We start from the raw sequence: 62,925 nt of genomic DNA, 5'->3' as shown, positions 1-62,925 counted from the left end.
CATTCAGTAATAACAGAGACAGAGTGAAAGTGCATCAAAACTTTAACCTAAAATTCTAAGAAAAAAGAAGGGGAAATAATTCATGAAAAATTGGTCCCAGAGTTATGCACCTTGTGTCATATGATAATGGTAATGATGTTGAACAATTGTTTAAGTTTGAATCAGACCCATTCAGTAATAACAGAGATAGAGTGAAAGTGCATAAAACTTTAACCTGAAATTCTAAGTAAAAAGGGGAATAATTCATTAAATATTGGTGCCAGAGTTATGCATCTTGTGCCATATGATGTGGGTGATGATGCTGAACAACTATTTTAAGTTTGAATCAAATCCATTCAGTAATAACAGAGGTAGAGTGAAAGTGCACCAAAACTTTAACCTGAAATTCTAAGTAAAAACGGGGAATAATTCATGAAAAAATGGTGCCAGAGTTATGCACCTTGGGTCATATGATGTGGGTGATGATGTTGAACAACTATTTTAAGTTTGAATCAAATCCATTCAGTAATAACAGAGATAGAATGAAAGTGCATCAAAACTTTAACCTGAAAATCTATGTGATAAGGGGGGATAATTCATGAAATATTGGTGCCAGAGTTATGGCCCTTATGTCAGATGATGTGGATGATGATGAGGAATAAGTATTTCAAGTTTGAATCAAATCCATCAAGTAATTACAGAGATAAGTTGAAAAAAGAGGAAGTGCACCAAAACTTTAACCAAGGTGGGGACGCGGAAAGACGCCGACGCCGGGGCGAGTAGGATAGCTCTCCTTATACTTCGTATAGTCGAGCTAAAAACTGAGCCGTGTTAGAATGATGAACAGAACTACAGGGCCATGACACCAAAGAATCTTGGTAGAGTGTTATTCAAGGAAAATATGTGCGAAATCAGTCTGAAATTGGGCCAGTGGTTTGTGACAGATTTTCAATTTTCAATGACAGACAAACAAGACAAGACAGGACAGGACAGGAGAGAGGCCAGACCCAGACCCAGATCCAGACCCATGCTCAGACCTAGACCCAGGCCAAAACGAGATAAGACAACAGGAAGACAGATAGACAGATACAGGAACAGCAATATACATATAGGAAAAAAACTGACAAAATGGAATTATTTGAACAAACCTGATATATTGCCAATGAAGGAACATTCTTTGAGAATATTTCAAAATTGGACAAGAAGTTTAAGAGATGCTGACATTCAAATCTGTTCTGTTTTTGTGTCTAAAGGCCATGTTTTTTTTGAGGAAATGGAAAGAATTGAACAATCTCGGAGAAGGGTTCCCTAAGACACATTTCTGTGAAATTATTTCAGAATTGAACAATCACCTTATGAGAATATATCAATTGAGGACATTTCTATTTTTAGGTCTGAAGGGCATGTTTTCTGATGAAATCAAAAGCATTTGAATAATCTTGAAGGGTTCCCAAAAACATTTCTGGGATATTTTTTCAAAATTGAATTTCAATAGCAATTTATAAGAACATGTCATTTAAGTATATTTCCATTATAAGCTCTCACTGTCAATCGGAAATTGAACTGAACTGTACTGATCTTCAAGATTTACATAATACTGCTAGGTGATGAACCATGGAACATTTGTCTGAAACTTTTTAAAATGAAGCAAGCAGTTTCTGGCAAGAAGATTCTCAAAGTTGCTATGAAATTGTTTTGAAAGCAGGCCAGCAGTTTCAAAGGGGAGATTTTCAAAGTTTTAATATTGGAACATTCACTTTCTCTTGCACTATTTGAAAGCTGGTAGAAATGGCAAAGGATGTGTTGCTTACTTTTATAACTGATAACAGGGAATTTTCCTAAACGGAAATTGTTTTCTTCTCTCTCTCAAAAGTACTGATAATAATAATAATAATAATAAATAAATAAATAAATATTTGAATAAAATCCAAAATTTAACTTCAAAACATGTCCATTAACTGATCTATGGCCTAAGGCTAAGGAAATGTGCATGTTTATTTTGTCAAGGCCTGTGCAAAAGTCTTGACAGGTATCACAATTATGTATGTAGATTTCTTGTAATTTCTAATGTTTTATCTTATTTTTTTTATTAAAGAATACAAAAAACCCAATGGTAACCTTTTTCTGGCTATATGTAAACTTACCGAATTGTTTAAATGATGGACCGATAAATAATTTGAAATGAGGCTAATATGAAATTAGGTTCAATCTATTACACAAATTTGAAAGTCGGTCGAATCAACAAATCCCTCAAGCATTTTAACACTTGTGAGTCTGAATCTTAAATGTCAATCAAAATTTAACTGAAAGGTCATATACACAGTTTACAGTTTTGTAAGAAAATATTTGTAGGTTTAGAGCAGTATCTTACTCTAGCCTCTTCTTAAATATTGGCACAAAAATCAAAATGAAAGGATAATCTGTATCAAGATATCTATGGATTTATTAAATAAATAATATACAAGAAAATTATTCTCCTCTAAAATTATAGTAAACTGAACATACGATTTTTTCCACTTGAAAAATTAGAATTGGAGCTAAAATAATCAATATATATATATATATGTAAGTCAATTATGAAAGCATACTGAATACTTTAGAGTGACAAAAACTGACAATAAGAAATGAGATACTGGTGCAGAGATATCATTATTAACTTTGAGTGGAGTCAAGTTGTACAAGGATTTTGGCAACGTTACCCGAATCCAGCAAGTGCTCATGTTTTAACAGAGGATGTTCTAGAGCGAAGAATTGAAGGACATAAACTTATCACTAAAAGGATTATCATGAAAAAAGGAAAAGTGCCGTCATATTTGGAAAGGTTCACTGGCGGTGTAAGAAATATTCATGTGATAGAAGAGTCAGTGTTGGATTTAAATGAAAAAACATTTGTAACTTATACAAGGAACATTGATATGCAAAATGTAATGAGTGCACATGAAAAATGTTCTTATCGTGTCAATCCCAAGGACCCATCAAATGTACTGTGTGAAAGACAGTTATGGTCGGGTTCAAATATTGCAGGGTTCGGAAATATCATATCAATGTATGGAGTGAAGCAATATCAGAAGAATTTCGAATCAACAAGCAATGGATTTAATTATGTGTTACAGTCAATGTTTGACCCAGACTCATTAAAGACAAGTCGATCTGAAAAATGTACAAACAAGAAAATAAACTACATACTGAAAATTCTAAAACAGATTCATTCAAAAGTGCGAGAACTTTTGTTTCCCCATAATTACACATTGCTTGTATATAACCATCAAATCCCTGAGCATCCTAGTCATATCTTACACGCAAATGCATCCTTCTGTATGTGAACTGATAAAGGTTTGTGAATATCAAATAAAACAGCTTGTCAAATTTCTAAAGAATATGTCATTTCATAATTCTTATAGTGAAAAAAGTTCCCAAAGTCCCACTGGTTATTGTTTCAGGCATGGGCGGCCACCTATGTTCCACAAGCCAGTAAGCTGGATGGCTTCCTCACATTTACAGAATTAACTCACCTTTGGTATAGCATGTGCTGGGGCTGTAGGAAAATCTATTGGTTCAATAGCTGCATCAGCAAACCCTGTATCAAATATAAATTTCTGTTAAAAGGATAACTGTCTTAGTGGAAGTTTGTTAATAAGTGACAAATATCTTAAATTTTTTACAAATACATGTACTGTAAAGTCAGCTATCTTTGAAAGCCTCAAGGTGTTCTATTTTCAGAAATGGAATTAATTCACGAGATAAATAATTATATGTGATGTTATCAAAGTGACAATCAGACCGTTTGACACGTTTACTGATTATCTGAGGGTGCGACGGAGGACGGACGTTTTGGCCACGGACGTTTTGGCCCGGACGTTTCGGCCTAGGATCTTTCGGCCTAGGATGTTTTGGCCAAGAAAATTTTTGAGGTAGGACGTTTTGGCCAAAAAAAAATTATTTTCATAATATGCATATTATGATCTGGACATTAATATGTTATCATATCTTACAGTATAATTGATCATTCTTTTAAAAAAAATAATTGTGAATAAAATTTATTTTCATATCTCTTTTGGTTTGTTGTCAATGGCAAATATTTTCACATACACAAACATATACAATGTGTATAATTATGTTTATATATAAAATGATTATAAAAAATAAAATACCATGAGTATGTTTTATTATCAGTTTAATTTGTTCACTTATACTATAACATTCTTTAGAATAATCTCCAGACCATATTTTGCACGATATGGAACCACAATTTATTTTTGGCCAAAACGTCCTACCCCCAAAAAATGCCTGGCCAAAACATCCTAGGCTGAAAGATCCGGGCCAAAACGTCCGCTGGCCAAAACGTCCTACATTCGGGTGCGACCAACAATTTCCTGCTTGGCAGTAGATGGTGTATTGAGATATCAGACCGAAATTTATACTTTTCTCCATTTTTACGGGACCAATTTTTTTCATTTTTTCACTTCATGAATCGGTCTGAAAAGTCAAAAATCGGTCCAAAACCGACAAACCGGCAAATTTCCGAAGCCCTGGTGATGTAAAGTCAACTTGTGGAATTGTTTATAACAATAACATCACCTTCGCCAGTATTTACTTTTCTGAATATAGTCAGTAAAATAAATCCATCGTGAAAGTTTCTGATTTTATAGTTATTAATTTTCATTCACCACAATGCTAGTTTAACTGTTATTCTGTAATGAAGTTTGGTATTTGAGAAAATTTCACCACAAACAATGTTTGTTTTGTTACTTTTGTTTTGATTGTGTTACAGTGTATTCAAATATTCACAGTATCCCCTTCATCAGATTAAGACTAGAGGTCAAAAAATCTTTGTAATATGAATTTCAAGGTTTTCAATAATTTTCTAAGTTGACAGACTGATCCATCAAGTAGTTAAGTTTCTTATTTGTTTTCTTCTATCTGTTATGGCTGTTGATCTTGAAAAAGATGTATTTCTTTATGTAAATAACGAGGGGAAACCCCCAATCTACAATGTATAACTGGCCGAAAATTTGGGGGAGTACATTAATGTGGCTGAAGGTTGTGGAAGTCCTGGGGGTTACTGAGTGGTGGCGGTGATGTGACAAGAAGGCACAAGAAGTAAATTTTTTTTTTTTTTTTTTTTTTTTGATTTAACGTCATACAGACATGATAGGTCAAATGGCGACTTTACACAAGAAGTTAAATGTAAGAACTTAAGCAGGGGGAATATTGTGGGTTGTTGCCTTCTGCGTTAGTCTCATCACCACTAACATACTTTTTATTTATTTTGTTGGGTTTAACTTCGCACCGACACAATTATAAGTCATAAGGCGACTTTCCGGCTTTGATGGTGGAGGAAGACCCCAGGTGCCCCTCCGTGCATTATTTCATCACGAACGGGCACCTGGGTAGAACCACAGACCTTCTGTAAGCCAGCTGGATGGCTTCCTCACATGAAGAATTCAATTCCCTGAGTGAGGCTCGAACCCACATCAAAGAGGGGAAGTGATTTGAAGTCAGCAACCTTATTTACTCAGCCACGTAGGCCCCCCACCTACCTACATTCCAAGTCTGAGGTCAATACCTGTAATAGCTGAGGTTATGCCCCCGGAAACAAAATATGACAGAAAGATGAATGAACAGACAGATGCATGTGCTACCACATAATATAACAAGAGCTGTCAGTTGACAGCGCACTCAACTATTCTCAGTGCTTGATAGTATAATATAAGCTATGAGTAAAACTTTAACATTACAATAAGCATATTCTAAGTTGAAAAGGGGTCATAATTCAGTCAAAATGCTTGATAGAGTTGCCTCCTCCTTTTTACAGACTGGGGTCATGATGGTAAACAAGTATGCAAAATATCAAAGCAATATCTCAATGGACTTTGAAAATATTTGGGGTGGTACGCAAACTTTAACATTTATTCTAAGTCGAAAAGGGGCCATAATTCAGTCAAAATGCTTGATAGAGTTGCCTCCTCCTTTTCACAGACTGGGGTCTTGATGGTAAACAAGTATGCAAAATATCAAAGCAATATCTCAATGGACTTTGAAAATATTTGGGGTGGTACGCAAACTTTAACATTTATTTTAAGTCGAAAAGGGGCCATAATTCAATCAAAATGCTTGACAGAGTTGCCTCCTCCTTTTTACAGACTGGGGTCATGATGGTAAACAAGTATGCAAAATATCAAAGCAATATTTCAATGGACTTTGAAAATATTTGGGGTAGTACGCAAACTTTAACATTTATTCTAAGTCGAAAAGGGGCCATAATTCAGTCAAAATGCTTGATAGAGTTGTCTGCTCCTGTTTACAGACTGGGGTCATGATGGTAAACAAGTATGCAAAATATGAAAACAATATCTCAATGGACTTTGAAAATATTTGGGGTGGTACGCAAACTTTAACATTTGTGTGACGCTCACGCCGACGCAAATACGATAGCTCCCCTATTCTTCGAATAGTCGAGCTTAAAAAGAAGAGTTAGATAAAAATTATTATATGATAATATAATTTTACCAAGAATCCTGGCCAGTGGTTTAACTCCGTGTCTCTCAGCAGCTTTAGCAGACATGAGAACTATGGCACCGGCACCATCATTTAAAGTACTGGCATTTGCTGCTGTTATGGTCCCTGCAAGTGAAAACATTGTTAAGTAATTGGTTTAAAACTGTCACAAGAATCATTTTAACCATTGTCTAGATGTGTGTTGTTAGGACACTGGTGCCCCCACTTCCTGTTTCTGCGTAATGCTTAATGAAACTAGGTGAAATATTTTTTAAGATATATGCAACACAACTTTTAAGCACTTTATGTGTATTTTTCACTAAGTCAAGGACAATAACTCCGGTCTGGCTGAGTGAAATCTAAAACAAATATCGCCAGGTGCAAAAATTCACATGCTCAATAATATTCCTACATGGTTTCATGACTCTTAACTGAAATACTTTTTAATATAATGTATGTATATGTAATACAATATTTTAAGAAGTTGTGTGTGTTTTCTTTCCCCATTAAATCAAGGACCATAACACTGATCTGGCTATATAACAATCCTCTACTGTTTTATGACTCATAATCAAATACTTCTTGAGATACATGTGACAAAAACTTGTATGCCCTTTAAGGGCCATAACTCTGTTCTGGTTAAGTGAAATCTCTAACAAAACCCAAGGTGCACAACTTCACATGCCGAACAATATTTTTGTAATGTTTGTTAATCCAAAGTCAACTACTTTTTAGATGCATGCAACACAAACTTTCAGGCATTTTTTATGCCTATTTTTGACTAAATCAAGGGCCATAACTCTGGTCTGACTGTGTGAAATCCCAATTAAAACACCAGGGGCCCAACTTCACATGCTGAATAACAATCCTATTAGGTTTGATAACTCTGGGTCAAAGACTTTTTGGATTTTCGCGATATAGATTAGGACAAAGGGGTGTCTCTGAGTGCTCCCCCAAAGATTTTGGTAATAAGTAATGACTATTTGGTAAGATTAGACTAGTTTAATTATCCTTTTCTCTGTATACTCTGTATAGAGGCACTAGCTTTTTTTGGGTGGGTGGGGGGGGGGTGGGAGGAGGGGGATGATGAAGATGTCACACCAATCTTCACCTTATGGTGATCATGAGTACAAAGTCGCAGCAGCAGTTCATGCCACAAAGCTTTTGAAACAGAGCAACTAACCAATAGACCAACTGTCAGATGTCTCCCATATATCTCCCTTACCTAAACTTTTAAATTGGAATTAAAATTAAGTTATTACCATCCTTTTGAAAAACAGCCTTGAGTGAAGGCACCTTGTCAAAATTGACCTTTTTGTACTCCTCATCTTCTGATACAGTGACTGGGTCACCTGAAATAAAAACAATATGGTCCATGCACTAATTTAAATGGTAATTTATTTCAATTTAAAGCAGTATTTTTCAACTGGGAAAGTACTTGGGGCTGGGGCAATGGGGCCAAGGCCCTGAGGTCAGGGGTTTTGGAATGCATGATTTGGGGAAATAAAAGTGAAGGAGGAATTACCTTAATGTCTCTATTTTTCTAATGTCCATGTTTTTTTATGTACTTTTTACTTTTACAAAGTCTTCTTTACAGTATTGAACACAAACTTCTTTTTATAGTTGGTATTTTGATAACTATCCTACATTTCAATGATTCAAAAAACACATTGCCTAGTGTTTAAATGTTAATGCTAACTTATGTCCTATAAGGAATTTTTAAGGAATTTTGACTGGATGATGTAAACAAGAGCTGCAACAGGAGAAAGCGCGCTTGACTATTTCGATGCTGGATAGTGAAACTGGGCACATCTGAGAAAACTGGAACTGTCATTGGAGTGTTTTATGACTCTAATGGTGGATGAGATATTGCACAATAGCCTGAGTCTGTGTCAAAAATATTAAGTAACAAGAGAGGTAAAGATAAAGTGTATCAAAACACTATATAAGTATAATTCTAAGCAAAAAGGGGGGGGCATCATTCATAAAATATTGGTGCAAGAGTTATGCACCTTGTGTCATATAGTGTGGGTGATGATGTGGAACAACTACTTCAAGTTTGAATCAAATGCATTTCGTAATAACCGAGATATAGTGAAAATGCATCAAAATTAATCTTAAATTCTAAGTAAAAGAGGGCATAATATTTGAAAAATTAGTGCCAGAATTATGCACCTTGTGTCATATGATGTGGGTGATAAGGTGAAAAAACTATTTTAAGTTTGAATCAAATCCATTTAGTTATAACTGAGATAGAGTGAAAGTGTATCAAAACTTTAACCTGAAATTCTAAGTAAAAAAAAGGGGGGGGGATAATTCATAAAATACTGGTGCAAGAGTTAAGGCCCTTGTGTCATATGATGTGAGTGATGATGTTGAACAAATATTTTAAGTTTGAATCAAATCCATTTAGTAATAACTGAGATATAGTGAAAGTGCATCAAAACTTTAACCTGAAATTTGAAGTAAAAGGGGGGATAATTCATTAAATATTGGTACCAGAGTTATGGGCCTTGTGCCATATGATGTGGGAGATGATGTGGAACAACTACTTTCAGTTTGAATCAAATCCATTTAGGAATAACTAAGATAGAGTGAAAGTGCATCAAAACTTTAACCTGAAATTCTAAGTAAAAAGGGGGGATAATTCATGAAATACTGGTGTGAGAGTTATGGCCCTTGTGCCATACGATGTGGGTGCTGATGAGAAATAACTATTTTAAGTTTAAAGCAAATCCATCAAGTAATTACAGAAGTAAGGAGAAAAAAAGAGAAAGTGTAAAAAAACTTCAACCAAGGTGGGGACGTGGTAAGACGCCAACACCGGGGTGAGTAGGATAGCTCTCCATATACTTCATATAGTCGAGCTAAAAATATTATGGGGAACTGTTTACTGAAAATGTGGAGAAAAAAGTTTTTGAGAAGATATGTGGATTTTGGCCCAAAACACTGCTAACAGCCCTGTTGGAAATTTAGGAAAAAATGGGGGGGGGAAAAAATGTCCTGAGTTTTTTTGGGAGCATTTACCTAAAATAAAACTCAAATAGCCTGTAAAATGTGTAGAATTTTTTTTATTCACAAAGTATAAATGTTATGAGATTTCAGCGGACACATGCAGCATCAAAAGTCAGATACAGACAAAACAATAAAAGTTAAAATATATTAATTAGACAGTCGTATGAACTGTCAATCTGTGTGAAGAGAAGAAGAACAAGTTAGCAGCCACTAGTTCCCTAGATATTCCCTTTACTGAAATGGTAGACTAATTAAATTCTGTCTCCTTGAATGCAATCCTAAAAGACTAACCAATTTTACTGTATCAAGCGCTATGTGTAACATAACCACTCTGCCTTTGTTTATATACAGCAATAAACATAAATATCGGTATTAAATATACAATGGCCAGCCAATATTTCTCAACAGGTAGAGTACTAGACTTTCAACCAGGAAGGAAAGGTTTCAACCTCAGGTGAGGCTTTATATTCTATGTGATAACTGACTAAAGACCAAACCTCTAAGGTAAGATGTTGCAAGTTACCTTGCTGAGAACATGTTAGTACTGGTAAGGATTTCAGGAATACTGACTAGGTATACAGACTGCTGCATTAAAACTGCAATGTTGACAATTGCATGAAGCCTAACAAAACAGCTGAATTGAACAAAACAGAATCATGAAATATTTTTCTTTACTTCACTGTTTAATATTATCTCAAAATGAAATTCTGTACCCTTTTTCTGAGGGATCTGTACCGGAACTATCTCATTTTTGAAGATTCCTGCCTCGGATGATTCACTCGTAAGTTTGTAACTCCTTATAGCATATGCGTCTTGTGCTTCACGACCAATGTTGAATTTTTTGGCTGTAGTCTCACCACATATACCCTACATCAACATAATTATACTGATATATTAAGTATCTCCAACTTGAGCAATAGGTATCCAGTTTATACCATCAACTCAGAGAAAGCCTCATCATGTCTAATCTAAATTAATACTAGAGAGAACCAAATACAGGATAATTAATGTCAAATAGCAAAAAGAGATATGATATTCATAGAATTTTTTGAACAACCTTGTGAATATTTACTGGTAATTAGCTTTGTACAAGTATTGCTTGACTTTAGGAGCGCAATATTATTCCGCTAAAGAATGAGTACATATTTCTCAATGCAAAGCTAATAATCTTTTTATTACATATGTATCCACACATAATACTATATAATTATTTTGAATTTGTTCAATAAATTGAATAAAATTGACAAATATACAAATGTATTTAAACTAGATGCCCACGGGCAACATGTCGAGCCCGCCAGCTGCCTAAGTCCACACAAAAATCCTTACCAGTAGAGATAGGTCAAAATACACCTCAAAATTGGATGTAACATGCACGTTGTACTACAGAAAAGTGGTCTTGATTTTTCCCTACGACCAGTAATAAAAAAAGTTATAATATAAGCTATTTATAGTAACAATAAAGGGAAGTAATTCTATGTTGTTGCACATGACACTCCGTCTCATGGTGAACAATTGTGCCAAGTTACATCAAAATTTCTCCATGCATGAAAAAGAAATGCTTCGGACAAAGTCATTCTTGTATCTGACCTTTGACCTCTAAGTGTGACCTTGACCTTAGACCTAGGGTCCTGGTTCTTGCGCAAGACACTCCGTCACATCGTTGTGAACATTTGTGCCAAGTTAAATCAAAATCCCTCCATGCATGAAGAAGACATGCTTCGGACAAAGTCATTATTGAATTTAACCTTTGACCTCCAAGTATGACCTTGACCTTTTAGATAGGAACCTGTGGTTTGGGCATGACACTCCGTCTTACTTAGGTTAATATTCATGCCAAATATAAATGAGATTGCTCCATGCAGGTCAAAGTTATGGTCCGGACAAACAAATCCAGACGGACGCACGCACATATACCGAACAGCCATTTGGACAACTAGGTCTTCGCTTCCACAAGCGGGCTCGAAAAAAATTAACGCACAGCAATGTTCCGTTCTCTGTGCCTTTTCAAGAGGTACAAATTATTTGCAGATGGCCGACAGTTGCTAAAAGACAGCAAAAGTTGAAAGAGAAAACAAACAATTCAATGACTCTATGTTAACTTCAACCTGTGACACCTTGGATTCAGATCAATAACTTGCAGTGCACAAACTGTGTGATGTTTGGCGTAAATGTTCACACTATTAACAGTATTCTCACTGAACAACTGATTATTGTTTATCAAAATTCATTAATTAATAATAAACATATCTAGTTGACAACATACCATATGAAATTTTCCATATGCATCTGTAAGACCATCAAACACCACTGCATCCTACAACAAACAGTGCATTGTCAGTACATAGTTGATATAATCACCATCTTTCCCTTCCACAAATCACTGTCCTGGTAATTTCTTTTATATTTTTCATGGGATTTTGCCCAATTCAGTGCTCAACTTTAAGGACTGCCCTATTGCCTGGGGCAGGTAAAAGTGGAGTGCAGGCAGGCAAAAAATCATACTTAGTTGCTCGTTGGGCAAGTGAGATATATGAAACATCCCAAGAAATACTTCTCTAAATATAATCATGTACTGCTGTATTTTTTGCTATACTGCATTGTAATATCTCATCACATCACCATATTACATTCGAGCAACCAAAAATTGGGTTCAGGCAAGTAAAAATATAGTTGAAGTTGCCCTATGAGCAAATGCTGTATAGAGTCAAGCCTTGTCAAGCTTACAGAAGTGTATCACTATGAAAAAGAAATACATCTTAAATATCTATAAAATTACCTCTTTTGCACTATACTTTGCATAATTTTATTAATGTATTAGATTCGAAGCTAGATATTTAAATACATTTAAAACCATATCTTATCTGCTTACATTACAGTCCCTGAATACATTGCATTCTTTGTTTTTTATTAGGTTATTCCCATTTTCCTATATGCAAATACTGACTCAGACTTCTTGTTTTCCTGGATACATTAGAGGAACATACATCAGTTTACAGACAGCAACAGGTTAGAGACCACCAATTGTTTTCCCATAGACTTACATTGTAACATTATGGCGTGTACGGCCTTCCATACATTGAAACATGTATATCTAATAACAAGTTTTTCAAGAACTATCTTAGTTCTACCAAAATATCGGATGAAAAACATATGAATAGTGATACTTTATTTAAGTAATTTTCGTGTGAATGAGATGACCCCCTGTTTACATCATTGACATGGCGGGAGAAATTCGTTTGATAAAACTTTTTTTCAATACACATAAAATGTAGCAAATTTTGTCAAAATTTGTATAATAAAATACTGTAAATGCAGTGAAAAAATATCAATTTTGAAAAAATAATCACTTCCTGGGTTTGTTTACATGACTGACCAATCAGAACGCACAGATGTTACCTTATTCCCAGGTATACACTTACCTCATTCCCAGTAAGTTCCCTGTACTTTTTTGAATTGGTGGTCTCTGACCTATAGATGAATGTTTCGTGTCCCATTTTCCAATTTTACAGTGAAATTGTGAAACATGATCCAATACCAAATGTCTTACAAAGTTTCATCAAGAAATGTTCAGTTTTAAGAAAGATATGGACAGTTTACTGAGGTCACCCCCTGTCGATTTATATGCCCAGAATCAGTCCCTGTCGTCGTCAGACTGCAATTTTTCGTGAAAATTTCAGTTGTCTGCTTTTGATTTGACTTGGAAGCTGAAACACGATTCATTCCGTAAACAAGAGGACCATGATGGTCCTGAATCGCTCACCTGTTCCCACATGACACAGTTTTGAGTATGATGTCGTTTTTTCTATTATTTGACATAGTGACCTAGTTTTTGAGCTCATGTGACCCAGTTTTGAACTTGACCTAGATCTTATCAAGATAAAAATTCTGACCAATTTTCATGAAGATCCATTGAAAAATATGGTCTCTAGAGAGGTCAGAAGGCTTTTTCTATTATTTGACCTAGTTTTCGAAGGTACGTGACCATGTTTTGAACTTTACCTAGATATCATCAAGGTGAACATTCTCACCAATTTTCATGAAGATCTCATGAAAAATATGGCCTCTAGAGAGGTCACAAGGTTTTTCTATTTTTATACCTACTGGCCTAGTTTTTGACCGCACATGACCCAGTTTCGAAACTGACCTAGATATTATCAAGGTGAACATTCAGATCAATTTTCATGCAGATTCATTGAAAAATATGGCCTCTAGAGAGGTCAAAAGATTTTTGTAATTTTAGACCTACTGACCTAGTTTTTGACCCCAGTTGACCCAGTTTCAAACTTGACCTAGATATCATCAAGATGAACATTCAGGCCAACTTTCATACAAATCCCATGAAAAGTATGGCCTCTAGAGAGGTCACAAGGTTTTTTTATTATTTGACCTACTGACCTAGTTTTTTAAGGCATGTGACCCAGTTTCAAACTTGACCTAGATATCATCAAGGTGAACATTCAGACCAATTTTCATGAAGATCCATTCAAGAGTATGGCCTCTAGAGAGGTCACAAGGTTTTTCTATTTTAAGACCTACTGACCTAGTTTTTGATCGCAGTTGACCCAGTTTCAAACCTGATCTATATATCATCAAGATAAACATTGAGACCAATTTTTATACAGATCCCATGAAAAATATGAACTCTAGAGAGGTCACAAGGTTTTTCTATTATTTGACCTACTGAGCTAGTTTTTGACCGCACATGACCCTGTTTCGAACTTGACCTAGATATCATCAAGATGAACATTCAGACCAACTTTCATACAGATCCCATGAAAAATATGGCCTTTAGAGAGGTCACAAGGTTTTTCTATTATTTGACCTACTGACCTAGTTTTTGATGGCACGTGACCCTTTTCGAACCTGACCTAGATATCATCAAGATGAACATTCAGACCAACTTTCATACAGATCCCATGAAAAATATGGTCTCTAGAGAGGTCACAAGCTTTTTCTATTATTTGACCTACTGACCTAGTTTTTGAAGGCACGTGACCCAGTTTCAATCTTGACCTAGAAATCATCAAGGTGAACGTTCTGACCAATTTTCATGAAGATTTTGTGAAATATATGGCCTCTAGAGAGGTCACAAGGTTTTTCTATTTTTAGACCTACTGACCTAGTTTAGGACTGCACAAGACCCAGTTTCAAACTTGACCTAGATATCATCAAGGTGAACATTCTAACCAATTTTCATGAAGATCTCATGAAACATATGGCCTCTAGAGAGGTCACAAGGTTTTTCTATTTTTAGACCTACTGACCTAGTTTTAGACCGTACATGACCCAGTTTCAAACTTGACCTAGATATCATCAAGATGAACATTCTGACCAATTTTTATGAAGATCCATTGAAAAATATGGCCTCTAGGGAGGTCACAAGGATTTTCTATTTTTAGACCTACTGACCTAGTTTTGGACCGCACATGACCCAGTTTCAAACTTGACCTAGATATCATCAAGATGAACATTCTGACCAATATTCATAAAGATCCAATGAAAATTGTGACCTCTAGAGTGGTCACAAGCAAAAGTTTATGCACGCACGCACGAACGGACTGACGGACGGACGACGGACGCTGCGTGATCACAAAAGCTCACCTTGTCACTTTGTGACAGGTGAGCTAAAAATAGAAATAAGGTCTAATAATTTTGATCATTCTCTAACATTACAGATATAAAAATGATCCTTTTTGTCCAAAAAGCTCAGATAAAAATGGGCACACCTGTTAAAAAAAGAGGCCAAATAAAAAAAAAATATCAAATTTCACGCTTATTTTTGCACGAAACGTCTTTCTACATCATTTACAACAGATTTCCGGCCATTTACATTACCTGTGATGACTTTCGATGAAAGTCATGTTTTAGCTCTATTATAGGTTAGAGACCACCAATTGTTTTCCCATAGACTTACATTGTAACATTATGGCGTGTACGGCCTTCCATACATTGAAACATGTATATCTAATAACAAGTTTTTCAAGAACTATCTTAGTTCTACCAAAATATCGGACGAAAAACATATGAATAGTGATACTTTATTTAAGTAATTTTCGTGTGAATGAGATGACCCCCTGTTTACATCATTGACATGGCGGGAGAAATTCGTTTGATAAAACTTTTTTTCAATACACATAAAATGTAGCAAATTTTGTCAAAATTTGTATAATAAAATACTGTAAATGCAGTGAAAAAATATCAATTTTGAAAAAATAATCACTTCCTGGGTTTGTTTACATGACTGACCAATCAGAACGCACAGATGTTACCTTATTCCCAGGTATACACTTACCTCATTCCCAGTAAGTTCCCTGTACTTTTTTGAATTGGTGGTCTCTGACCAACAGTAATAGACCTACTGACTATGGTCAACAAACTTTCTATTTCTCAGACATATTTATTTGCTAAACTAATGACAACTTCCAAAAAATTATCGAAGAAGTGTATTAACTTGACATCTCATTTGGACTGGGATCCCACCAACATCATCTTGACTGGTAGTGTGAAGTAACCAATGAATACTCACAAGAAGCTCAACTTTTCCGTATGGTGTTTGTCCTCTCTTCATGTAGTATGGTGCATTGGACATACTCTCCATACCCCCGGCAACCATCACTTCCTGGATACAGAAAAAATACATACAGTTAATAACCAACTTATAAACAACTCATTACTAGTGTGTAGGCAGTATCATCAGAGTAAGTTCTGAAATTTAGCTAATAGCAATGAACATGTTTTGTACAAGATACATAAATTACAACTTCTCTGTTAATTCATATGGAACAAGAGCTGTCTCCATAGGATTACACATGCCCCCGATGGCACTTTAAATGAATAGTTATGGCCGATGTTCGAGTTTAGGACCTTTGACCTACGGAGCTGGGTCTTGCGCGCGACACGTCGTCTTACTGTGTCACACATTTATGCGTAGTTATTTTAAAATCCATGCATGAATGACAAAGATATGGACCGGACACGCCCATCAATGCACTATCATGAAAAAAGACCTTTAACATCTAAGTGTGACCTTGACCTTTCAGCTACGGACCTGGGTCTTGCGCATGACACGTCGTCTTACTGTGGTACACATTCATGCCAAGTTATTTGAAAATCCATCCATCGATGACAAAGATATGGACCGGACACGCCCATCAATGCACTATCCCTTAATATCTAAGTGTGACCTTGACCTTTGAGATACGGACCTGGGTCTTGGGCGCGACACGTCGTCTTACTGTGGTACACATTCATGCCAAATTATTTGAAAATCCATCCATCGATGACAAAGATATGGACCGGACACGCCCATCAATGCACTATCCCTTAATGTCTAAGTGTGACCTTGACCTTTGAGCTACGGACCTAGGTCTTGCGCGCGACACATCGTCTTACTGTGGTACACATTCATGCCAAGTTATTTGAAAATCCATCCATCGATGACAAAGATATGGACCGGACACGCCCATCAATGCAATAACCTTTAATGTCTAAGTGTGACCTTGACCTTTGAGCTACAGCCCTGGGTCCTGCGCGCGACACATCGTCTTACTGTGGTACACATTCATGCCAAGTTATTTGAAAATCCATCCATCGATGACAAAGATATGGACCGGACACGAAAAATGCGGACAGACCGACAGACCGACAGACTGACAGACCGACAGACTGACAGACCGACAGACAGACGGTTCAAAAACTATATGCCTCCCTTCGGGGGCATAAAAACTAGATGTGCATCCATAGGACACTAGTGCACTCACTTCTGTCACTGTATGCATATTTCTATTAAGTAAAGGGCCATAACTCTGATCTGGCTATATGAAATCCCAATTAGAACACAAGGTGCACAACTTCACATGCTGAATAACAATCCTGTGAGGTCTGACCACTCTATGTCAAATACATTTTAAGATATGCACAACAAATTTGGAAGAACAGAAAGATAATGGCAAATCTAAGTGCAGCCCCAAAATTATTATTTTTTGGCTACAAAAATGTGAATACATGAATTGTAACATTATTTTAACACTTTTATTGTCTTGAGGCCTGCTGGGAGTTCACTGCCAGAAAAGTCTTTACAGCTGTCTTTGCCAGAAGAACCACTATAATTATCTGCCAGGAAAGCCACTATGGTTGTTTTTTCCATAAAAGTAATTATGGCTATCTTTGCCAGAAAAAAAGAAACTATGGCTTTCTTTGTCAGAAGAACCACTATGGCTGTCTGCCTGGAAAGCCACTATGACTGTCACTTAATCTGTCTTTGCCAGAAAAACCACTATGTTTTTTGCCAGGAAAGCCACTACAGCTTTCTTAGCCAAAAAATCATATGGCTGTCTGCCAGAAAGCCACTATAGATTTCCTTGCCAGAAAAGTCACTATCACTATGGATTTCTTTGCCAGAAAAGCCACAATGGCTTTCATTTCCTGAAGAACCACTATGGCCATCTGCTAGGAAAGCCACTATAGCTTTCTTTCGCAGAAGAACCACTATGGCTGGCTGGCAGGAAAGCCTCTATAGCTTTCTTTGCCAGAAGAACCACTATGGCTGGCTGCCAGGAAAGCCAATATAGCTTTCTTTGCTAGAAGAACCACTATGGCTGGCTGCCAGGAAAGCCAATATAGCTTTCTTTGCCAGAAGAACCACTATGGCTGACAGCCAGGAAAGCCACTATAGCTTTCTTTGCTAGAAGAACCACTATGGCTGTCTGCCAGGAAAGCCATTATAGCTTTCTTTACCAGAAGAACCACTATGGCTGGCTGCCAGGAAAGCCACTATGGCTTTCTTTGCCAGAAGAACCACTATGGCTGTCTGCTAGGAAAGCCATTATAGCTTTCTTTACCAGAAGAACCATTATGGCTGGCTGCCAGGAAAGCCACTATGGCTTTCTTTGCCAGAAGAACCACTATGGCTATCTGCTAGGAAAGCCATTATAGCCCTCTTTACCAGAAAAGTCACTATGAATGTGTTTGCCAGAAAAGCCACTGCAGCTCTTGTAGTGAACCCTTGTTTGAAGGACTTAAGTTACACTACAAGACAAATTTATTATACATATGCCAGTGCCTTTGGCTCAAAACATTAGAAGAGAGGATCAAGGCTCTCGTGAGTGGGCAACCTGAGCGAAATAGCCGCTTTGGAACTTCAAACTTCGCTCAAAACTAACCTCAAAGCGAAATGCAAGTCGACCGATTTTCTTTGATTTCCGCATTCGCTAATTACCGCCACCTGGACTGTTGACAATTTGCACGGTGTCGAAATGTGTGTTGAATACACAGAGACACACGCCGAAAGCATAATTAAAGCTCCGCCTACTTCAGGTACTTGCGAGATTTTCCCCAAGAAGTGTGGAGCGAATCAAATTATCGGATACACAAGAGTTGATTGTGTTCAGCCAATTAGCGCTGTGGTTACGTCTTTGACACTTTGCGTTTAATTATCAACATGTTCGAGGGCAAAAAAAGCATATTTTTATAAAGAAATTGCTGATTAACCATGCGATTAATTGGAATATTGAACACAATTAACTGTTATCTATGGTAAAAGAATGACATGTATGTTGTACAGTGTAACTTCTGAAAACCAAACGACCTCCAGACCAGCCTAAAAGATCGGTTTTTGGAAGTTTCCGGAATTCAGAAGTTTGAAAGTTTGTAGGCAAAGTGGACGTGGTGCACAAGAGTTATGTTTTCTTACATGTATGATGAAGGAGATTTTTATCCTTTTTAATTTTACAATTTCATATAGATTAATTAATTAATTAAATTATTACAAACATTAAGGATAATAAATACCTAAATAATAGGGATGGGAACGAATATTCGAATATTCGAATATTCGGAAATCGGTCGAATATTCGAATATGAAAATCAAATTCGAATATTCGTAAATTATTGTATATTTTTGTTCAAAATAAGTATCATTGATTTTGGGCAATATGAGCATGCTAATTCTACAGAATAAAACCATGTCATGTTTGTTTCACGAGTATCAAAAGATGTCCAATTAACAAGAAAATAGCAATGCATAATTGGCAGGGGCCATCGTTACGGATTAACAGTTTGCAACAGGCGTCATTGTGTCAGATGCATGTCAAAAGATGTCCAATTAACAAGAAAATTGCAATACATAATTACCTGGGGTAATCGCTACGGATTAACAGTTTGTATTAGGCGTAAATGTGATATCTTTATATCGTTTGTTCATTTTTATTGGCGCCTGTTTTATGTAACAAGTTGTAGAATTTTTTTTTCGAAAACAATACCAAACTTGTAGATATTGCCGATCTTTTCACAATATTTTGTACGACGTTTCAGACCATCCGCAGAATCGGTTTTCATCCGCAATCGGCCGTATTCGAATTAACTTTTATAATAAAATCAAGATAACATATTACTGATGCATAAGTTCATGTTGAAGGAGGTTTAAGTTTGCCTTACTTGCTTTTTACACGACGATTAAAAATTTTCAAAATGGCGGCGGTAATACAACAGCGCATCACGTGTTTAAATGGGGCGACCTGCTATTTTTAGATAAAATTGCGACGGTCTAAATTATAATCGTTTTGATTTTTTGTATTATTTTGAAGCTAAAACACTGAATTAGTTAAATATGTTCATGATTATATTGACAGAATCGTAAAATAATATGCTAGGATCGGCGGGTTTTGCAAAGTAGGATCGGGTTACCCGAAGCAAACATTTTTTGGCCTTATTACGTACGATGATCCACGCTGTAAACAAATGAATACGTTGTGTTTATGCCAATCACTTAATAAGAATTGAAAGCTTCCATTAAAGCAAACCGAATATTCGAATATATTCGAATATGGCAAACCGAATATTCGAATATTGATTTCAGTATTCGTTCCCATCCCTACTAAATAACAAATATAAAAAAAACAGAACTTTAATAATAGCATTTACGCAAACATTTTCCACTTACATATTTTACCATCTTTGGAGTCCCAAGTTCGTCAACATTAAATTTTAATTAATGTTGATAATGCATAGTTTAATAGGTGTAACTAAATCATTTAAATCATCTGTCTTTCTTTCGTTCAAATATTAAGAAAGTTTTAAACACATTTAATTCATCACGTTTTCACAAACTGAATACAAATGAAAATAATCGCTATTTACTTCCTTACTTTTGCATCAAATGATCACTATGATTATATAGCGTGTCAAAATAAACGCACACTGCTAATAAATAAACAAAAGAACATGTTGACAGCGTTTCTGGATGATCAGGTGACACTTTTAATCCAGCAAATATTTTGCTGTTCGGTTTTCAGAAGTCAATTTTAGTATTAAAATATAAACGGTGCTTCAAAAATCGTCCGGTTATCAGAATTCGGAAGTTCCGGTTTTCAGAGGTTAAAAATATATAGAAATAAGAACAGAAAAAAAATGGGACCTTGAGTTTCGTGCGGTTTTCAAAGGTTTCCGGTTTTCAGAAGGTCCGGTTTTTGGAAGTTACACTGTATTACATACGTTAAATTTCCACTGATGAATTGATTTGAATACGTATAATTTCTAGTTTACACAATTTACTTTCTGTTTTATACGAGCCAGATATTGTTCACCGAGGTGGTGACTCGGTGTTAATAATAAATATTTCATACAGATATCCCCAAAAATCAGCGGGTAAGATTACCACTGTATGGGAAATTACCTAACTAAGAAAATGAATGGTCTCTTCAATGTTTTTTATATAGAAACAAGAAAATTACAGCCACCTTTCGTATCACTCAACAGCACTGCGGTAGGAAAAGTCTTCCCACTTCTCTCTTAAGTCTCCCCACTTCTCCCTAAATCAGCTGGAGGGAGAAGTGACTTCTCCTAAAAAATTGGACCTAGCTAGACCCCTGAGGATGAGAAGTTATCATCAAACCTACCAGCCACAGTCCACTCTTATTTAAATAAATTCAAGTTTTATTAAACAAAATACATTTTGTAATCTGTTCTGAAATCCATAAATGGTACTATGACTGACCGGACTGATTCACAATATACTGACATACCTGGGTTCACATGTTATGACCGTCCAATACTTCAACACAAATGCAAGAAAATCTTGATCCTTTCCATAAATAATGTTTTACATACCTGACTACCACACATGATGCTCTGAGCTGCCATCATGACAGATTTCATACCAGATGCACACACCTTGTTGATCGCTGTAGTTGGTGTTGTTATTGGTAACCCTGTGATAAACAGATATGTTAAATCTTCCAAAAACTGATTGCATCATGCAAAGAAGTATTTCAAAACACTCAGATATTGGTAGAACGGTAGTGATTAAAATGTCCCTCAAGTAAGTTTCTGCAAGATCAACATTACAGAGAACACTATTTTTTGAAGACTAGGAAAAATCTAAATAAAGTATTGGTGACATTTTTCTTAATCTTTCATACTGTAGTGCCCTTGGAACAGACAATGCAGTTGTTATTTTAATCTATTTATATTTCACTTGCATTAATACCCAGAATTATTGACTGTAATAGAAACAAGAGGGCTATGATGGTCCTAGATTGCTGACCTGAGTTTCACAACTGGCTTTAAGTTTGGCAGAGTGACATGCAATGAAAATTTCTGTGAAATCATTTTGATATTGGGCCAGTTGTTTCTGACAAGGACTTTTTCTCTTCTGTGTACAAATAGGAACCACTATATATAAACAATGCAGGAAAGAGTAACTATGCACTCTTAAGTGTCCATGTTTCTGACAAACCAGAATAAATTTTTTCTAATTTGAACAAAGTTTGTATATGGTAATCGAGGAAACGTTTCTGTGAAATTATTTCAAAACTGAGCCAGCAGTTTATGACAACATGACATTTTCTTTTTTTGGCTCTACCACCTTTTCTTTGACAGAATCAGAAGAATTTGAACATTCTTGGATGAGGTTCCTCAAAGAAACTTACCAGTGGAGTTATTTGTGAAATTCCTGTAGTTTCAGATGAGAAGATTTTACAAATTTTCCGTACAGCAATTAGGAAAAACTTGCCCTGTCCCCTGGCGTCCATGTTTTAAAATAAATCAACATGACTTGAAGAAATCTGGTTAAGGATTGCACTACGAATTTAAGTGCAAAATTATTTTGAAAATAAGCCAGCAGTTTCTAAGATTTTTCAAGTGTTTCCTTTTGTTAGCCAGGGCAGCAAGAATCCTTCATGGCTGACCTAAATCACTAGAAATCTGAAAGAGGACCGCCAAAGGAACAATCTTATGAAGTTTGGTTCGAACTACTTTGGTGGTTTAATAGGAGAGGTCCCATAAAGGAACTGTAGACAACAGATGGACGAAGGACAAACATCAAATGATCCTAAAAGCTTACCATCAGTAATTTGTGCTCTGGTTGGCTAAAGAGTAAAAAAAAAATACATTTTAAACTGAACTGTTTTTACGTCTTGGGAAAAAATTGTATTAGTCTTAATTCTGCCTTCTTTCCCTAACTCTTAAAGTTCAGTGTTAGTCTTAGATACTGCTGACCTTGTTGGGCCATCCATACTTATTTTCACTTCAAATTTAATTTCATAGAGCTCACTGGAGTATTACTTTATTATACTCAGAAAAGGAACAAACAAAATTGTCCAAACCTACAGTTTTAAGGGTGACTTTTGTTTTGCTACAAATAACAACCTGTGACAAATTCATAAGAGACTCAACTGGGGTAAAAATTTTCAAAACAAAAATTTGGAACAATATATAATATATTACCTGCCCCAAGTGTTGCCTGTCTACAAGGGGCCTGCCCCTCCATACCCTGTAACACGTTGCCCATATAAACCTCCTGTACCGCATCTTTAGGAATTCCTGTTAACACAACATAGCAAACATTATGCTGAAATAATGTAAAAGTTCATTTTTAACTTTTTTGGTTTGGTTACTTATAAACAAGAGGACCATGATGGTCCTGAATCGCTCACCTCTTCCCACATGACCCAGTTTTGAGTATGACGTCCTTTTTTCTATTATTTGACATAGTGACCTAGTTTTTGAGCTCATGTGACCCAGTTTTGAACTTGACCTAGATATTATCAAGATAAAAATTCTGACCAATTTTCATGAAGATCCATTGAAAAATATGGTCTCTAGAGAGGTCACAAGGTTTTTCTATTATTTGACCTATTGACCTAGTTTTCGAAGGTACGTGACCCTGTTTTGAACTTTAAATAGATATCATCAAGGTGAACATTCTCACTAATTTTCATGAAGATCTCATGAAAAATATGGCCTCTAGAGAGGTCACAAGGTTTTTCTATTTTTATACCTACTGGCCTAGTTTTTGACCGCACGTGACCCAGTTTTGAAACTGACCTAGATATCATCAAGGTGAATATTCAGATCAATTTTCATGAAGATCCATTGAAAAATATGGCCTCTAGAGAGGTCAAAAGATTTTAATAATTTTAGACCTACTGACCTAGTTTTTGATAGCAGTTGACCCAGTTTCAAATTTAACCTACATATCATAAAGATGAACATTCAGACCAACTTTCATACAGATCCCATGAAAAGTATGGCCTCTAGAGAGGTCACAAGGTTTTTCTATTATTTGACCTACTGACCTAGTTTTTTATGGCACATGACCCAGTTTCAAACTTGACCTAGATATCATCAAGATGAACATTCTGACCAATTTTTAGGGAGATCCATTCACAAGTATGGCCTCTAGAGAGGTCACAAGGTTTTTCTATTTTTAGACCTACTGACCTAGTTTTTGACCGCACATGACCCTGTTTCGAACTTGACCTAGATATCATCAAGATGAACATTCAGACCAATTTTCATATAGATCCCATGAAAAATATGGCCTTTAGAGGTCATAAGGTCTTTCTATTATTTGACCTAATGACCTAGTTTTTGACGGCACGTGTCCCACTTTCGAACCTGACCTAGATATCATCAAGGTGAACATTCTGACCAACTTTCATACAGATCCCATAAAAATATGGCCTCTAGAGAGGTCACAAGGTTTTTCTATTATTTGACCTACTGACCTAGTTTTTGATGGCACGTGACCCAGTTTCGAACTTGACCTAGATATCATCAAGACGAACATTCTGACCAATTTTCATGAAGATCTCATGAAATATATGGCCTCTAGAGTGGTCACAAGGTTTTTCTATTTTTAGACCTACTGACCTAGTTTTTGACCGCACGTGACCCAATTTCAAACCTGACCTAGATATCATCAAGATGAACATTCTGACCAACTTTCATACAGATCCCATGAAAAATATGGCCTCTAGAGAGGTCACAAGGTTTTTCTATTATTTGACCTACTGACCTAGTTTTTGATGGCACGTGACCCAGTTTCGAACTTGACCTAGATATCATCAAGACGAACATTCTGACCAATTTTCATGAAGATCTCATGAAATATATGGCCTCTAGAGTGGTCACAAGGTTTTTCTATTTTTAGCCCTACTGACCTAGTTTTTGACCGCAGGTAACCCAATTTCAAACCTGACCTAGATATCATCAAGATGAACATTCTGACCAACTTTCATACAGATCCCATGAAAAATATGGCCTTTAGAGAGGTCACAAGGTTTTTCTATTATTTGACCTACTGACCTAGTTTTTGATGGCACGTGACCCAGTTTCGAACTTGACCTAGATATCATCAAGGTGAACATTCTGACCAATTTTCATGAAGATCTTGTGAAATATTTGGCCTCTAGAGAGGTCACAAGGTTTTTCTATTTTTAGACCTACTGACCTAGTTTTTGAAGGAACGTGACCCAGTTTCGAACTTGACCTAGATATCATCAAGATGAACATTCTGACCAATTTTCATGAAGATCTTGTGAAATATATGGCCTCTTGAGAGGTCACAAGGTTTTTCTATTATTTGACCTACTGACCTAGTTTTTGACGGCACTTGACCCACTTTCGAACTTGACCTTGATATCATCAAGATGAACATTCTGACCAATTTTCATGAAGATCTCATGAAATATATGGCCTCTAGAGAGGTCACAAGGTTTTTCTATTTTTAGCCCTACTGACCTAGTTTTTGACCGCAGGTGACCCAGTTTCGAACTTGACCTAGATATCATCAAGATGAACATTCAGACCAACTTTCATACAGATCCAATGAAAAATATGGCCTTTAGAGAGGTCACAAGGTTTTTCTAATATTTGACCTACTGACCTAGTTTTTGACGGCACATGACCCAGTTTCGAACTTGACCTAGATATCATCAAGGTGAACATTCTGACCAATTTTCATGAAGATCTTGTGAAATATATGGCCTCTAGAGAGGTCACAAGGTTTTTCTATTTTTAGACCTACTGACCTAGTTTTTGATGGAACGTGACCCAGTTTCGAACTTGACCTAGATATCATCAAGGTGAACATTCTGACCAATTTTCATGAAGATCTTGTGAAATATATGGCCTCTAGAGAGGTCACAAGGTTTTTCTATTTTTAGACCTACTGACCTAGTTTTTGATGGAACGTGACCCAGTTTCGAACTTGACCTAGATATCATCAAGGTGAACATTCTGACCAATTTTCATGAAGATCTTGTGAAATATATGGCCTCTAGAGAGGTCACAAGGTTTTTCTATTTTTAGACCTACTGACCTAGTTTTTGATGGCACGTGACCCAGTTTCGAACTTGACCTAGATATCATCAAGATGAGCATTCTGACCAACTTTCATAAAGATCCCATGAAAAATGTGACCTCTAGAGTGGTCACAAGCAAAAGTTTACGGACGGACGCACGGACGGACGCACGGACCTTGTGACAGGTGAGCTAAAAAGGTAAAAGCAAGGATATATTTCCTGGAAGCACAGTGCACAGGAAACACAGCCTCAGCCACACACTGCAAAGTAGGCCTGTCACATATAGAAACTATAATGGTAAAGCCATATTATGTGGGAATAAACTTTCTTTATTTCAACAATCAACTAGAAACAAGAAATTAATAATAATTATATAAGCCAAAAACAAAATTATAGAATATGAAGTGTTCCAAAGTTCACTTTTGTGTTAAATAAAATAAAATGTAACATTATATATACAAAATTATACTCAACTTCCTTTTGCATAAATTTTTACTCTATTAAAAGTTACGTTCTGAAAAAAACCCAAAAAACTTTGCAGAAAAATGTGTCTACTCTATAAATATGTACCGGCTTTTTCAATAGCACCCTGTATGGCGATGGAGCCAAGTTTTGTAGCAGGAAGTGGAGCAAGACTTCCCAGGAAGGATCCTACTGGAGTACGCACTGCACTTGCTATAACTACATCCTGAAATAAGACAACATACATATCTAAGAATGTTTGGACATTAGTAACTACAATTTACTCAACTAACCTGATATAATTATGTTACTGCTAAAAATTCCAACCCGAGACAATCAGCTATATGAGCCCTGCCATGGGAAAACCAACATAGTGGCTTTGCGACCAGCATGGATCCAGACCAGCCTGCGCATCCGCACAGTCTGATCAGGATCCATGCTGTTCGCTTTCAAAACCTATTGGAATTGGAGAAACTGTTAGCGAACAGTCGCAAAGCCACTATGTTGGTTTTCTCATGGCGCAGCTCACATTCAGTAATTAGTTAAAAGGCAGTAACTCCATTAAAAGAATCATCCATAAGAAGAAATTCTGATGATGCCATCTCTTAGACTATAACAAATACCATTAAGACTTACATTTAGACCTGAAAGTTGTGTCAGTCCTCTCAACACCTGCTTTGAATGTGTTCTCTGAAAGTAAAGACATTAAACACTTTAATTTACAGGTCCTTTACTTGAAAACCTGGCAGAGACAGAATGGCCACAAAATCATTGAACTTGATGATGTTCATGACAGTACATTGTACATGATTTTCACTGCTACCAATAGAATACACAAGTAATACATGTATTGCAATGGCCATATACAAAGTCTTATGGTAAATATGCATCCTGAAAAACAGTGTGTACTGCATTGAAGGACACCCGAAATATATGGGAAAGTTGCAGAAAAACTAAGGCAAGTATGCAGACTAAAATTTCTGGCAAACATTTTAATCTTGTGTGTATTTAAGTTACTGAGATATTTCCTATAAGCAGTGACTAGCCGTCTGGTAGATACATGTAATTACATTTGCCCTATCCTTTTCCATTGAAAATTATGCTGTTCATTTTGTATGAACAGCAAAAGGAAAGGCATCGAAGTTATGACAATACTGCTTAGTGATACAAGAGGGCCAAGATGGCCCTAGGTTGCTCACCTGAGTAATGCACCATAAGAGTGTAAACATGTTTTACCCAGTGATTTGATGGAGACGAATATTCTGACAAAGTTTCAGTAAAAATTGAAGCAAAAAAGTGGCCTCTAGAGTGTATACAAGCATTTTCTTTGATTTGACCTAGTGACCTAGTTTCTGACCCCATGTGACCAAGATCTGAAATCATCCAAGACTTCATGATAACAAACATTCTGACCAAAATTTATGAAGATAGAAACAAAAATGTGCCCCCTAGGGTGTAAACAAGCTTATAATTTGATTTGACATGGTGACCTAGTTTTTGACCCCACATGACCCAGATAAAAATTCATTTGATATTTCATGCAGACAAACATTCTGACCAAGTTTCATGCACATCAAATGAACAAGAGTGTTAACAAGCTTTTCCTTTGATTTGACTGGGTGACCTAGTTTTTGACCCCATATGACCCAGTTTCAAACTTGGCCTAGGAATCATCAAGATAAACATTCTGACTAAGTTTCATGAAGATAGGGTCATAAATGTGGCCTAAAGAGTGTTAACAAGCTTTTCCTTTGATCTGACCTGATGACCTAGTTTCTGACCCCATATGATCCAGTTTCAAACTTCTCCTAGAAATCATCAAGATAAACATTCTGACCAAGTTTCATGAAGATAGGGTCATAAATGAGGCCTTTAAGTTGTCAACAAGCTTTTCCTTTGATCTGACCTGATGACCTAGTTTTTGACCCGACATGACCCAGTTTCGATCAAGGCCTAGAGATCATCAAGATAATCATTCTGTGCAAGTTTTATCAAATCAAAGCATAAATGAAACCTCTATATGGCTGAAATGGCCAAAATAGAAAATTTTGCCCCTTTCAGGGGCAGTAACTCTAGAACCCATGATGGAGTCTAGCCAGTTTTTTAAAGGAACCAAGACCTTATTGTCACTTAAATTGTGTGTAAGTGTGGTTAAAATCAAATATAAAATGTCACTTCTGTCGTGTTCACAAGGTAAAAACTAGAAAATGCTTTTGTAAAAAAGCGCATGTCTCCCCCAATGCAAAGTCCTATAGGCAAGAAGTCAATAGGGGTCAGGAGCGAAAGTAAAAAAGACACTGATGGTTGGCTGCAATAGGGATCATCTACTTGGCATGTCCAGTCATCCCGCTAAATTTCAACATTGTAGGTCAAGTGGTTCTCAAGTTATTTCCAAAAAATGATTTTACATGAACAGGCCACTGTGACCTTGACCTTTAATAGACTGACCCCAAAATCAATAGGGGTCATCTACTCTGCACGTTCAATCATCCTATGAAGTTTCAACATTCTGGGTCAAGTGGTTCTCAAGTTATTGATCAGAACTGGTTATCAATGTTCAGGCCCTTGTGACCTTGACCTTTAACGGAGTGACCCCAAAAACAATAAGGGTCATTTACTCTGCATGAACAATCATCCTATGAAGTTTCAACATTCTGGGTCGAGAGGTTCTCAAGTTATTGATTGGAAATGGTTTTCCATGTTCAGGCCCCTGTGGCCTTGACCTTTAACAGAGTGACCCTAAAATCGTTAGGAGTCATCTACTCTGCATGACCAATCATCCTATTAAGTTTCAACATTCTGGGTCAAGTGGTTCTCAAGTTACTGACCGGAAATGGTTTTCAATGTTCAGGCCCCTGTGACCTTGACCTTTGATGGAGTGACCCCAAAATCAATAGGGGTCATCTACTCTTCATGGCCAATCATCCTATGAAGTTTCAACATTCTGGGTCAAGTGGTTCTCTAGTTATTGATCGGAAATGGTTTTCAATGTTCAGGCCCCTGTGACCTTGACCTTTGACAGAGTGACCCCAAAAACAATAGGGGTCGTCTACTCCAGCAGCCCTACAACTCTATGAAGTTTGAAGGTTCTAGGTCAAATGGTTCTCCAGTTATTGCTCGGAAATGAAGTGTGACGTACGGACGGACGGACGGACAGGGCAAAAACAATATGTCTCCTGGGGGAGACATAATTACCAAATTTTGGCTCTTTTAAGGGTCAATCAGGGGCCGCAACTCCGGCACCTATGATTGGATCTGATAATTTCATAATGGAATCCAAGATTTATTGTTGTTGAAGATATTTTGCAAGTTTGTATCAAATCAAACCCTAAATGTGTCTCTATATGGCTGCAAAAGCTAAAATAGCAAATTTTGGCCCTTTAAGGGGCCATAACTCTGGAACCAATGATGGGATCTGGCCAGTTTTCGAAAGGAACCGAGATATTATGCCAGTACAAGTTGTGCGCAAGTTTGATTAAAGTTGATTGCAAAATGTGGTCTCTATCATGTTCACAAGCCAAAAGTAGCAAATTTTAGCCCTTTAAAGGGCCATAACTCTGCAACCCATGATGGGATCTGTCCAGTTTTCAAAAGGAACCGAGATATTATGCCAATACAAGTTGTGTGCAAGTTTGATTAAAGCTGACTGCAAAATGTGGTCTCTATCGTGTTCACAAGCCAAAAATAGCATATTTTGGCCCTTTAAAGGGCCATAACTCTTGAACCCATGACGGGATCTGGCCAGTTTTCTGAAGGAACTGAGATATTATGCCAATACAAGATGTGTGCAAGTTTTATTAAAGTTGATTCCAAAATGTGGTCTGTATCGTGTTCACAGGCCAAAAATGGCAAATTTTGGCCATTTAATAGGCCATAACTCTGGAACCCATGATGGGATCTGGCCAGTTTTCGAAAGGACCGAGATATTATGCCCATACAAGTTGTGTGCAAGTCTGATTAAAATCAAATACAAAATGTGGTCTCTATCGTGTTCACAAGGAAATTGTGGACAGACGGATGACGGATGGACGGACGACGAGCGATCACAAAAGCTCACCCTGTCATTATGTGAAAGATGAGCTAAAAAAGGAGTTATTTTGACGATATCCGCATATAGTCAGGGAGAAGGTTCTTTAGACTACGTCGCAGTTGTTCCATCAAATGAACAAAATGGTCAGGAAGCTGATTTTAATGTTAAATGCAACAAAATGTATGCAATGTATAATATATTCTTGTTTACAGATGGAAAGGAAATGTAATGTAAATATAAGAAATGAATTAAAAAAAATTTCGAAGCTCATGCAAAAGCATCAGAAAATTAAACATGAAGTGCTAGCATGATTCATGGATTTGCTGATCCTATTCTGTCGTTCATTTCGCATGAACGCCGAAAAACAAATAGTCAAATAGTGTATATGCCTAGTCTGTGTTCTAACTGTCCACCAAGCCTAACCTTTAAGGTTTTTCTAGGCGTCCGGAAATCAATTCGTTTATAAATGTTTAATCAATTAATTTGATTGATCATATTTTGTTTGCCTAAAATGGCAGTATTTACCTGTACACAAATACTAGTACAAGATCAAAATTTAAATGTAGAGATAAATTATCTGACATGTTCTGAAAGCGAATGTTGAAACATACTGGCATTATATATAAGTAATTAGTTTAACAAAGATTTGCAGGCTAGACACAATACACAATTTTTTAATAATGCAAATAATATCTACTATAGAAATAATAATTTGCGTAAGTTGTTTAATGACACTTTTAATTCTAAGACTTATTTTTGAGCTCAAATTTAGGGCAAATGCCAACAGCATGCTAAAAGGGGATTTCAACTGTGCATTACTTTCAGTGTACCAAATCTTCTAAAGCAACACTTTCATCTTAACATCAAAAACACCCATAAAACAAGAGGACCATGATGGTCCTGAATCGCTCACCTCTTCCCACATGACCCAGTTTTGAGTATGACGTCGTTTTTTCTATTATTTGATATAGTGACCTAGTTTTTGAGCTCATGTGACCCAGTTTTGAACTTGACCTAGATATTATCAAGATAAAAATTCTGACCAATTTTCATGAAGATCCATTGAAAAATATGGTCTCTAGGTTTTTCTATTATTTAACCTATTGACCTAGTTTTCGAAGGTACGTGACCCTGTTTTGAACTTTACCTAGATATCATCAAGGTGAACATTCTCACTAATTTTCATGAAATCTCATGAAAAATATGGCCTCTAGAGAGGTCACAAGGTTTTTCTATTTTTATACCTACTGGCCTAGTTTTTGACCGCACATGACCCAGTTTCGAAACTGACCTAGATATCATCAAGGTGAACATTCAGATCAATTTTCATGAAGATCCATTGAAAAATATGGCCTCTAGAGAGGTCAAAAGATTTTAATATTTTTAGACGTACTGACCTAGTTTTTGACCACAGTTGACTCAATTTCAAACTTGACCTAGATATCATCAAGATGAACATTCAGACCAACTTTCAAACAGATCCCAAGAAAAGTATGGCCTCTAGAGAGGTCACAAGGTTTTTTATTATTTGACCTACAGACCTAGTTTTTTATGGCACGTGATCCAGTTTCAAACTTGACCTAGATATCATCAAGGTGAACATTCTGACCAATTTTTATGGAGATCCATTCACAAGTATGGCCTCTAGAGAGGTCACAAGGTTTTTCTATTTTTAGACCTACTGACCTAGTTTTTGACCGCACATGACCCTGTTTCGAACTTGACCTAGATATCATCAAGATGAACATTCAGACCAATTTTCATACAGATCCAATGGAAAATATGGCCTTTAGAGAGGTCACAAGGTTTTTCTATTATTTGACCTACTGACCTAGTTTTGACGGCACGTGACCCACTTTCGAAACTGACCTAGATATCATCAAGATGAACATTCAGATTAACTTTCATACAGATCCCATGAAAAATATGGCCTCTAGAGAGCTCACAAGGTTTTTCTATTATTTGACCTAATGACTTAGTTTTTGATGGCACGTGACCCACTTTCGAACTTGACCTAGATATCATCAAGGTGAACGTTCTGACCAATTTTCATGAAGATGTCATGAAATGTATGGCCTCTAGAGAGGTCACAAGGTTTTTCTATTTTTATACCTACTGACCTAGTTTTTGACGGCACATGACCTAGTTTCGAACTTGACTTAGATATCATCAAGATGAACATTCAGACCAACTTTCATACAGATCCCATGAAAAATATGGCCTTTAGAGAGGTCACAAGGTTTTTCTATTATTTGACCTACTGACCTAGTTTTTGACGGCACGTGACCGAGTTTCGAACTTGACCTAGATATCATCAAGGTGAATGTCCTGACCAATTTTCATGAAGATCTTGTGAAATATATGGCCTCTAGAGAGGTCACAAGGTTTTTCTATTTTTAGACCTACTGACCTAGTTTTTGACGGCACGTGACCCAGTTTCGAACTTGACCTAGATATCATCAAGATGAACATTCTGACCAACTTTCATAAAGATCCCATGAAAAATGTGACCTCTAGAGTGGTCACAAGGTTTTTCTATTTTTAGACCTACTGACCTAGTTTTTGACCACACGTGACCCAGTTTCGAACTTGACCTAGATATCATCAAGATGAACATTCTGATTAACTTTCATGAAGATCCCATGAAAAATGTGACCTCTAGAGTGGTCACAAGGTTTTTCTATTTTTAGAAGTACTGACCTAGTTTTTGACCGCACGTGACCCAGTTTCGAACTTGACCTAGATATCATCAAGATGAACATTCTGACCAATTTTCATAAAGATCCCATGAAAAATGTGACCTCTAGAGTGGTCACAAGCAAAAGTTTACGGACGGACGGACGGACACACGGACTGACGGACGGACGGACGACGGACACCGCGCGATCACAAAAGCTCACCTTGTCACTTTGTGACAGGTGAGCTAAAAAACATAGACAGGTCTATATTTGTGTTTTTATGGGTAATTTTTTTTTACATATAAGTTCTTGAATTTCATTTAAAAAATATAAAAAAAAAATTCACGTCAATCATAAAACTTTGTTGCTTCTATCATAGCATGTGACGGATCCCTATGATCATGGGGCACCACAAGATATGATGTAACTGGCACTATCACCAAACCATACACAACACAAGTTTGTAACACACTGTCACTCATGCCAGGTCACGTCGGTCTCTTGTCTGCCAACCAAGTTCATGTTGCATGCTGGTGACACTGTCAGAATAGTTGTTTTTAACCTAGCCTTACTCATTTGCCTTATTGGGATGACTTATTTTATGATTTGATATTCCTCTAAGCCTTACCCATATCTGCATTTTACTGTTAGGAAAACAAAGACATTAAAAAATCAAAAAAAGTCGTAATATACTGGACAGACTTACTTGCTTTAATAAATTAAACATTAATATTCATGTAGAAACTTCAAATGGGTTGAATGTAATTCATAATTTTAAATAAGAGACTAAACCCTTATCATGCTGGACACGATTGAACCTGACTTTGCGACCAGTGTAGATCATGATGAGCCTGCACATCCGTGCAGTCTGATCATGATCTGCACTGTTCGCCATTCAGTCAGTATATTTTTCATAAGCACCCCTTTTAACAGTTAATGGTACTGTCCAAATTGAAAGATGGAGGAGTTCATTATAGAATTTTAGCAGAGTAAGGGTTAAATCTTCGGAAATATGATGTGACAGGTGCAAGGAGATATCTACCTTGATGCCAGTTTCAATAAACAACAGATTTCACTCAAAACAAAACACAAAATATACATTTATAAAATGTCAGTGAGGCAAGTTTATGCTTTGATGTCAACATAAATTCATTATCAGAGAAGTAATCATTACAAATACTCTGTACATATACTAGAAAACATTTCCAAACGGATTTCAATTGGGGATTTCCTAACAGAAATATGCAGAATAAGTCTGGACGTGATAGAGATAGCGACAGTCAAAAGTTATCACGCTGTCCCGAAACATCCTATTACTTGGACTATTTTTAACCTAATGGGCTGCTCTGCATTGAACCTTTTCTACCTTATCTATCTTCCATATAGTCAAACCCCTGCTGGGGACCTAGACTTTGCGCATCAACTAGCAAGAATGTTAAACGAGTAAAAAGTAGTGGTAAAAAGCAAGAAGGAGAATGGTTAAAAACAGGGCAGGTGCATTTAAGGTGAGATGTGCTCAATCTGGCTTACAGCCTGACTGAACACTGGCCCAGACGAGTTGACAACATCTGAAGGCAAGGCATTCCAATCATATACTGTACGAGGGAAGAATGAAAATTTAATTATGATAGTTGGATGGGGGTGATACTTGAACGAATGCCTGGGAATGAGTAGTTCTGGTTCTGGAAGATCTAGTGTTGGGTGTTAGGTAGTCCGGTAGTGGGATGGCGACCTGGTTATGCAAGATGTTATAAAACATAACCAGGCGCTGGTCAATGCGACGGAGTGCAAGGCGTCGCCAATTTAGGGAAGTCAGCATGTTGTCTACACTGGATGTACGGCCGTAATCATGCTTGGCCCAGCGTGCAGACCTGCGCTGCACAGACTCAAGCTGATCAATCAGAGTGGGGGGACCACACAGTGGAACTATACTCCAGATGGGGCCGTACAAGGCCGTACCTTGGTTATCTGTGTAAGGATACACAATGATGATGGAAAAAGTTATAGCCTACAAATGCACAATAGTTGAGACTGGGGTACTGGCGTGGGGTAAGTGTTCCACACGCCAACTAACCCAAGTAGAAATCTACCTGAGTGAGACAAAAAATTATAAATGAAAATGATGAGCAAGGTCATACACGTGAATCAACATTACTTGATAATGACAACTGTAGTTTTGAATGAAGGTGATTTAATTTACGTATCTTGCAACGTACCTTGCTATTTAACAGTAGCTTTGACAACATTTTGACGAATAACAGATAAACAAATTTCTGACAAATTGGCCCACCAAACTACAGCAGAGTTACTCCCCTTCGTCTAGCAAGATTCGTTCTCAAAATATTCGAACCTGATATACTTCTTACAAATCCACGACAGTATAAAATAAAGAGCAGTAGGTTGTATAATATAAATATTTACTAAATTTTAGGTTTCGTTTGGTAAATCGAGGTTATTATATCTGTTTTATTTGGAATTACTTCAGTTTTGGTACAAATTAAGTTTTGGTACGAAATAGGAAGAGCACGAAATGGCTCACCGTAAGAATGAAAGTTTGTGACATTTACCATCACAACAACCACTGAGAAATGCAGAAATCTGACAAAGATTCATCTAAAGTGGATTCAGCGTCGGTACGTTAATTTTAGTTTACTTCTTGTTCATAAACGCTCAGCACACTCTCTGAAGTACAGGCCTATCTCAACATCTACCGCCTACTACAAAAATGCATTCTTCCCCAGAACCATCACTTCCTGGAACAGCCTACCTGCATCCATTGCAGAGGCCCCCGACTTAGTATCCTTTAAGCGGGGGCTGGCCAACCTCTCTATTTAATTTTGTTTAGGGTCCCAGCTGTAAGTAAACCATCGATGATCCTCTAGGCTGTGTCAGCTGTGGCCACCATAACTGAAGAGGCTTGGGGAGAGGCAGGCGAAAACGCAGCTGGGAAAAACTGTTATATTCTTCTATCTTTGAACTTACTTACTTCTAACTTTTCTACTTTTCAACCCATTTCTTACTTTTTCTGCCAAGTAACCACCCATCACATAATAGTCAAGAGTGACTGCGCTGATGTAACACGTAGATGTAGATGTAGATAAAAATAAAACACAACAGAGCGATAACTAATTTAGTTTTCGGAATCAGATCACAGACTGTCATAGAGTGCTTTAGGGTAGACAAGCTTACTGTCGCTGAGTGGCTGCTTTTTAATTTCTGACTTTTGCAGCCACCGCGACATTACAGTTTGACCGTCACAATATAAAACAAACTGTATACATCGGATTAGTTTGACTAGCTTTAGGGTATAGCGGATTTTAGGCAATAGCGGATAGGTTGGTAAATTTTGTTTAGACTTGAATTATTCAATTTATTGTATAAATTTTCATATCATTCTTTTACTGGCATGCAGACATACATTTTAGATGTTTGCTTGTTGTCTTATTTTTCATATGTCATCAAATGAGAATCGAAAATCGTACTGATGATAAACTCGGACAGATGATAAAATCGACCACCTTCAAATTAGTCGATTGCAACCGGTTATTTATATAAATGAACACAAGGTCTAACAGCAATCACTTACAACACTAGTCAAAATAATTCGACGTTCGGATTGTTTTATATTTGTTACTGGCAATCTAAATTCTAAACGTCATAACTTTGAAGGACCAAAATAATGGAAGATAAATCACAGTACACGGTCGTGTAAAGTTATTGGTTTAATTTATCGCTTGCGCATATTGGCGTACTGTACACGGTAAACGTTAATCATGTACAGTACATACATAGGTTTAAATCACCAGAAAATTCGTAATTTTGATAATTTTTACATAAATCAATGAGGAATTGAATCCCCTTTCGATACATGTAAGTTTTATTTGAATTTATGGCCAGTTCATGAAATAATCGGCATTTAAAACTATATCATGTAAATCATCGGCAGCGATGAAAATTTCATAGGATGTTGCCTCAACTATTTTGGTCTTTCGAGTGTTTGACGAGAGTGGGGATATTGCCCATATGAAAAAAATTATCTCAATATTTCCTAGGATCGCATCAAATTAGTTGGACTATTACAACACCAACAGGTGTAAACAAAAACAAAATTGGTAAATATTCTGTATAAATAAATGACTTATGTTTATCTGTTTAAAAAATATTTATCCAAAATTACTGGGGAAGAGGATGTTTTTTGCACAATGCTCACTTTTAGTCACTATCAACACATGAAGGCCTGACATTGGGTCACTTTTCATTACTTGATCCGGAATAACTGTTGCAGCATTTTTGGGAAAGTTACAATATAATTCTATGGAGAAAATTTTGTAAATGACAAAGTGGTGGAATTTATCATCAGTCAACTTCCCCATTTTATATACCCCTTCATAGGGCCTCACTTCATTGCGTTTGCTTACTAAATATAAATTTAGATTATTCTGGGATCAAATTCCTGGGTTGACGTACCATCATATAACCTAAGCTTTCATGTTTAAAAGAAAATAAAAACACTTCCGATTATAAACACAAGTTTATTTTTCGTTTAGGGTAAGTGTGGATTGAAAGACGGTCATAGTGGCTTAAGACTTCAAACGTTAAATGGCGATTGAAGTTGAAAATCCTCACAAAGGGCGCAACCCGGGCATGCCTTAGATAATTCGAACCTCGTTGCGCTAAAACTATTGTACAAACACTATGCCATGCTATCCCCCGTACCCCTCGGTATGGTTAGCCAGGTAGAACCAGGCACCACCTTTGGTACCATATAAGAACCAGGTACTTCCATGTACCATATACAAACCAGGTACCCCTTTGGTACCATACACAAACCAGGTACTTCCATGTACCATATGGTACTTCTATGTACCATATACTTACCAGATACCCCTTTGGTACCATACAATAACCAGGTACTTCCATGTACCATATACGAACCAGGTACCATTGGCGCAACATAAACCTAATAACAACAAATGTAACTTATGTAAATGGTTGAGCAACTATAAGAATGCCTAGCCCTTTTCGCTCTCTGGCCAATACTTATATGCTCGAAAAAATGAACCCGAAAAAATTGAATTTTGAACCCACGAGTGTCACCAACCCTGTTGAATGGCGGCGGCTGGTCAGGGACCCATGAGTATGCAAAAAGAGTTAGTAATTGACAGTAAACAACTCAGTATGGCATGCCCAAGTCGCACCCAGACGTAAGAATTTTCTGCCAGTATGACGAAAGAAAGGTTAGAAGAGAGAAGATCAATAAAAGAGAAGAAAGTAAAAGAAAATATTTAGAGTTTAAAGTTGTAAGTTATGGTACCGGCTTAAGATAACAAGCTAAGCATTTTCAAAATGACAAACAGGAATATTTGTATCTCCTTAACACACGCACTTCACATCATTTATAAATGTCACCATGTACATCTGATTTACAGATTTAATCATAATCATAAATTATACAAAAATGTCTTAAAGGGTCAAGTTTTTCAAATAAGCACGTTTAAACATAAGTAAAAGTTAACACTGATGAATGTTAACGGTCCATGTAAACAGATTCTTTGAACTAGTACAGAATACACATCCAGCACAGTGTCACAGATACGTATTGACTTTCCATCATATCCTGTGATCCTTCCGAATAAAACTGAATGATATAATCGTCGGCTTCTGAACGTTACTATGATGTTGAACTTCATAAATACCATTTTGTGCCTTTTCTTCTGGTTATAACGTTTCTTGACTCATGTGCCTTAACATCTGATGCCATAAAAAAGTAAAGCATTCTGAAAGAAGGAAAAAACTCGGCAGCAAAAAAGTAACAAGAATGTTGCAAAAATAGGCAAGTATAGCATATAACGTGTAACTACCTTATAATATTTTTCCATTATAACTATTGATTGAAAATCTATAGTATCATAAAACAAACGAAATAGTATTTAAATTATGCTAAAAAAGGGGTGCAGTGGGCGGGTTGTTCTTAAAACGGCCTCGTGCTGAATGGCAAATCAGAAGCACGACAAACACGTGACTTTTCTTTTTAAATTATCGTCTGCTACGAAATCTCGCGATACATACCATAGCAACGACTTAGCGTTATGGCAACCGGTGCAAACTTACGTACAAACAATTAAATTGGAATTTAGCCAGAATAAACAAGATTAATTGGAAGGATTAATCTATATTATGTCAATTTTTCAGCAAATGTTAAGCTTAATTTTGATACCAACCATTGATAACATTTCGCAGAAATAAAAAAGTTACAGGTAAAAAACTTCATTTTCTGTTTGAGTTTATCATCAGTACCAGTATGTAAAAAACATCAGTGAATGAAAACTGTTTGATAGAAATTTATTATTTAAAAAGCTGAATGTTTTTGAAAAGAGAATACATTATCATTCAGATTTATAGAAAAAAAAATCTTGGGAAGTGTGTTTAGATGTGGATTTTAAACTAATAATAGAAAAAATGACCAAAGTTATCCTGTACACCCTAAATTGGCACATATGTAAACAATGGCATGGAGATAAAACACAAGATTGTTGGATCCTTATATCGAAAGGGAGCTTTATTTATTATGCCGCCCTTCGAAGAAGGTGGAGTATATTGTTTTGCAGATGTCGGTCGGTCGGTCCGTAGACCAATTGGTTTCTGGATGATAACTCAAGTACACTTGGGCCTAGGATCATGAAAGTTGATAGGGAGGTTGATCATGACCAGCAGATGACCCCTATTGATTTTGAGGTCAGTTGCTCAAAGGTCAAGGTCACAGTGACCCTGAACAATTAAACGGTTTCCCGATGATAACTCGAGAACACTTGGGCCTAGGATCATGAAAGTGGATAGGGAGGTTGGCCATGACCAGCAGATGACCCCTATTGGTTTTGAGTTCAGTTGCTTAAAGGTCAAGGTCACAGTGACCCGGAATAGTTAAACGGTTTCCGGATGATAACTCAAGAAAGCTTGGGCCTAGGATGATGAAAGTTGATAGGGAGGTTGGTCATGACTAGTAGATGACCCCTATTGATTTTGAGGTCAGTTGGTCAAAGGTCAAGGTCACAGTGACGTGGAACAGTTAAGTGGTTTCCTGATGATTACTCGAGAATGCTTAGGCCTAGGATCATGAAAGTGGATAGGGCCGTTGGCTATGACCAGCAGATGACCCCTATTGATTTTGAGGTCAGTAGGTCGAAGGTCAAGGTCACAGTGTTAAACGGTTTCCAGATGATAACTGAAGAACGCTTGGACCTAAGATCATGAAAGTTGATAGGGAGGATGGTTATGTCCAGCTGATGACCCCTATTGATTTTGAGGTCAGTCTGCCAGAGGTCAAGGACACAGTGACAGTTTCCGGATTATAACTTGAGAATGCTTGGGCCTAGGATCACGAAACTTAATAGGGAGGATGGTCATGACTAGCAGATGACCCCTATTAACTTTGAGGTCAGTAGGTCAAAGATCAATTTACTGAATGCATCAAGGGGGGCATTTCGTGTTCGACGAGATCTTGTTACAATATAATATTGTCTGGTTAGAAAATATTCAGATATCTGATGATGCCAGCCTTAAAGATAGTCTACATCTTTCCTGTTTATTACAGCTGATAGATTTAAGGGCCGAGCTGTTCAGAAAGCAAGAGGAGTTCAAAACTCAGAAGTTACAAAGTGAGAATACTGGATTTATCAAAGGGAAACCTTCAACCTCACATAAGGTGAACAGTTACTCACAGTGTTGTACATAACTGATTATATTAAGAACTATAATAATATATTTAACTAGTGTCTTTGACGTGTTGGCCCTCCTTTTTATTACTGATTATATTTTATCAAATAGAAACCTTCAGATTTGACAAAAACTTAGGTAACTTACTAGTTTTGTTTCCCAGATCCTTCACAATTATTTAAAAGCAGTATGAGATTTAGAGAATATAAATTATATGATTTGATGCTTAAATGCTTATTCTAATTTTGTGCATTTTTATGTCACTATTTATAAGAAGCCTAGTCTGTTCAGCAAGAAGAATGCAGGTGTCACACAGAGGGCAGAAAAAGATTACGAGGAAAAATTAGAAGAGGAAAATGTTTTTGAGAGATCAAGGTTAAATTAATATTTTTATCTTTAAAAACTGAAGTGACATAGTGTTTTTATTTAGACTTCTAAGTCCTACCTTGCTTTATATGTTATGTTCAGTAACATACTTCAAATTTTTTAAAGATTTTTATGTTATTATTTTACACATAAACAAGGAGCCTATATGGCTGATTGGTAAAGGTCACTGAGTTCACTTGCCCCTCACTGATGTGGGTTTGAAACACCACTTGGGGTGTAGAAGTGCCTGAAACATTGCCGAGAGGAGGTCTTCCTTCATCATAAATAACAATGTGGAAAAGATGCAATACGACTGGGACTCTTATCCTGAAAAAAAAAATGTACTTAAACAAGAAATACTCCTATGTATTAGTAAAATCTGTGTGCACTTAAGCAAGATATAAGAAACAGCCATTAGGTTTATTATGCCCCCCTTCGAAGAAGGTGGGGTATATTGTTTTGCAGATGTTGGTTGATCCGTAGACTAATCGGTTTCCGGATGATAACTCTAGAATTGTTGAGCCTAGGATCATGAAAGTTGATAGGGAGGTTGGTCATGACCAGCAGATGACCCCTATTGATTTTGAGTCAGTTGGTCAAAGGTCAAGGTCACAGTGACGTGGAACAGTTAAACGGTTCCCAGATGATAACTCAAGAACGCTTAGACCTAGGATCATGAAAGTTGATAGGAAGGTTGATAATAACCAGTAGATGACACCTATCGATTTTGAGGTCAGTAGGTCGAAGGTCAAGGTCACAGAGACCTGGAACAATTAAACAGTTTCTGGACTTTAACTTCAGAATGGGCCTAGGATCATGAAACATTGTTGATCCTGACCAGAAGATGACCCTATTGATTTTGAGATTAGTAGGTCAAAGGTCAAGGTCGCATTGCCCCAGAACAGTAGACCTTTTTTTGCCAGATAACTAGAGAATGCTTTGGTCAAAGATCACATTTGATACAGAGTTGACTTATGGCTGGTAAATGACCCATAATAATTACTATTGATTTGAGGTCAGTACGTCAAACATCCAGTGCACAGTTACCAAATAATTTCTGTTCCTTGTGCAATTACTGAATACATCAAGGGGGGCATTTCGTATTCTACGAGCTCTTGTTTTCAGTTTTGTTCTGTAAGTATTCAGTAAGTGTCAGGTATAATTACCAAATGTCATAAACGTGATATCAATTAGGTTAATATTTATTTGTAGCTTAAACTTCCTTTTTGTAAATGTAGTTACAGAATCATTTCATCCTCTTGCATCATGGTATTTGATTATTTATATGTTTTCATTTTGTAGAAAGGCCCTTGAGAGTAAAGCCAAACTGTATGAAAAGATAGCTTGTGGAACAGACATCTCTGGTAAATAACATGTTTTTTGTTAATATTTTGTTGTACCCTCAAATAAATTGCCTTGTCTGTCCGGACAAATTTGTGTTGTGCATATCTCAAGGTATTTGACCCAAACTCATCAAACATTGCAGGATTGTCATTCATCATGTGAAGTTGTGCACCTGGTGTTTTAATTGGCATTTCACATACCCAGACCAAAGTTATGGTATTTGACAAAGTCAAGAATCTGTCTGTCTGTCTGTGTGAATTTTTGTCGCGCATATCTTAAAAGTATTTGATCCCGACTTGTCAAACATCACAGGATTGTCATTCAGCAATTGAAGTTGTACATCTTGTGATTTAGTTGGGATTACACACATCCAAACCAGAGGTATGACCCTATGCATAAAAAGGGCCAAAAAGTTCATGTTGCATGTGTCACAGTAAAGGACTTGAATATTAAAATGGGGAGAAAATGTGTGGACGGACAGGAAGCTCAGTCGGTAGAGCATCGGAACGGTATTCCAAGGCCCCAGATATGAGTTCCGGTCTGGCTGCACTTTTTTCTCACCCTGTGACATTTGGCACCCAACATGGGGCCGTGATTGAATATACTCCGAGATCATGTTTTTCTTGTTCTCTATCCCATTAGAAATTTGAGGATGAATGTCATATAGCAGGAGAGTATGTCCCAGTATAGGACTTGAATATTAAAACTGGGAGAAAATGTGTAGCTCAGTCAGTAGAGCATAGGAACGGTATTCCGAGGCCCCGGGTTTGAGTCCCGGTCTGGCTGCATATTTTTCTCACCCTGTGACACTTGTATCTCAAGAAGTATTTGACCTAGGATTATGAAATATTAAAGGAGTATTATTCAGCACTTGAAGTTGTGCACCTGGAGTTTTGTTTGAGATTACCCTAGCCAGACCAGAGTTATGTGATTCAATGGCACAGATGAAATATTTATGGGTTGGTGATTTGTAAATGTTTGTCTATATTTTTATGTTTCTTATGTTTGCAGAGGAAGATGGCAGTGGTCTGTACCTGGTTGATTTCCAGAAGAAGAGTCTTGATGATTTTGAAGACAGAAGGCTAAAAGAGAGGAAAGAGAAAGAAGAGATAGAGAGAAGAGAGTTAGAGGAGGAACAAAGACAGCTAGCTGAACCTGTTCCACCTCCAGAATCTGAGGAGGAAGAATGGTGAGATTTTTCTTTTTTAAATACAGGTCAATAGAATATAAGTAAGAGTACCGTTACTTTGCCAGAAATGCTCCAACAAGTCATGTTCCATTGTTTGTTTGGTTTAACTCCTTTATTCAATGGTACTGTAAAAATTTAATATTGTGGGCATGAGTTTTTGTAATTTTGTCTAAAAAGGCAGTTTTATTGGGGTATGAATTTGAGTTTACATGAAATAAAAGGGAGTTTTATTTGTTTGTTGTTATTTTATTACTGGTATGTGGATTCTTACAAGCATGTAGTTCATGAAACTTTACCTTCCATGGATAAAAATGATTTTACAGTATTTCAGTTATGTAATGGCAGTTAGTTCACTTTACCAGTGTTCTTGGGTTCAGTACCAGTACTGACCTGTCCCTAGCAAGTAACATTTACTGACAACTTCTCCACACGACTTAGACTCTCTTCTGTCAAAGCATCATAGAGAACAGTTGTCACATCCAGGGACTGGACTAGCAAGCTCCTGATTCAAAGTCTTGTACTCTACCAACTAAGCTACATTTTTGTATCTGGGCAGGTGGCTTCATCAGAAAACTTAGAATGGAATTTATTGTATAAACTTTCTAGCAAAACACTCTGTCTTCGTTAAATTTTATAGCATTCTGTACCGGTCTACTCAGGCTTCACAGGTCTTTATATGATAATAAATGTTTATAGTATGTGTGCTTGTTAGAAATTATACCAAGATTTAATTAAATCTGAACATCTCCTGTAAATCAAATACAAGAAATCAGAATTTGCAGTGTCACGCGAGATAATATCAATACAATTGATGCATTGATGACATCTTAACCTCTAAAAACGAACATTATTTTGTTGATTATACAGTCAAACTTTCTCTCAAACTGGGATATTTCGTACACCACCTTTTACTCAAACTTATTGTCAGTCCCTGCAAAATACCTATATATTGTGTATTTTTCAATGGCTTGAACTACCAATAACTTGAACAAATTTTGCTTGTCCTGTCAAGTTTGAGTGAACAAAGTTCAACTGTTATGAAATGTATCGTCATTGGTGTTACATTGCAGGGTTGACTATGTGGATGCATTTGGTCGATCAAGACGTTGTCTTAGAAAGGATTTATCTGATGTACAAAGACAGGATGAAACTCTTCAGAAGAAGAAAAGGTATTGTTTACATGACCTTGTACATTGATGGTGGGTTTTTAGCTCATCAGAGCACAGCATGTTCAAGCTGTGTCATTGTGGTCACTCACCATCTGTCATCTGATGCCTGTTGGCGTCAACATTTTCTTCAAACAACATCTTCTGAAACCAAGTGAAACTTGATAACTTCTTGCCCAATTTGAAAAAATTCTACTTGAATGATCCTTGGTTGATTCTTGAGCAACTATTTTCAAATTACTTTGATTCAAAGCATGGTTGCCAGAGGGCATGGTCACATTTCTCAATATGTCGGTAGTAGAGCTATTATTGTCCCCATCACAAAAGTGAAATTATGCCCCTTTTCAACTTGGAAACTTTGGCTAAAGTTTTGAATGTAAGCATGTTTCTTAAAAGCTACTTGACCAAATGCTTTCAAACTTTACACATGTCTTTGGCATCATACCATGATTACATATGGCAAGAACCGTAACTCCAGCTTTTATTTTGTCAAAATTGTACATCATTTCAACATAGAAATTTTGTGAGAGTTTTGCATACCAGTTTTGTTTCTCAGGAATTGCTAGACTAAATGTTTTCAGATCTTTCACATATCTTCATAAAAATATGAAATATCTTTACATGACTTTTTCCCTTGAACGATTTTGTAGATCTTCATTAAACTTGGTATGTAGCATCCTTGTTTGGTCCTTCCTCAAAATTGTTCAATGGGAGCACTTTACCTGTTTTATGGTTTTTAGCTCACCTGTCACAAAGTGACAAGGTGAGCTTTTGTGATCGCGCAGTGTCCGGCGTCCGTCGTCAGTCCGTGCGTGCGTGCGTCCGTAAACTTTTGCTTGTGACCTCTCTAGAGGTCACATTTTTCGTAGGATCTTTATGAAAGTTGGTCAGAATGTTCACCTTGATGATATCTAGGTCAAGTTTGAAACTGGGTCACGTGCCATCAAAAACTAGGTCAGTAGGTCTAAAAATAGAAAAACCTTGTGACCTCTCTAGAGGCCATAATTTTCAATGGATCTTCATGAAAATTGGTCAGAATGTTCACCTTGATGATATCTAGATCAAGTTCGAAACTGGGTCACGTGCTTTCAAAAACTAGGTCAGTAGGTCTAAAAATAGAAAAACCTTGTGACCTCTCTAGAGGCCATATATTTCACAAGATCTTCATGAAAGTTGGTCAGAACGTTCTCCTTGATGATATCTAGGTCAAGTTCGAAACTGGGTCACGTGCCATCAAAAACTAGGTCAGTAGGTCTAAAAATAGAAAAACCTTGTGACCTCTCTAGAGACCATATATTTCATGAAATCTTCATGAAAATTGGTCAGAATGTTCACCTTGATGATATCTAAGTCAAGTTCGAAAGTGGGTCACATGCCGTCAAAAAGTAGGTCAGTAGGTAAAAAAAACCTTGTGACCTCTCTAGAGGCCATATTTTCCATGGGATCTGTATGAAAATTGGTCTGAATGTTCATCTTGATGACATCTAGGTCAAGTTTGAAAGTGGGTCACGTGCCATCAAAAACTAGGTCAGTAGGTCTTGAAATAGAAAAACCTTGTGACCTCTCTAAAGGCCATATTTTTCAACGGATCTTCATGAAAGTTGGTCTGAATGTTCATCTTGATGATATCTAGGTCAAGTTCGAAACAGGGTCATGTGCGGTCAAAAACAAGGTCAGTAGGTCTAAAAATAGAAAAACCTTGTGACCTCTCTAGAGGCCATACTTGTGAATAGATCTCTATAAAAATTGGTCAGAATGTTCATCTTGATGATATCTAGGTCAAGTTCGAAAGTGGGTCACGTGCCATCAAGAAGTAGGTCAGTAGGTCAAATAATGAAAAAACATTGTGACCTCTCTAGAGGCCATTTTTTTCATGGGATCTGTATGAAAGGTGGTCTGAATGTTTATCTTGATGATATCTAGGTCAAGTTTGAAACTGGGTCAACTGTGATCAAAAACTAGGTCAGTAGGTCTTGAAATAGAAAAACCTTGTGACCTCTCTAGAGGCCATACCCTTGAATGGATCTTCATGAAAATTGGTCAGATTGTTCACCTTGATGATATCTAGGTCAAGTTTGAAACTGGGTCACGTGCCTTAAAAAACTAGGTCAATAGGTCAAATAATAGAAAAACCTTGTGATCTCTCTAGAGACCATATTTTTCAATGGATCTTCATGAAAATTGGTCAGAATTTTTATCTTGATAATATCTAGGTCAAGTTCAAAACTGGGTCACATGAGCTCAAAAACTAGGTCACTATGTCAGATAATAGAAAAAACGATGTCATACTCAAAACTGGATCATGTGGGAAGAGGTGAGCGATTCAGGACCATCATGGTCCTCTTGTTTTTATACTAAAAGTTATTACCATTCATGATTCTCTGTGTCGTACATGTATTAAAGGTTTGATAATCAAGGTCAGTTGAAATTGTTTATTGTGTTTTTGTCGAGCCTGATTGCGGAATTGAAGACATAGTTGTCCAAATTGCTGTTCAGTGTATGTGCATGCATCCGTGCGTGCCTGCGTCCGTGTGTGCATGCATCCGTCAGTCTTGATTTGTTTGTATGGACCATAACTTTGACATTCATGGAGCAATCTTATTTATATTTGGCATGAATGTTAACATCAGTGAGACGGCGTGTCAGGTGCACACCCCAGATTCCTATCTCAAAGGTGAAGGTCACAGTTGGAGGTCAAAGGTCATGTCAGATCTTGTTTGGCCCATAACTTTGACATGCGTTGAGGATTCTTGTTTATATTTGGCATGAATATTGACCTCAGTGAGACAGAGTGTCGTGCACAAAGCCCAGGTTCCTATCTCAAAGGTTAAGGTCACAGTTGGAGGTCAAACTCATGTCAGATCTTGTCCGACCCATAACTTTTACATGCATTGAGGAATCTTGTTTATATTTGGCATGAATGTTCATTTCAATGAGATGGAGTGTCATGTGCAAACGCCAGGTTCCTATCTCAAAGGTCAAGGTCACAGTTAGGGGTCAAAGGGCGAACTCGACATGTTGCTCTTGGGCATCTAATTCTTACAGTTCTGTCCCATTCAGCTGGTGAATGTGTGTATTATGCCCAGTTCGATATTGCTCTTGTTAAATACTGGTATCTTTGAAAATATTTATTTATATTAAGAGTAACTTCTGGTATATTCAACACCTTAAGCATAAAAACGGTGAAGCAGTTTTCGATTCAGAATGGTCGGTGCCAACATTTCATGAAAACGAAAGTAGACCTTTTCTGCGTCTTCAGTATAAAACGCTGCCCAGTGTTTGCATCTACATCGTCAATAGGATGGATATTATTCTGATTGTTGTTGTCGTGTAAGTTCAGCATCTTTTGGGCAAATTCGGCACCCTGGTGGAGTTTTAAAAAATATAGATCTACAAGTTGTACATTTATCATTTTTTGTATAGCTACATTCAAAACAGCAAATGTCGCAACAGACATAACACAAATGTTTTTATGCTGACGAGTAGGCTCTAATATTTCAGATTTCATAACTCAAGTAATAAAAAGTAAAACAAAAAAATAATCTTTATTGTTCAGCAGATTATACAAATGCCGGCTAATTGTTCAGCTAATTGTTTCGGGAAACAATATAATATAGCCTCATTAATGATGATTATTTTCTGCCTTCTTTTTAGCTCACCTGTCACAAAGTGACAAGGTGAGCTTTTGTGATTGCGCGGTGTCCGTCGTCCGTCCGTCCGTGCGTCCGTCCGTAAACTTTTGCTTGTGACCACTCTAGAGGTCACATTTTTCATGGGATCTTTATGAAAGTTGGTCAGAATGTTCATCTTGATGATATCTAGGTCAAGTTCGAAACTGGGTCACGTGCCTTCAAAAACTAGGTCAGTATGTCTAAAAATAGAAAAACCTTGTGACCTCTCTAAAGGCCATATATTTCACAAGATCTTCATGAAAATTGGTCAGAATGTTCACCTTGATGATATCTAGGTCAAGTTCGAAACTGGGTCACGTGCCATCAAAAACTAGGTCAGTAGGTCTAAAAATAGAAAAACCTTGTGACCTCTCTAGAGGCCATATATTTCAAAAGATCTTCATGAAAATTGGTCAGAATGTTCACCTTGATGATATCTAGGTCAAGTTCGAAACTGGGTCACGTGCCTTTAAAACTAGGTCAGTAGGTCTAAAAATAGAAAAACCTTGTTACCTCTCTAAAGGCCATATATTTCATGAGATCTTCATGAAAATTGGCCAGAACGTTCACCTTGATGGTATCTAGGTCAAGTTTGAAACTGGGTCACGTGCCATCAAAAACTAGGTCAGTAGGTCAAATAATAGAAAAACCTTGTGACCTCTCTAAAGGCCATATTTTTCATGGGATCTTCATGAAAGTTGGTATAAATGTTCATCTTCATGATATCTAGATCAAGTTCGAAACTGGGTCACGTGTGGTCAAAAACTAGGTCAGTAGGTCTAAAAATAGAAAAACCTTGTGACCTCTTTAGAGGCGATATTTTTCAAGAGATCTTCATAAAAATTGGTCAGAATGTTCACCTTGATGATATCTAGGTCAAGTTCGAAACTGGGTCACATGCGATCAAAAACTAGGTCAGTAGGTCTAAAAATAGAAAAACCTTGTGATGTCTCTAGAGGCCATATTTTTCAATGGATCTTCATGAAAATTAATGAGAATGTTCAGCTTGATGATATCTAGGTCAATTTTGTAACTGGGTCATGTGTGGTCAAAAACTAGGTCAGTAGGTCGAAAAATAGAAAAACCTTGTGACCTCTCTAGAGGCCATATTTTTCATGAGATCTTCATGAAAATTGGTGAGAATGTTCACCTTGATGATATCTAGGTCAAGTTTAAAAGTGGGTCATGTGCCTTCAAAAACTAGGTCATTAGGTCAAATAATAGAAAAACCTTGTGACCTCTCTAGAGGTCATATTTTTCAATGGATCTTCATGAAAATTGGTCAGAATTTTTTATCTTGATGATATCTAGGTCACATGTGCTCAAAAACTAGGTCACTGTGTCAAATAATAGAAATAACGACGTCATACTCAGTTCAACACTGGGTCATGTGGGGATAGGTGAGCGATTCAGGACCATCATGGTCCTCTTGTTACTTAGAATTTCAGGTTAAAGTTTTATGCACTTTCACTCTATCTCTGTTATTACTGAATGGATCTGATTCAAACTTAAACAATTGTTCAACATCATTACCCTTATCATATGACACAAGGTGCATAACTCTGGGACCAATTTTTCATGAATTATTTCCCCTTTTTGCTTAGAATTTTAGGTTAAAGTTTTGATGCACTTTCTCTCTGTCTCTGTTTTTAATGAACGGATTTGATTCAAACTTAGAATAGTTGTTCAACATCATCACCCACACCTTATGACACAAGGTGCATAACTCTGGCACCAATTTTTCATTAATTATTCCCCCTTTTTATTTAGAATTTTAGGTTAAAGTTTTTATGCACTTTCACTCTGTCTCTGTTATTACTGAATGGATTTGATTTTAACTTAAAACAGTTGTTCAACATCATCATCCACACCATATGACACAAGGTGCATAACTCTGGCACCAGTATTTAATGAATTATGCCCCTTTTTGCTTAGGATATACTTATATAGTGTTTTGATACATTTTTATCTTTACCTCTCTTATTACTTTAAGTTGATATTTTTGACATAGACTCAGGCTATTGTGCAATATCTTCATCCACAATTGGAGTCATTAAACACTCCAGTGACAGCTCTAGTTTCCTCAGATGTGCCCAGTTTCACTATCCAGCATCGAAATAGTCGAGCGCGCTGTCTCCTGTGACAGCTCTTGTTTATTTCACTCTTCAAGACCAGAGTTATGGCCCTTGACTCAGTCAAGAAATAAGTTTGTGTCCCATGTTTATCAAAATGTACTTGACCCCTAGAGTCATAAATCATTCGAGGTTTGTTATATAGCACTAGGGCTTCTCTTTGGGATATTACTCAGCTAGACTAGAGTTATGGTCATTCACTTAGTGAAAAATACACATAAAGAGCTTAAAAGTTTGTGTTGCATGTATTTTAAAAGATGTTTCATACAGATTCTTGAAACCATGTTCAGTGGCAGGAGTGTTGGGGGCATCTTTGTTTTATGGACACACATATAGTTGAGACACATGTATTTCCTTAGGTGCTGTTGCTAGTGTTTAAAACATTTCAGATTGTTTTCTTTTTTTTTTGTTACAAAGGGATAAGAGTGAGGATATTCCAAACTTAATGTCAGCTGATATGAGACGGGAGATGGAGAGACAGAAATGGGAAAAAGAAGAAATGGAGAAAATGCAGGAGGAGAAACAAGGGCCCATACATTATGCTGATGTACAACACAATGGTAAACACTGAAACTGTGCAGTTTATGTATTCTCTACACCTGTTGCTACACTTGGTAAAAGTGCATGTACTGAAAATAAGCTAAGTCAGTGTTAAAACTTTATTCAGGATTTTTTTCTACAGGTACTTTATGATAAGGTAAAGGAATGGTCAGACATCAGAATGAAGTCATAAAATGCCTTAAAGCATAATAAATGTTAAACTTCCTTTCATCTTGTCAACCTCTATTAAAAAGAAGAAGAGGCTAAATTTCATTTGATAAGGATCACAGACCTACATGTTTAATTTCAATATGACTGTGTTTTAATTGCAGAGATTCGGACTCATGGTGTTGGGTTTTACAAGTTTGACAAGGAAGAATCAGTGAGACAAGAACAGATGGAACAACTCAACAAACTCAGACAGGAGGTAGGTATAGCCCATGCTTTCATTTGTTTTCTGTCTTTACCTGTTAAAGTTGTTGAATTTTAAGCTTATGGTAATCACTAGATTCTTGAGAAAGCAAAAATAGTGACGTGGTACATGTTAACATCCTTGACATTTTGCGAGATATATTTTTGCCATTCTTCCCCACAAACCCATTTGGCGGGGATACCAGTTCATGGAATTTGCTTGTTTCTGCAAAGAGTCCTGTGTATGAGTGCTTCACACTTTGCTTGCAAAAGATACAGTGGAACTGGAGTATCTTCTGCATATTTCACTATATTCTGAAACCTTAAATGACAAGTTTTCTTCCAATAGTTGCCCATATTTAACAACTTTTGATAAACTTTGATAGATCTGGGTTGGCTCATATTTTGAAAGGTCATGGGAATCATTTGTTGATCATTGAACTTGAAAACTTTCAATTTTATCATAGAAGAAGTAAGGTAAATTATCATAAATAGCCTAAATTTCAAAATACCTCCTTGAAAACTACAATTTATGAGGAAATAAATAAGCAGTAAAATGAAGTGTTTATTAAAATGCATATCTTAACAAGAGGGTCATGATGACCCTGGATCGCTAACCTGAGTAATATGAGCTACATGTTTCAAATGTCAAATTGATGATAAAATATTAAGAAAGTCAGTAGGTCACATTCATGGTCAACGAAATTCAGTTTTACGATTTGTGTGCAAAACTGTGTATGTCTTCAAAATTTCAAGGTTGTATCTTAAAAAAACAAGAAAGTAGATCAGTAGGTCAAGGTCACAGTCAAGTGACATCATATTACTTGGGGTCATCAGGTAATTATAATTAAACAGTCTTGGAAATAGGATCAGATGATTTTTAAAGTATTTTTCCTATATAACTCACATAATAACTAAGTGACCCCAGGGCGGGGCTTCTTTTAACCCAAGGGGCATAGTCTGAACAATTTTGGTAGAGGACTGCTAGACAATGCATCATACCAAATATCAAAAGCCTAGGTCAAATGGTTTCAGACAAGAAGATTTTTAAAGCTTTTTCCTATATAAGTCTATATAAAACTTGGGACCCCCGGGGCAGGGCCTCTTTTCACCCAAGGGGTAAAATTTGAACAATTTTGGTTGAGGACCATAAGACAATGCTACAAACCAAATATCAAAGGTCTAAGTGTTGTGGTTTCAGACAAGAAGATTTTTAAACTTTTTTTTAGCTCACCAGAGCCAAAGGCTCAGGGTGAGCTATTAGGATCACTCACTGTCCGGCATCCGTTGTCCGGCGTCTGTTGTCGGTAAACTTTTACTTTAAACAACATCACCTCATAAACCGCAAGGCCAATTTCATCCAAACTTCACAGGAATGTTCCTTGGGTGAAGCTTTACAAAAATTATTCAAAGAATTGAATTCCATGCAGAACTCTGGTTGCCATGGCAACCAAAAGGAAAAACTTAAAAAATCTTCTTCTCAAAAACCAGAAGCCCTAGAGCTTAGATATTTGGTTTGAAGCATTGCCTAGTGGACCTCTACCAAGTTTGTTCAAATCATGACCCCGGGGTCAAAATTGACCTCGCCCCAGGGGTCACTTGATTTTACATAGGAAAATCTTAAAAAATCTTCTCAAAAACCAGAAGCCCTAGAGCTTAGATATTTGACATGTAGCATTGCCTAGTGGACCTCTACTAAAGTTGTTGAAATCATGACCCTGGGTTCAAAATTGACCCCGCCCCAGGGGTCACTTGATTTTACATAGATTTCTATAGGAAAATCTTCAAAAATTTAAAAAAAATAAACCAGAAGGCCTAGAGCTTAGATATTTGACATGTAGTATTGCCTAGTGGACCTCTACAAAATTTGTTCAAATCATGATCCCCGGGGTCAAAATTGACCCTGCCCCAGGGGTCACTTGATTTTACATAGGAAAATCTTCAAAAATTTTCTAAAAATAAACCAGAAGGCCTAGAGCTTAGATATTTGACCTGTAGCATTGCCTAGTGGACCTCTACAAACTTTGTTCAAATCTTGACCCCCCAGGGTCAAATTGACATAGCCCCAGGGGTTACTTGATTGTACATAGGGAAATCTTCATAAATTTGCTAAAAATAATTCTTATTATTTTATTAATAAATAATAATGTTTATTTTGGCGCATCAAGCTTGGTGTGTATCCAAGGTTACCAATCTAAGTTTGGTATTTGGATACACTCGGCTTTTTCCGTACCAGTAATCATTAGTGTGTGACCACTGGTCATTCGATTGTCGGCACGTGTACAACCAACAGAAAATGTAATGGTTTCAAAATATATCTGCCAACATCGTAATTTTGCTTCAAGTATAATGTTCAGCTTGGTCTGGCATTTGTACAAAACGCTTTAAATTATCGTGAAATTGGATATTGGAGGCGGAAACGAGGATTTCAAAGGTAATTTCAACCTCGCAAATTTGGTTTGTTCGTACTCGTAATTTAATCACAATTGAGGTTCTGAAAATGGCATGGCACCCAGAAATAACATCGTTAAGATTATCGAAGCAGTATAAAACATACATTTGATGTAAAAGTTCAGTGTGACTGTTCGGTAAACTTTGGAAATTGATAATGAACGTTGTTTCGTATTTTTCAGGGACTTATTTTCTTGTCGTTCAAGTCGAGTTGTCCGAATATGTCTGTCCGAAAACGTGCATGTCAGATAAACACGCGAAGTCTGTTGGAAAAGTGTAGATTATTGTTCTTAGGTGGGATAGGCATGGGTTATATCATTAGATAAGTATGTTAGGTGGTGCTATTATCTAAAGTAAATGTAGTATCGATTAAAAGTTGTTTTGGCTCAACAATTGTTGTTTACTGCAGTGGAGGCAGTAAACAGTTTTCTGAGCTTCTCGGCCTAGAGTCGCCTACCTAACTTTCAAAACCTCACACAAAAGTCTGTAACCACACACCTGAAATAAAGACATTGCAACATTAACATCACTATATGTCTATCGTTACAAACCATCTACAATACATCTCTAGTATCTAGTTTTCTGTTTACAAGACCTGAATTTTGTGCTCTCCCGGTCGCGGAAACTGATGACGAAAAAAGCTAAATTTGCCAATTTCTAAATCGCTGCAGAAAATTCCCTGAAAATGATAGCCCCAACTGCTACACTGTTCCATACTCCAGTAACACTGTAAAATCTGAAAATAAGCTCAAATATATGTGCCATCCGTACCGTTTTTTCACTGTTCCAGTTTTCCTGAGGCCCCTGCTAAAATGACAACCCCACTTTAAGCTAGCTCAGAGGAAGCATGTATACGCTCCTGCAAGTCATTACGTCATACTATCAAGATCAAGGCTACTCAACTGATTTTTTTTAAATAAGTGAAATTCAATTCTATAGCCACTGAAACTTCAATTCTAGCAATTATTATTATTTAGAAGTTCAAATATGCACTTCATTCCGTAAATTGCCTCTTATTTGTAAATTTCACCCCGGCCAATTCGACAATAACAGCTCAAAACTGTTTACTGCCTCCAGTATATTACAAAAACCACAGCCACAGGAAAGATAACTCGCACACGCTTGTTATATACAAGCCAAGATATACCCTAAATATTTTAACATGGTTTAAATTTAATACACTAACTTAACAGTGTAATTGCCAGGCAAGTATGGATTTAAATTTCATTTAAGTAATTGTTAGTGGTATACTCTTTCTAGAGGCAGAAAGAATGATAATATGGATATACGAGTATATTAAAGTAACAAACAGTTGTGATTGTTGATATAAATGTCGCCCATCACAGTTCTCTGCCTAAGGTCAGAAGGTACAACAAATGCCAACATTGAAGTTTCTAATTTACTGTATTGCATTTTAATTTATTAGACATCCTGCATATCCTAGGCCTTTAGTAAAATCCATGTGATAGAGAATTTAGCAGCTTATACTAATATAATTTCACATGAGCCACGTCATGCAAAAAGGGACATTATAGTATTTTGATGACACTTCTACATTATTGCATACTTGATAAGTACATGCATTTCTTTACATAAAATAGAAATTTCAGATTTCAACTTGAATCAATAGGGGAGATGGAGATTTTAATGTAGCACATGTCATCAATAGATCGCAATATCTTAAGGAATATAGAAGGCGATGATGCTTTGATCGTTATTTGTATATAAAAAAAAAAAAAAAGGTTGAACAAAGTACTTGTCTGAAATGAGACATCATGATATTGCATGAATTCGCTCAAATTTAAAAAGGCGCACCGCCATGTTGAAACGTCCAGGTGACATCATTTATATAAAACAACATCAATTATATTAGGGACCTTTTTAGCTTGATGCAGCTCATGTAATTTAATTTTGTATGTGTTAATTTAATGCAGTAGATAAATTTTATTTGAAGTCAGTAATTGTACACTTAAATCATTGTAATCGGTCTTTAGGAAGTAGGGATGGTAATTGCATACACGCAGTAATTATGTCTACAGTTATTAAGCCAATTCTTTTAATTAATATAGCGACCGTACCATAGCTCTTCGCATTCTTTAATTTTGCAAAAAAAGTGGTTTTTACAAGAGCACCGGTTACGATTGAAAATGTAAACAATCGACTCTATAAATTATTTGAATGAATGAATGAATGATCGTCGATCTTAGTCATGACACTGCTTGACAATGAATGCTAATGACTCCATGTGTTGCAGAAAGGTATTTAATTTGTAACTGTAATTTCCTATCTACTGATACCCTGTCGAAACTGGTAAAATAATTGCTTACACTAGTACAAAGCCCACTGTCTTTGCCGTTCGCCAGTTGCTAAAAAGGCAAATATATAAGATTCAATGTAAGTTATATTTCACTGGTACTACCAGTTAGTAACTTCATACTCTAAAAAACACGTCAGAGAAATTTGGGCAGTTTTGACCGATTAAAACGTTTGCAGCATTAGATTATACTTTTTCTTTACACGAAAATTGCCGTTAGGTAACCAAGCGAATACGCCGATAATCCGGAGTCGGCCGATTATGTGTTATTGTCACAAAACTGTTCCATTTCACGTAATGTAATCGGTGCACTTAAATTGCCTAGCTATAGCTACTGCTGTTATAGAGAAGTGGTAGAGTGTCTGCCTTAGGTGTGAGAGGTCCTGGGTTCAAGTCCCAGTTAGAGCTTAACAATTTTCATTCTGCTACAGCATATTTTGCTGTAATAGGACTGTTCCAGTTGTTCTATATTTTTAGCACACAGTATCATGGATCATCATTTAAAAATCCAAATCACAGTTGAATGTTAAATCAAATGCACCCAAGTAGAAAATATTCGCTATATTATGTCCCTTTGATGTTTCTGCTCTCCAGGTCCAAGAAGAGTTACATTTCCTTGATCACAAAATTTTCTTTTACATGAAAATATTAAATGCTCATAACTTTACGCTTCTGGTTAAAATATTGTTAATATATCTATTTTTGAGAAATGTATGTACATTTGTCTTCATTTCAAAGCTTTTTCACTTCATACCTATGATTTGAAAAACTTAGGTACTATCTCTAATTAATAGATATTTAGCATGATACTTGTTTCTTATGTTTCTTTGGTAGATATTTTAGAGCTACAGTGCATATAATATTATGACTGCCAAGTTGGATGGCATGGTTTAATTAAGTAGCTGCCCAGGTCAATTTTCCTATTTATAAATAAAAGCAGGAAGAAGCTGAAATGTTTTGCACAGTGAAGTTTGAAAAGACTTTCCAAATTGTTTGTCATGTTACAAATTAGCTTAATATACATGTAGCTGCAATTCATGTAAACGGGATAATAAAGTATTAACAAATTTGCTTACTGAGGAAATAAACTCTTCATGACCGCACATAAAAACACTGGAAAAGGGTTGCACTTGATTGGACGGAAAAGTGGGATAACATTAATTATGGTTGCATATATTCCAGCTGAAATATTTAAAAAAAAAGTTTTCACTCAGAAAGGTATGTTAGATTGGCAAACTATGTTTGGCTTTAAAACAGTTGCATTAAGGTAATAAGCCCTATATGGGAATAAGTCGGCTGCAGCTTAAAATAATGATATATAATTTTTGAAAAAAGGTAAGCTTTAAGGGATATGGAGGAAACCAGAAAATTTATTAATGTAATGTTGCAAACATATAAAATCTCAATCTGTGTACCAATTTAAATATTCGAACTACATGTATGATTAAAATCATATTCTTGACAAGGGTAAATAGTCCCAAAACAGATTAGACCAGTAGTTCGGGAAACCAGTTTTAGCATTTAATATACATATTTTGGTCGGCAATAACAATCATTCTAGTCTACAAATAATAATATTTGTTAGCAACTAAACAAGAGTAAGGCTCGAAATGCTAATTAATGTTTTAAGTGTGGCAATCATGTGAGTTTTCATGACAAATTCTGTAAATGTTTTCGATATTTTCAATTTGTCTTTTACGCTATGAGCCCGTAATTTTTATACGCCCGTTTGAAAAATGGGACGTATTATGGGAACGCCCCTGGCGGGCGGGCGGCGTCCACAGACTTTGTCCGGAGCATATCTTCTACATGCATGAAGGGATTTTGATGAAACTTGGCACAGTTGTTCACCATCATAAGACGGAGTGTCATGCGCAAAAACCAGGTCCCTAGGTCTAAGGTCAAGGTCACACTTAGAGGTCAAAGGTCAAATTCAAGAATGACTTTGTCCGGAGCATATCTTCTTCATGCATGGAGGGATTCTGATGAAAGTTGGCACAATTGTTCATCATCATGAGACGGAGTGTCATGCGCAAGAACCAGATCCCTGGGTCTAAGGTCAAGGTCACACTTAGAGGTCAAAGGATACAAGAAAGAAAACTTTGTCCGGAGCATATCTTCTTCATGCATGGAGGGATTTTGATATAACTTGGCACAAATGTTCACCACCACGAGGCGGAGTGTCATGCGCAGGAACCAGGTCCCTAGGTCTAAGGTCAAGGTCACACTTAGAGGTCAAAGGATACAAGAATGAAAACCTTGTCCGGAGCATTTCTTCTGCATGCATAGAGGGATTTTGATATAACTTTGCACAAATGTTCACCACCACGAGGCGGAGTGTCATGCGCAAGAACCAGGTCCCTGGGTCAAAGGTCAAGGTCACACTTAGAGGCCAAAGGTCAGATACAAGAATGACTTTGTCCGAAGCATTTCTTCTTCATGCATGGAGGGATTTTGATGTAACTTGGCACAATTATACACCATCATGAGAGGAAGTGTCATGCACAGTTCCTTTCTTTAAAATTACTTCTCTTTGTTGTTACTATAAATAGCTTATATTGTAACTTCTTCATTACTAGTCGTAGGGAAAAATCGAGACCACTTTTCTGTAGTACAACATGCATGCTACATCCAATTTTGAGGTGTATTTTGACCAGTCTCTACCTGGTGAAGATTTTTGTGTGGACTTACATTTTTTTTTTGGATTTTTTTTTTTTTTTTTTTTTTAAGATTAACTTCCCTTAGTTGTTACTATAAATAACTTATATTGTAACTTTTTTATAATTGACCATAGGGAAAAACCAAGACCACTTTTCTGTGGTACAACATAGATGTTACTTTCAAATTTTAGGTGTATTTTAAGGTCTCTCTACCTGGTAAGGAATTTTTTTTGTGGACTTAGGAAAACAAAAGACTTACAATGATTACTAAACAACCACAAAATTAAAATTCATTTGCAATACAGCAGCTAGAGTAAAGAAATTTGCTGTGACGGGCATATATTGTGACATTCTGGCACTCTTGTTTATAATGATAATATAAAAAAAAAAAAAAAACCAAAAAACAACAGACCTTCCATATTTCAGTTGTGTTAGAAAAATAAATAAATGAATTAGGGCAACGATTGTAATATGGCATAGTAGTGACAGGTCAGATCTTGAAGCCTGCATTATGGTTTTACTATTTAAACACAAACCATTTCACCATCAATGGTAAATATATAAAATGGATTTGACTAAAGAGCATTAATTAACAGGAATTATTGAATCATTGCCTTCCTTAGATTTTAACTGTTTGCATGAAAAAGGACCAGTAACAGAAAATTACAACAGAAATGGAGCGCAAGAAATATTCAAGGCCTAATTTGTGCGGTAGACAATTTATATTTTCAGTCAGTTCATCCATATATATGTATCATTGTAAAAAAACAACAAAATAACGGGTATAATAAGTATATATACAGTTAGTACAGGTTCAAGTAAATGGGCAACATAACTGACTTCACCCCAACAGCAGGTTCAAGTAAATGGGCAAAATAACTGACTTCACCCTAACAGCAGGTTCAAGTAAATGGGCAACATAACTGACTTCACCCCAACAGCAGGTTCAAGTAAATGGGCAAAATAACTGACTTCACCCTAACAGCAGGTTCAAGTAAATGGGCAACATAACTGACTTCACCCCAACAGCAGGTTCAAGTAAATGGGCAAAATAACTGACTTTACCCTAACGGTAAAAAACCTGATAATCTGATAATGTGCGATAAAAGATGTAATAGTCATCGTCGTATGAAATACACTGTATATTAGTATGTCTTGAAGATAAGTCGTCAAGGACTACAGGTTTATAAGACAACTTAAATTAGGCTTGTAGTAGAGGTCATTAGAATTTTGGGGGAATAAATTTTATCAAATTTATTGTGGCGGAAAATTCTATGACTGGGCGAGCAGGCAGGCGCATGTTCTTGTGGGATAAGTCAGAGTTAATGTTACAATCTTTTGATGGTTGTATGTTGTTGTTATAATGATGTATTCCACTAGGTCGGTTGACAGTATATCGAACCATTGGTTGCTTGTCTGTTGTTAAAGTGATGCTAACCGCAAGCTCTGTTAACACTTTAGTGTGTTAACCGCTAAGTCAGTTAAATTGTGTTAACCGCTAGGTCGGTTAAAGTGTGTTAACCGCTAGGGCGGTTTAAAGTGTGTTAACAGCTAGGTCGGTCAAAGTGTGTTAACCGCTAAGTCGGTTAAAGTGTGTTAACCGCTATGTCGATTTAAAGTCTGTTAACCGCTAGGTCGTCTTAACAGCTAGGTCAGTTTTCAGTGTGTTACCGCTATGTTGGTTTGCGGATAGGTCCGTTTACATTGTGAACTAGGTTTTGCCCATTACTACATAGCGTAATTCCTAGTTTCACAGGCCCGCAGTCCGCAGTTGCTATTTAAGTCAATTTATTGATGAAAACATGCGCTTGCTTGCTCGTCAGTCAGTGGGCCTGATATCATGCGGCCTTTTCTGCCACTTATTTATACTACTGATAATTTGATATACAATATTGTTTGATATCTTTGGCATAACTTGTTTGTATAGAAGTGTTGACCTGGAATAAAGTGCTATTGCTTGTATGCTGTTGTTAGTTATTGCCTTGAGAAGTCCTAAAATAAACCAGAAGGCCTAGATCTTAGATATTTGATATGTAACATTGCCAAGTAGACTTCTACAAACTTTGTTGAAATCATGACCCCCGGGGTAAAATTGGCTCCGCTCCAGGGGTCACTTGATTTTACATAGGAAAATCTTCAAACATTTTCTAAAAATAAACCGGAAGGCCTAGTTCTTAGATATTTGACATGTAGCATTGCCTAGTTAGTAGAGTGCCAATTTCGAAAGATCTAGACAGGCTGGACAAAAGTACCAAATTTTGTAAAACGGTAGCTTAGGACAATATAAGACTTTTGGCTGTAAGGGCCAAGGTCACAGCTCTTTGGAATTCTATTTTTAGAACATTCAAAATGGCCGCCATTAAAACAAATAGCTATTTTAGTAAAAGTTAGTTTTTATCTTATTCTTGATACATATTTATGTGTAAACTGATTAATACTTACTCTTAGGGTCAAGTGATGCATTTACATAAAGTTAGGTCATGCTACATAACAGTCTGTCTGTACATTCGTCTGTACGAAGGTTAAAAATGTCTTCTTTTTTAAAACTATACGCTTTTACGTACATACACCATAAGCCCTGTAATGTGCTGCTTGATCTCGATTGGTCTAGAGGTGATAAATACGTGTAACGACTAATTTTTGTAGAAGATATGTTCCATTTTTGTTTCGTTCGTCCGTCTGTCTATCTGTCTCTCTGTCTATCGCAAAATCGTGTCCGCTCTGTATTTTAGTCATAACAAGACCACGGTAGCTTGGGACAATATAAGACATTTGACTGTAAGGGCCAAGGTCAAAACAGTAGCTTGAGAAAATATAAGACTTCTGACTGTAAGGGCCAAGGTCACAGCTCTTTGGAATTCTATTTTTAGAACATTTAAAATGGCCGCCATTAAAACAAATAACTATTTTAGAAAAATATAATTTTTATCTTATTCTTGATACATACTTATGTGCATACTTACTCTTAGGGTCAAGTGATACATTTGCATAAAGTTAGGCCATTCTACATATCGGTCTGTCTGTACATTCGTCTGTATGTACGTTAAAATGTCTTCTTTGTTAAAACCATACGCTTTTACATACATACATAATAAGCCCTGTAATATGCTGCTTGATCTCGATTGATCTAGAGGTCATAAATATGTGTAACCGACTAAAGTTTTGTAGAAGATATGTTCCATCTGTCTGTCTGTCTGTCTGTCTATCGCAAAATTGTGTCCGCTCTGTATTTGTAGTCATAATGAAACCATATGTGGAACGCAACATCAGTTTAATATTACTGTTGTACAGTGTAGATCGAATGATATAAAGGCAGCATTTCATGTCCGCTAGTGCCTCAGATAACATGCAGATGGCAATTCCATTCATCCTTCTATTGAAATAAAGCTATATTGGGAGACATGGTTCATTTTCATTTATGGTTCTTTTGCATCATATACATGTATCAAAATAATAAGCTTTGTTCTTTTGGTTTTGGTAGTTTTAGCATCGCATTAACACAACTCTAGGTCATACGGTGACTAAATAAGCTTTGTGATTAGCTTTGTAATTCCCATAATAGAACACATATTACATATATTTATATATATGTATCTTGAAAAGCTTTATTGTAATGGAAAGTTAAAACTCTTATTTAATGATTATGTCTTTATTTACTGGGTTCTTGTTATAATTTATCATTAAGAGGTGTTTACATAATTTATATGCACCCTTACTTCA

At 36.6% G+C, this 62,925-nt stretch overlaps 3 protein-coding genes across 3 annotated transcripts; 2 read left to right on the top strand and 1 right to left on the bottom strand.

The window, feature by feature from the left end:
* Positions 1-2,603: 2,603 nt before the first annotated feature.
* On the top strand, positions 2,604-3,302 carry LOC128551472 (PRELI domain-containing protein 1, mitochondrial-like). Its single transcript, XM_053532337.1, has one exon. It carries the CDS (start codon positions 2,604-2,606, stop codon positions 3,300-3,302), a length of 699 nt encoding a protein of 232 aa, XP_053388312.1.
* A 105-nt stretch (positions 3,303-3,407) lies between these two features.
* LOC123552230 (acetyl-CoA acetyltransferase, mitochondrial-like) lies at positions 3,408-35,596 on the bottom strand. Its single transcript, XM_053532338.1, has 11 exons — positions 35,465-35,596; positions 27,177-27,230; positions 26,649-26,766; positions 23,218-23,313; positions 21,601-21,701; positions 16,022-16,114; positions 11,759-11,809; positions 10,206-10,359; positions 7,740-7,829; positions 6,490-6,603; positions 3,408-3,556 (listed from the first exon to the last, which is right to left on the bottom strand). The coding sequence occupies exons 1-11, from the start codon at positions 35,492-35,494 to the stop codon at positions 3,483-3,485; spliced, it is 975 nt and encodes a 324-aa protein (XP_053388313.1). The 5' UTR covers positions 35,495-35,596; the 3' UTR covers positions 3,408-3,482.
* A 172-nt stretch (positions 35,597-35,768) lies between these two features.
* Positions 35,769-52,030, top strand: LOC123552229 (coiled-coil domain-containing protein 174-like). Its single transcript, XM_053532339.1, has 8 exons — positions 35,769-35,881; positions 40,840-40,950; positions 41,236-41,336; positions 42,630-42,691; positions 43,683-43,860; positions 44,931-45,029; positions 51,247-51,389; positions 51,702-52,030. Exons 1-8 carry the CDS (start codon positions 35,837-35,839, stop codon positions 51,857-51,859), a joined length of 897 nt encoding a protein of 298 aa, XP_053388314.1. The 5' UTR covers positions 35,769-35,836; the 3' UTR covers positions 51,860-52,030.
* Positions 52,031-62,925: the final 10,895 nt, after the last annotated feature.

Source organism: Mercenaria mercenaria, unplaced genomic scaffold (assembly GCF_021730395.1).
Source record: "Mercenaria mercenaria strain notata unplaced genomic scaffold, MADL_Memer_1 contig_112, whole genome shotgun sequence".
NCBI classification, from domain to species: Eukaryota; Metazoa; Mollusca; class Bivalvia; order Venerida; family Veneridae; genus Mercenaria; species Mercenaria mercenaria.
The sequence above is the reverse complement of the archived record's forward strand: the minus strand, read 5'-3'. Positions and strand labels throughout refer to the sequence as shown.

What these genes read in the sequence shown, in the direction of transcription:
- LOC128551472 (XM_053532337.1), top strand. Translation starts at nt 2,604, where the DNA reads ATGAGATACTGGTGCAGAGATATCATTATTAACTTTGAGTGGAGTCAA.
- LOC123552229 (XM_053532339.1), top strand. Translation starts at nt 35,837, where the DNA reads ATGCAGAAATCTGACAAAGATTCATCTAAAGTGGATTCAGCGTCG. An exon ending in TTGTGGAACAGACATCTCTG is followed by an intron (nt 42,692 to 43,682) that starts GTAAATAACATG and finishes TTATGTTTGCAG; the next exon opens with AGGAAGATGGCAGTGGTCTG. An exon ending in ACTCTTCAGAAGAAGAAAAG is followed by an intron (nt 45,030 to 51,246) that starts GTATTGTTTACA and finishes TTTGTTACAAAG; the next exon opens with GGATAAGAGTGAGGATATTC.
- LOC123552230 (XM_053532338.1), bottom strand. Translation starts at nt 35,494, where the DNA reads ATGTTGTCAAAGCTACTGTTAAATAGCAAG. An exon ending in ACAGGCAACACTTGGGGCAG is followed by an intron (nt 21,702 to 23,217) that starts GTAATATATTAT and finishes TGTTTATCACAG; the next exon opens with GGTTACCAATAACAACACCA. An exon ending in ACCACTGGCCAGGATTCTTG is followed by an intron (nt 3,557 to 6,489) that starts GTAAAATTATAT and finishes TATTTGATACAG; the next exon opens with GGTTTGCTGATGCAGCTATT.